Source organism: Epinephelus lanceolatus, chromosome 13 (genome assembly GCF_041903045.1).
Source record: "Epinephelus lanceolatus isolate andai-2023 chromosome 13, ASM4190304v1, whole genome shotgun sequence".
In the NCBI taxonomy this organism is placed as follows: domain Eukaryota; kingdom Metazoa; phylum Chordata; class Actinopteri; order Perciformes; family Serranidae; genus Epinephelus; species Epinephelus lanceolatus.
The window spans coordinates 32,990,904-33,062,992 of NC_135746.1; the positions used below are offsets into that span (position 1 = coordinate 32,990,904).

The window sequence follows — 72,089 nt, forward strand, 5'->3', positions numbered from 1 at the left end:
ATCTTGGGCATTTGTTTAAAGGAGCTCTACGTGACATTCAGAGCATTAATATAGCAGAAAAACACTATTGGCTATGTATAGATATTGTGGAGCTATGGCATCCTGCAGAGAATGCTCCCTCTCTTACCTGTTTTACTCCAAATTAGCTCTGGCTCTTGAATCAGTTCCATTCAGGACTCTTGGAACCTTGGTGCTACAGGGCTTGACACTAACTTTTTTCCCAAGGAGCACATGTGCTCCTAAGTTGAAAAAGTAAGGAGCGCACAAAGAACTTTAGGGGCACAATGTAAATTGATCAAATAATGTGTTTTCCGTAATAAATGTGATGCAAATAGACATTTACAAGCAAAATTATGTAATGAATTTGTATACAAAATGTACAGAAAGGTAAAATCATCAAGTTTTGAAAAAGTATTGCAATTTAATTTTGTCTTTAATGTTATCATCTTATATTATCTTTGCAATATGATTATCTTATATAATGTTATTACTATCCTAAAACATTCTCCAGGTCCTCTGAAACTCTGCAGGACTTAAAGCCTCTTTCACACAGAGCTTTCACGGCGCCCACCACGGGGTAGGGCGCAGAGGACAGGATTTGGGGGAGTGCAGGCTCGTTCAGGAGCTACAGCTCCAGGGTCTACTTCAGGCTCTTCTCTGCTATTGGACGCGCGGCGCCGAGGTGTCGTCACAGCGCGTTGCGGTGAAATAAAAAAAAAACTTCAATTTGAGTGCAGGCTGGCGGCGCGCAGACACTGGCGCGCCGCTCAGCTCGGCGGCAGAGCGGTGCGCTCTTGCGCCGCGCAGACACTCGCGCGCTGCTCAGCTCGGCGGCAGAGCGGTGTGCTCTTGCGCCGCGGTAGCACATACACAATGAATGGGTTCGTCGGCGGAGGTCTGCGCTTTGTGCGCTCTGTGTGAAAAGGGCTTTATTTCCACCCTCTACACATGATCAGCTGTAAAACCACTTTGCGCTGGCTGTCCCATTGTTTGTCTACGGAGAGGACAACAACGCCTGACAAAGCGGCACTGCTACCCTTGGCGTTATTTGAACTACGGGGAGAACGGAGCAGGCTTCCCTGGAGATCCACCCGGTCCGTCTCCTCTACACTTTGACTTATTTCCACGCTGCCGAAAAAAAGGGTAAAAAAGACAAGTTGCTGTTTTTCTCTCCCTCCAGTCTGCTATGCTATGCATAGCTATGCTATGCTAAGCTAAACTAAGGTAACCACCTGCTGGTTGTAATTTCATATTCAATACATCTACAGTATATGAGAGTGGTGTCAATCTCCCCTTATCTAACTCATAGCAAGGAACACATGAGTGTACTTGCCTAAATATTGCATCACTCTTATAAGTCTGTCTTATGATTCTCAGTTCTGTGAATTACATGTAAATGTAAAAGCCTACAAAGGAGCTGTTTTCTGATTGGTCATTGCCATGTTTCAGGAGCAACAGGTTCAGAAATGTACACTGTAAAGAATTTATCACTGTAATGCATTTGTCATGTTCTCTCAGTGCTATGCAGGGCTGGAAGACAAAATTCATATCAAATATGAATGTACAGTACAATACAGCTTTATACTCTTCAGAATGTTTTTGTTCTTTTTCCTGAAACAAAAACATGTTTGTCATGTTGTTAATATTTTAAGGTGCTGTATGTAACTCCGGAGAAGGATAGCTGATGATCTGGAAGTGAGACTCAGCAGTGAGCTATCTCTAGAGTTACATACAGTGCTTTTACATCTGGAACAAGTTACTTTCCTTGCTCACTTTCAGAGATGTGAGCTCTTGCAGAGACAGTCCTTGTAGATCTGATTGTGATCTGACTTCCTGTGACATGTGATTCGATTTTGTGTCTTCAAGTTCAAGCATCTACTTATCTCAATAAAGTCAGAGTCCTACCTCCATCCTCCGTCCAGACTTCCTGCAGAATCTGAATTATTATTTTAATCATCGCCGTGCTCGCCTTTATAACGTGTCTGCTGTCATCTTAAGTAATGACCTACAATGAAAGGTACTATTAAAGCCATTTATTATGCTGCTACTGCTGCTAACTCCTTTTTTTAAGCAGATAATTTGCCTCTCTTTGCACCTGTGACTTCTCTAAAACAAGGGAATAAATATTCACCGCTGGAGGAGAGCCGACAGTTTGGGGACATTATGACCCTGAAGTCTAAAAAATGGACCTTGTTACAGAGTCAAAGCTTTTGTAATTTTTTCTATTTGAGAGACTGTTCACATTTTTCAGTCAGACTGAGACTGTTTTATTATTGGAGGTGAACATCTAGAGTGGGAAAAGCATCATCCCTAACATCCACACATTCAAGCTAACAAGGTGAGAACAAACAAACATGGACACCAGCAGTAAATTGGCTGTTTGGCTGCTCAGGAGCACTGGGAACCTTTGAAGGTATGAGTTGCAGAGTGTTGAAGATACTCTCCAATATAATCAAACCAAACCGCACCAAGCTTGTGGTCCTCAAAGCAGCAAAAAATACATTTGAATTTTTTAACAGCAATGTTTCTTTCCAGAAATCATGACTTGGCTACTCAAGATAAACTCAGACCTTGTCAAGTAGGAACCATTTTCTTTCAGCGAACCCGCCAACCATATCACCACGCAGAAGGAAGTGTGCATCTGCTCATCGATGAGAGGTTCGTGTTCCTGGTGGTGCAAGATGTAGAGATTAATGGCGTCTTCCTCAGCAGAGCTGTAACATTACCTAGCTCAGTGGTGCTGGGTAAGCTTACAGTAGATGGCACTCGACAACTCACACCAAAACTATCTGGATTGATAAATAGCACTACAGGTAAGAGGAGAAATATGTGTTTTGATTTTGGGGTGAACTGTCTCTTTAGGGCAGGGACACACATTATGGAGATAGCAAAGCTGCCCTTCCTTTATTCTAAACAGATGTGGAAGAAGAATTCATTCATTTACTTTTAAAAAGAAGCAAACAATTCTGTAAAACACTTTATTACAAGTAAAAAATCTTCAGTTTCAAAAGTAAAAGTACTGATTCTGCAGTAAAATGTCTCCTGTGGCTGATGGGTGATTCTATGTGACATTATTAGATGCATTAATGTTAGAGCAGCATGTTACTATTGCAGCTGCTCGAGGTGGAGCTTGTTTTAACTGCTTTATATGCCGTTAGCTGGTTCACTGGTTCCCAATCTAGGGTTCGGACTCCTCCAAAGGTAAGGTAAGGTGATGTGAGGTGAGGTAAGGTAAGGGGTCCCCAGATAAATCTAAGGGTACCTTGAGATAATTAATGGGAGAGGAAAGAAGAAGAAACTAAGTTCTGGTACAGAAATGTTTTCACTAGAGAGAGTCTCTCTAAGCGTTTTAATTCTTGTAGGCCTTTAACAGTTTTTAAATGAAACAGTGAGAGAGGTTTAGAGGGGAAATGTCTCTAGTGAAATTAAAGAAAACTCATAGATAGGTCTGTCATGATAATCATGTTATCAGCTCATCCAGGTCAGCAAAAATTATCATGGTCATGTCCATATATACAATATTGCCCCTGTGTGCATGTCTGTTTACACAAGAAGAATTATAAGACTTGGGTGCTGCACATAAGCATTTTTTTTTCACAGTGCCTAAATCGAATAAACAGAAAACAACAATAGTGAGACACATTTTGCTGTCATCTCTGGTCACCCTGCTTCTGTCCTCTTGTCTGCTCTCTCTGTCTTACACACACACACACACACACACACACACACACAGTGACAGTGAACCAGGTGAAGTGAAGATAATGTTGAGGCTAATTGGTATTTTTTCCCGACGGCTACTGACCAGCCAGAAAGTTTGGAAGAATAAGTCCAAACGGACGTGATTTCATAGCAGCTCTCCAAAGCTTCGGTGTGGGAATATTTTGGTTTTAAGCCAAATGAGAAAAGAGAGTGTCACGGCACAGAGCCCATTAACATGAACGAGCCAGTGTGTCGACTTTGTTTAAAAACAGCTGCAATGAAAAGTGGCAAAAAAAAAAAAAAATCTAAAAACTTGTGTCAAACATGTTACTTTGCCCTACTCCTTGTTGTTGTTATCCAATCTAACTTATAGCTTATATGTTTTCACTTTACACTTTGTGCAAGTCCCTAACCATTGAGAAACTGGATTGTCAGTATGTTGCCTGTTAAAGAAGTATTTCACTCCTGGAAAGATGGTCTTTTCATAAACTACTTTGTCTCCACAGTAGAAAGACACAAATACTTGGTGCTACATGACTAGAGAAAACAGAGAAAAAGGGCTGTGGCATTCACATTTGCTCAAATGTAACCCTAACCCTACAGCTACCAGAATGCACTGCGCTGCACTGGACCAATTAATGCTCCCGCTAGTTGGTGACATAATGCAACTTAGCTGTTTTGACACAGAAAACAATATGGCTGATAACTAATGATCTCGAATTACAGTTATCAGTAATCTGAACTATGTTTAGGGGCCTCCCGAGTGTAGTGGTTAGAGCACTCATCTTCCATGTGGAAGGTCCAGGGTATCTAATCCTGCTGGGGTCGACGGTTCCCACCGCCGAATCAAACGGGATCAGATTCGTTAAGGAGGCTTCAGGATAGGACAGTAACTCTGGAATCTGAGCCAAGTCCTCAACGAGGGCGCGTCTCAAGCCTGTTGTAAACGGGAGGTTCCAGACATAAAAGTGGATACAGAAATCTAAACTATATTTCTGAAAATATCTGAAGCGAGAAGTAGGCAACACATAACAGAATCTTGTTTCACATTTTATCAGCACTGCTTAGTTTTACAGTTTGATCTGAGTTTTAAAGAGAGACACAGAGACTCGCGTCCTAAATATTTGTTGGTTGAGTGCAGTGATTGAAGCAAATAAAAGCCTGGGCTATTAATTGAAGCTGTATGGTAAGTGCCTGACTGGATGATCACATCGGTTGATGAGGAGGCGACAGGGGGCTTGGTCAGTGACGAAAGCTGGCCACTTGTCGCCAGACCAGCCAATAGCAAAAGTATGGTGAAAGGAGAGGGTTAGGAGTGGGGGAGAGGGGCAGAGGGTACAGTTAGTGTTAGAGTGCATAAGCCATTTTGAATAGGTGAATTTTGAGATGGGATTTGAAGGATGTTATGCTGTCAGACTGTCGGGAGTTCCAGAGCCTGGAGGCAGTACAGCTGAAAGCTGTGGCACCCATGGTGCTGAGGTGTGAGCAGCAGAGGAGGAAGAATGCAGGGAGTGGGACGGGGTGTACTCTTGGAGAAGGTCAGAGAGGTAAGTGGGGACTAGGTGGTGAAGGGCTTTGAAGGTGAGCAGTAAGTTTTTGTATTCAGTTCGGCGTTGAACAGGGAGCCAGTGTTGGATGAGAAAGGTGGTGATGTGGTCAGATGATGTGGTGTGGGTAATGATCTGGGCAACAGAGTTTTGAATGATTTGAAGCCTGTTAATGAGTTTGGCGGGAGGGCCAAGGACCAAGACTTCAGTGCTGGACTGGGACAATGATGGGTGGAGTCTGGCAATGTTGCAGAGGTGGAAGAAAGCAGTCCGTGTAATGTTTATTATGTATGGTTGAAATGACAGTGCTGTCTAGAATGACACCAAGACTCTTGACCTGTCTGGAGAAGGGTCCAGGGAAGTTATCAGTGATGATGTGTGGGACTTGGGTGTTTTGGATTTTGGAGCCAATGAACAGAGCCTCAGTTTTGCTGCCACTGAGCTTCAAAAAGTTCTTGCTAATCCAACTTTTGATGTCCTCAAGGCAGGAGGTGAGGGAGGTGGGAGGAGGGGCAGTGGAGGGTTAGTGGAGATGTAGACCTGTGTGTCTTCTGCGTTGCAATGGAAATGAACACTATGGTGACGGAGGATTGTACCCAGGGGAATGAGACATCAGTTGGTAAGGGGACGATGGGGGGCTTAGTAGGTGACTAAAGCTGGCCACTTGGCACCAGATTAGCCAACAGCAAATTTTGATTGCAATAGCCAGGTTATAACCTGTAAAGGCCTTTCACTATACATATTTATGACACAACATGTAGAATTCAAACACTTTGCACTGAGTTGTCAAGATTTGGGCCTGAATCAATTAACAGCACTACTTATTACCCATATATATTGGTTTTCAACTGAATAAACGTGGTCTGGGGGTTTAGTTTCTCTTTAAGAAATAAAATATCATTGTTTTTTGAAGGGGTATAATTGCATTATTATGCTATTAAAATGGTATTATAATGACAGTAAAATTGTTTATCACAATTATTTCTGGGACATTATATCGTCCATCAAAAGTAGTCATGACAGGCCTAATCATAGACATCTGAAGCATGATAAAAGGCCTCAACTAGACACTCATTTTTTTGTTCATAAGAAGCTAAAACTCAAAAAGATTGAGAACCTTTGATTTAATTATAAGAGACTAATAATTAATAATTCGTTGTATTTGTTGTTCATTTGTTAAATCTTTATATGTGAAGTAAATACAGCTATGAGATAAATGTAGTGAAGTATTAAGTACATTATTTCCCTCTGTAACATGGCAGTCCACGGACCTGCAGTAAAGTAAATGTACTTAGTTACATCCCACCACTGACTGGACACTTCAGTGTAATTTACAACGAGTTTTACTTCAGTAAAACTGAATTCAGGACCTTATTATGGGACGTTTGCCATTGTGACATTTTTCTTCAGTAAATGATTCCACCACTTTCTCCATTTTGGTCCCTGTTCATCACAGACATCTTTGACTCTTTCAGCCGTGCAAAAATGATTTCACACTTTCCGCAGCTCATCAGGGTCCTTCTGTAAATAGGATTGATGCTCAGCTTGCTGTAAGAGGAAGATACTGTACGTCCTCTGGTTAAATTATTTATCATGACACTGTTTTCACCACGAGTTCATCCCATAACAAAACTCATGCAAAATTCAAGGAGGAGGGCATATGTTAGTGGTGATGAGGGAACGCTGACTGATGCACAGGCGGTTTGGAGGAGCTGAAGTGTTTTTCTGACTGAACACACACACACACACACACACGCTCCCACTCATGAACACACACTCCACAGCGTCTGTGTGTGAATTCATTTTAATGTCTTTATTGTTGTGATGTTGTTGTTTCTTGTGTTGTGAATAGATGGTGTTCAGATATTTTGCGTGTGTTTTTGTTTGTTTGGGAGTGGGATGTTTCTCTGAGCTTTACCTCGCCTACACATATCATCACATTTTTTTTCTTCTCTGCTTCCTGTGTTTTTCTCATTTAGCTTTTATCCATCTACCTCTATCAACAGAGGTGGAAGACGTACTCAGATCTTTTACTTACGTATAAATAATAATACCACACTGCAGAAATACAAAGTAATGTTACAGGAAAAGTCCTGCATTCAAAATTTTGGGTATGTAAAGGTACAAAAATATTTGCATCAAAATGTATTTAAAGTAAAGTACTCATTGTGCAGAATGGCCAGTTTCATAATAAATATATTATATTACTGGATTATAATTATTGATGCATTAATATGTTAATCACTTAAATGCTACAGCTGGTAATGGTGAAGCTCATTTTATTTTCCTCATATACTGCTGAGTTGTGAATTATGCCCTTGGAATTTAAAAGGTAATTTTATCTTAACCTATAATAACACACTTTAATGTATTTGTTGATTATATTGTATATTAAGAATCTAAACTGACAAAGTGACTAGTAAATTAAGCTATTAAATAAATGTAGCGGAGTGAAATGTTATGAAATAGAAGTATAAATATTCCCATTCTATACTTTACAATACTATTCATCTACATTAATCTGTAGTTACTTGTTACTTTTCAGATTAAGATTTTACAAAGAAAATAGAAAGACCATGTGGTAAACTTATAGAATACAACAAGGCTTAAAAATATAATGCAAATCATAGGCCAAGATATTCCTTACAGTCCTAATCTATATGTTCTGCTGGATCCATCGCCTCTAAGCAACCTCCCTACGCCTCCCTGCGCATCTAGTGGACTGGATTCACAACAATTGTGTTGGGTAGGAAGATCACTGTTAAAGAGTGATTTACCTCCAGCAAATTTATGTTTTTTTCTTTAGCCTGGAATTGTAGCAGCTTATGAGAAACTGTCTTTTATGATTATCAACCAGGTGGACTGATAAACAGTAATCTGAAATGGAACAGACATCTTAGTCACATAAAAGCCCTTGAAACGTCTCAAAATCAGGTAATAGCCCTTTTATTTGCAATTAATTCGTAATCCTTAACACAATGAAAATGCTTCACATTGTTATGACCCTGAACCCCTATGGTGACATAATATCCCCTCCTCTTTTTCATGTAATCCTGTATTTTGGATTTATTTAGTTGTATGTGTGTGTGTGTGTGTGTGTGTGTGTGTGTGTGTGTGCGTGCGTGCGTGCGTGCGGGCGGGCGGGCGTGCGGGCGTGCGTGCGTTGGTGTGACCTGTATATGAGGACATTGCACTGGTATTCCCACCACCTTATGAGGACACCACTGACACACTGACACCACTGAGGACAGTGCCCATGTTCTCACAAGTCAAACACTGTAGAAGCACTTATCAAGTCCCTTCTGCTTTTTCTCGGTATGTCCCCATAAGTCTGTTACACCAGCATTTGTGTGAGTGAGTTTGTGCGTGTGTGTGTGTGTGTGTGTGTGTGTGTGTATACACATTACACGTTCTTGTATTGAAGTTATTTTGTCTTTTTCTACAGTTGCCCATTGTTTAAGGTTGTTATGTATGTTTAAAACCAAATACTGTGTTGATCATTAAAAAAATAATAATAATAAAAAAAAAAAATAAAACATTAAAAATTAAACAAGTGGTCCACATTTTTGGCCTGAGTCCCCTTTCTATAAAACAGTGTCCACAGTTTTTGACACCTCCACCAAAGAGACATTTCTTCTCTAAACCTCTCACATGGTTTCATTAAAAAATACAACTTAAAGCTTAAAACTCTCCAATATTTCACAAAAATATTAAAGAAAAGCCAAATAAATTAATACAAATGTGTGTATCAGAACTTAATTTCTTTTTCTTTTCTCTCCCTTTAATCATTTTACGACTCCTCAGATTCATCTGGGGACCCTTTGGAGGGGCTCCATCCCTAGGATGGCAAACACAGGACTAAATTAGTTATATAAAGTAGTTAAAACTAGCTCCACCTTGAGCAGCTTATATATCAGTATTACTAATCTAATAATGTCATGGAGAATCAGATATCAGTCACACAAGAAATTCAACCTGTCTCATTCCCAGGTTGTCAAATACCGATTCTTCTACTGATGCTTCTCATAGCCACGCACAGGGCACCCTTTAGCGTCTTTATGGGATGCACAGCTGAAACCGACTGCAACACGTGCTTAATGTTGTGAAATGACTGCAGTTAGGTTGATTAGTTGTTAAACTAATTGGTAAGGTTTAGAAAAATGGAAATTGCAGTAGGGACATTTTGTCAAAACAAAACAGACTTTTGATTTAACATGGGGCATGAACTGTGGTATCCTGGGTGAAAGTCCAGTTTTGTTTCTCCCATCCACCTCCACTCCCTCCTACTGTACACAGATTTCCTTGCTCTTTTTACCATGTTAGTTGCTCTCAGTGTCAAGTATTGTAGAGGGGTCTAAATTTCAGTTAGTGAAAAGCCCGGTGCATCTCACAGACATGCTAAAGGGTGCCTTTGGTGTCGATACCACATGCCAGGGGGCAAGATAAAGCTTTTGTATTTGACATCCTGGGAGAGAGAACTGGCTGAGACATTTTACTGCACAATCAGTACTTCAGATACTTTCAAAGGATTTAGTATAAGTGCATTCAGCTGAAAATACTCCTGTGCTTTTCCTTAAGTAGGATTTTGAATGCAGGACTCTGAGTGTTTTTAAATTGTTGTATTTGTACTTTTGCTTGAGTAAAGGATCACAGTACTTTTACCACTGCTGCTGTCCACTGTTTTGTATGTAGTAAATGAACACTCATGCTTGACTTTAAAGCTAACGCTGAGGATGACATCCCAAAAACAGTCAGAGAAATATAGAGTGTGAACATGAACAACTCCACGACAACCGAGCAAACTCTGAGGAAAACAGTGAGATACGGTCGAAAGCAGCAGAATTACACTCTCAGAGTTCCATAATAGACAAAAATGAATTGATAAGATAGAGATTTTTTTCTTGCTGTTTCTACATCAAAACAACGGAGGAAAATGTGAAAGGAGCCACATTAACAATGCTTACATTTGGCTTCATTCAGTGTAGGACTGTGTTGTCACAGTTGCTTTCAAGGCCAAAACACCAGAGAGCAGAAACTGAAAAGTGTGATAGCATCGAGAGGTAAAAATCTGTCGCTGTTCTCCAGACAATGAGCTGTGAAAGATGGAGAGGCCGAGAGAGAGAGGCTGTTACAAAGTATCGGAGGACATTTTCTGGTTGGGGATTGACATTTCTACTGTGAAATAAAGCTCATCTATACGTTTGTCCCTAAAATCAGCTTCTGATTCATTTTCTACGGAGCAGACTGTAAAATTAGACGTTACAATATCATAAATGTGTTTCCAGAGTTTTCCTTGACAGCAGAAGAGATATTCAGTTCCCTCACAGTCAGACTCAATTTGCTGTATAAATCACCTATTTTCTGAACCTTAAATAACACGTAGCATCTCGTTTTACAATGAATCCCCTGAGTGTTTGAAATACAGGTACAGCAATGTAACATCAGCTCTCTGGCTTCATCTATATTCCAGTCAATGTGTTTATTTGGCTTCTGCAGCATGACACATTTCCAGCATAGCCCGTGTTGCCATGGTTTAGCTGAGCATCAAACCATGGAAACAGTAATCAGGGGGCCACAGCGGTCTGATCGATTTCAAAAGGAGCCAACAATATAAATTTTTGACAAAAGGAAAGAATGACGTTGGCACAGGGTTTGCTGTTCCTCTCTGAGAGGAGCCTTTTTTTCTAATGGGAGGGAGATTTGATGGATGTTTTTTGCCAATGTGCAACAATCAGGAGGATGAGGACAGGCTGAGCTGGACAGTTGCTGGCAGATTGAAGAGTTTGGTTGCAAACTACGATATTCAACATTTTTTAAAAAGTGACAGAGGCACAATGTTTTGGGGGAAATAGAAGGTAATGTAGCTAAACATGTAGCTTAACAAGAAATCACTTAAGGAGCTTTTACATCTTAAAAAGGACAAATCTGGTGATACTCTATATTTTTCTTACCGTCAATAAATCCCATAAAAAGACCAAGGGTACTGTGTGCGTATCAAAGCCCAATATATCTTTTTCCTCTGTGACATAGAGGTCCATTGTTGCTAAAAACTATAAGAAACACATCAGTAAGCCACACTGTTGCACTGGATGACATGTTCCTTCATTACCATGAACACACTGTGGTTTACTTTGACTCAATCCCATATCCACTGTCCTGCTGCCACAAATACTCCCTACAGCACTAAATATGGATTAATCCGATGCTGAAAATAGTCCCCAACAAATGCACTATTTCCCTTGTTTCTTTGATTAAAAATACAGTGACCAGCGGAAATTATTATTTTGGTTCTGCCCTCAAAGCTCTTGAATACAGTTGGGGAAAGATGGTTTTCCTGGTTAAATATTAAAGGCACCCTGTGGAGTTTTTGACCACTAGTGGTGCTAGAGAGCCATGTCTTTACAAGTGGGTCCCTGATTTGTTTTTATTTTGTGAATGCACTCAAGGGTGACGCGATACACATACGTGTGAGCCTGTGGTTTCACACTCATCCAAGGGGTATACAGGTGGCAGTAACATGCCAAGAAACACAGCAACACACAAACACAGGCAGTAAAGAGGGAGACAGCTAGCTTGTAAACATGCTGGGTTCACACTACACAATCTTGCTGTGACTTGGCCAACAGACATGGCTGACTACACGTTGGTCTACAACCAATCATCCTTGGTTGTCTTTCACAACATACGTAATGTCATCGGATTATACTTGTCCGATTTATATTAACATTACTATTATTTCAGTCATGATGGCTGTTCATGTCTTAGCTGAACTGTTATTGTAGTAATGTAAAAAGCACCACCAGGTGGCAGGAGCTACATTTGAGGTACTGCATGGAAACCGTGCAAGTCATTGAATCCACCACACCAAGTTCCTGCAAATGTTTCACAATAAAAGCCTTTCTAGAAAATGACCGGATTCTCTCAACAGAAGTTATAAGGGGCTTTTGATTTTAAAAAGATACAGGAAGTGTTGAGTTTGAAATGACGGCGCGATGCATTAACATTATCAAGGCAAACGGGAGTGGATTAAAAGTAAAAATATAAAAATACAGATGGAATAATAAATAACAGCCCATTTCTAATGTAGTCTGCAGCTCACCAGCTGTGGTGAGTAAAAGTCCCGCCACTATTTGTTCATTTTATTATTTTGTATCCTTCATTATGAAGATATAACATTCTTGCTAGCTTGATGCTAATGGCAGTACTCAGCAGGTTGCTAAAGTGCCACTGCTGTTTCACGCCATCATTTTTACATTTTTACTCGGTTGTGGTAAAATCCCTAGAGAAAATATTAAAAAGCCTGGGGTGTCAGTGCCACACAGTTGTCCAGCAGATTGCTCTGTGTTTCTACTGGTCAAAGTGACGGCTGTGATGGGAGAAGTCGTAAAGGACAAAAAGAAAATCAAACATGCTAGACTTTCTGTTGGAATGTTCCGAGGTGTCCCAGACGCAGTATCAGTTGTTGTCTACTATGACACAATACACGAGATGAAACGATGGACATTTATTGATAATCATGATCCAAGCCAACACCGTACAATGCCACATTGGGCTGTAATCGTGCTGATATAGCGTGGTCTGAACCTGGCATTAAGCAATGCAGGTTTGATTGTTTTTTTAACCAGCTTTGCAGTGTGTTAGGAAATGCCCTTCACATATTTGCTCAACTTTAAAGATTCACACATTACGTTATGATGAGAAACTTTTACCCATTTTTCACCAAAAGTAGTGCGTATTCGCAGGTTTTTTCAAACCACGCCTGAAAACGGCCAAAAATGACCATGATCACCATGTCTCCATCATTAGCAATCCGAGCTGAAGCCAATATATATCCGTGACTACTACAGTGGCATTTGTCCCGGGAATGATTGCCAATTGTAACCTTTCTCACTAAAGACCAAAGTGTTAGTAGGTGTTAGTGGGCATGTGCAGTGGGAAACTGGCTTTACTTTGCAAGAAAACTCCACAGGGTACCTTTAAGCATTTAAACAACTATCTTTCCCTAACCTTTACTTTCATAGCCTTAACCTGACCACAGTCAGGATGTGAACCTCGGTCTCCAATGTCAAAGTCCTGCACTTCATACACCCAGCATGTACCACAATCACTGCCATACAGCTTCTTTACATTTCCTACAAAATGATTTTAGCAAACCTGTTTAGCAAGATATTAAGATAATTTCTGAATGACAGGGTTGATTCCTGACAAACAAACATGCCTGAAAATATAACTATCTTGTCCATTTTCTGAACCTCTTACAGGTCATGGGAGCTACAGCAGGAAACACAATGGATTGGTCACCAGTCCATCACTGGGTAAATATAACACCCTGACATACTGGATCCCACAGAGCTGGACTAATGCCGCATCTCTGATCCAGCCACTAAATGCTAACTATAATAGTATATCTGCATACATAAATCTACATACTTTACAGATTGTTACTAACAGGAAATTATACAAAATGTTAATATTAGAATGTCACTGTCAATTCAAATTTGCAAAGAGAAAACAAAGGATTTAACACTTATTTTTCAGTTTTTACGATCTTTCTGAAGCTGCCCAATACCCGCAATTTATTCAGTTTCTTTTCCAGCCTCTCCATTTTCTTTGTACAGATCATTGTGGGGCAACGGCACACTCCGGAAAAAAAGAGTTTTTTAGTCTGCATGCTGACTTTTTTTTAGGTATACTTACTGCAGAATGCAGTGCTTGGAATAAGCATGTAGTGGTAAATGGGACATTACTGTTCACTTTTAGGGCAGTGAGTGCACATAAGGTCCCAAATGCAAAAACTGCACTAAACCTACACATTGTAACACACTTATACTGTATATATGCTGAGCTGTGCACAATATATAATCTCCTTCATGAAGAAGGACACAAAGATTCAGATATGCGGCCGAAAGATGCTAAAAAGGAAGCAGGTGTGTATTTCATTTGGTATTCATGACTGACATTTTCCTCATAGTTAGACCCCCCCCCCCCCCCCCACCCCCCCACTGTTTAATTAAGTTACAAACTGTTAATGCCGTCACGCAGCATATCAATCAGCTCACGTCTGTGAAATGTTTTATCATCACCAAGCAGACTAAATACCACAGCAGATTCTGACAATGATAAAAGAAATGTCAACGCTTTCCTCGTCATACATTTTTTAAAGCACTCAAGCCTCAGGATTACATTAAAACAGACGCTTGATCAGAAAAATGACAGTGTGGGCAAACTACCATCAACCTCATGATGCCATAGACCTTTTTATTGATATTTTTTTCAGTTTTCACAACAGCAGCAGTGCTTTTTTGTGCTCCAAGTGGGTTGGATTTCATTCTCCAGAGCAGAGCAGTTACAGTGCATCGCCAATGTGTGCAGAAGCGTTGTACAGCAGAAGCTAACCTGGATGAAATGCAACTTCCATTGGATTGACAGAGCCACCAGATGAGTTTCACACTGAGCTGATCAATACTGTACACAAAGAGGCTATTCATCACAGAGCTGCAGTAGAGCAGGATGGCTACAGTACGTCCACACTGCAATTTGGCTCAAACATCTAACATGGCTGCTGAGAGGTCACTGAATTAGGCCTATATGACAAGATGGGGAGCCAGTGTGGTCATGGTTCTCTGGCAGCCATCTTCGATGTTGTGAGGGGAAATTACAGTCATAGAGCAGGACTTTCTGTTTTTTATTTTTATTTTATTTTTTACGCACTCTTTTGGCTTCTACTGGTGTAACAAACTCCCTGCAGCTGTTTAGTCGCAAGCTTTTTGAGTTCTTCAGGGTCAGTTACTTTTTCCTCTTTAATTTTGATAACAAATGCATGTTTAATTTAATTTTTTTAAATATATATATTGGTAAATAAGCTTTTTTGCTTTCTTGCTAAGAATTAGATGAACCGATTTATACCACTCTCATGGCGTTATGTTTAAAATGAATTATACAACAGTTAGCTCCAACCAAGCAATTTGATTGGACAGGAGGCATTCAATAAGTGCTGGTATACAGTATAACAGCACTGGGACTTTTTACCATGCTTATATCACTCTGCTTCACAGGTGTTCTGAGACGTTAATTACTTCAACCATCAATTAGCCCAAAAGGGTCGTCGTAACAAACAAATATATTTCCACAAATAAGAGAGTTAAATAATGAATGGTCATTACAAAAAGGACGAAGGGATGGAAAAAAGCATTAATACTTCCCTCCTACTCATATGACATCAGAAGACGACGCAACACACTGATTAAGCTGTTAACTCACCAGCATCACACGTATGCCACCAAAGCGGCTGTCAACAGACTCTTATTTCACTGGTCGCAAAATAAATGGAAACTATTGTCTGTGGCAATGTGTAGACCTAATTTTCACAAAGTAGCAAGCTAGTGTGCAGGAGTGGTTCATGTGTTGCTTGGCAACAGTCCAGTCCCCATTCAGTTGCAAAGCTATTTATGTTATGCCAAATAATTTATGAAATAAGTATACAAATCATAACCTGTTGCCACTTTTTACTGTTAATAAATGGCACTTGTAGAGCTGTTGTAATACCACCACCAGGTGGTTAGCTTAGCTTAGCATAAAGACAGGTAGCAGGGGGAAACAGCTAGCTTCGCTCTGCCTGAAGTTTAAAATACAGCTAGCAGCACCTCTAAAGCTCAGTAACTGACACTAGGAATGTACACAGTTAAACATTAATTGCTTGAATGCCTAGAATACTTTCGACCGGTTACATATGTCAGGCTAATTGTACTACTCTTCAGTTTACTGCATTGCACACCACCTTGTACTGGTAGGAGCTAACGGCACCGCTCATTCAGTAAATACAGCTAGTAACGTCATCCTGACCCAACAGCATCGCAGTGGAAATGTTGTGCCCACCCTCTGGTCTTCCCCCCAGCTCGCCTTAGTGAGTAAGCGCCTCAATTTTAAGCCACAAACGCCCTTTAGTATTGTTAACTATCAGTGTTAGCTCTGTTACTACCGTTAGCAGTGTCAGCGTGGCTAGTGGTGCTAACATAGTTAACGATGCTAAAAGAGTTTTGCAGCTCAAAATGAAACTGCTTACTCACCAAGGCGACCTGGGCGAAGACCGGAGGGCAGGCACAATGTTTCCACAGCAGCGTGTTCCACCATGGGGACAGCATTACCACCTGTATTGCCAAATGAGTGATGTTGTTAGCTAGTTAACCTTAGCTCCCATTCGCAGTGCTGAGGGGCCTCGAAACCAGTGGAGACCAGAGGCTTCATGCAAAGATTTCCACATGTTCAACATGGCTAGCCGGCTGCAAAGCCAAGAGAAAGTAAAAGGCAAGACAGGTACATCACAAAACATTAAAATTTGGCCACCTCTATATAGATAGCACTCTGAAATACAGATAATGAAGCACAAGATTAAAAGGACAGGTCTCTTGTATTTCACCTCTTTTTTTTTCTTAAAAATTAACTGGTTAGTTACTGGTCAATGGGTTAAAACTGAGATGTAAAAACAACACTTTTTGGCTGGTCATAATTGTGATATGTGTTACTGAGCTTTAAAAGTGTTGGTGGGAGCATTTTTTTTTAACTTCAGAGAAAGCCAGACTAGGTGTTCGCCCTTGTTTCCAGTCTTTATGCTAAGCTGGGATAACCATCTTTAGCTCTAGCTCCATACTTAAAGAGGAACATCAGCATGTGTTTCAAGATACTGGGGAGAATGACTGAATATGTTTTACAAGTAGTGTAAAGCCTTCAGTGTCTCCAGAGGGTGCTGTGTAATGTCCTAAAGTGGTATCACTTTAGTCAGCATCTGTGAGATCTGAAGACTACAAGTAAAAAAACTGGAGGTGTGGAAACAGAAAGAATAGATTCAGCCAGGCCTCTGTAGCCCGCTGCTCATCTGAGCTGCAGGCTAGATGCTCCAGGATAGATTAGCCGTTACTCGCATAACACACCAGAATCTCTGACAGAACTGTCAGTGGTCAGTTTGCATTGTGGGTAATGCAGGCACCAGGTTTTGACAAGGAAGAAGACAATGTAATAAAAAAAGACAATATCTCTGCTGCACTAATTTTGGTCCTTTAAAAAAACTGTCCATCGTCCATCATCAGTCAGTCGACAGTGTTACATAAGTGCAATGATGAATCAGTGGAGTACTTTTTTAGCACATGAGAGTGATATCAATTGTTGCATCTAACTCGAAGCAACAAGGCAAATTAACCTATTTAGCATCATTTTTCCTTCAAATTATAGGACAGGGTTCCTACACGTATTTAAGATCACATTCTGAGATTTCCTAAATTATTGCACCACATGTACAGAACAGGGCTGTAGCTTGGAGGGCAATTCCCTATCACAACCCCCATACCCACCCCCTACTACTGAAACCACCTCCAGTTTAATTTAGTTTTCAGCAACAGAAATGCTAAAATGTAAGAATTTTGTTGCTAAGAAATTGCAGAATTGGCCTTTAAAAACTCACCGTGTGTAATTTAAACTTCTCAGGTTGTCAAAACCCCAAAATTTCAAGAAGTGGCTTCAGTGTCCTCAGGGATAGCTACAGCCCTGGACATGTACAGCCTGATTTCCATCACCAGTACTTTGTTGTTGTAACAGTTTTTGCTTTTTCTCTGAAAACCTGCAAGCAAACTGATTTTTTTTTTTTTTTTTAAATTTTGATTTTTTTTTTTCCCCCAGAGATTTTCCTTTAAGGGATCAGCAGCAGCTAAAGCTCGACATTTAGCATGTGACGGTCTGGTGGGAGGAAAAAGTGTGATTTTGATCAGAATACCATGACATTTTCCAGCGTTTTAAAAAAACCTTCTTCCACACTTTTTCTAGGTGTGGAAGACACAAATGCCAAATTCCAGGAGATGACTGAACCCTGCATCATCAACCCTGTTCGACTAGATTTGGAGTTGGATTTGTTTAGCCTGATATGAAATGGAACATCAAAGCTAATATCAACAATTAAGAATGCATCTTTAACAAGAGGTCTGGTAGATAGAATCGGTTTCACAATACTGGCTCTTCATTCCCTCAGAGTCCGTCTTTTTGCACTATTTTACAGTATGATACCCATTCAACTTGGCAAAACCCAGATTGTTTAGCAAATTAATGTAAAAATCACACTGATGCATACAGATTCATACATTTACACTCATTTTGAAGCCTTGTTTAAAGTGAACACCAGTCACAGCGAGAAAAGAAAAGCAAACAACATACACTGGCCACAAGAATAAACCAAACTTGTGTCTTTTTCCTCAAACTGAAATCATGCTTTTCTTTCCATCTGGGCCAGGCACGTCTGAAGAACTAAACTAAACTTGTTGTAGGCACCAGTATTTCCCCTTATTGAGTCAGGAAAATGAAACACAAATCTTATTTTTTGCCCTTGGGGCTCATGGTAGCTTAGTCCTAAGCTGTTTTGTGCTTACAAGCCAACTGACGTTGACTGTCAAACTCATATGGCAAAGTGAGTCTGTAGGCTACAGTCCAGTGCAGCACGTACAGGCGGGGCCCCTGCATCTGGGGCTATGGGCTTTCTCCAAGTCATTATAACAACACTATCATCTGCAAGCCAGTCACAGAGCTTCTATATCATAACACCCACTGACATTTCTCCTTTGAGCCAACAGCAGCTGGCTATTTTCTTTTAGAAATTCCAATGGTTGAGAAACGGCAGCCATTCTTTACGCAGCGCCATCAGATAATACAATGCAGACTGGATGGCAGGTCAATGCATTTTCACAGTCCTCTGCACCATCTATCAGGTATAAGCTCATTCTGCAGCCACATTATCATAAACAATCTGGATGTTATGCTGTCCTCAGGGAAAACCTGGGGAGTGAAATATTAGTGGGTGATGGTGGGGTTGATTTGATTCTGGCATTATACAGGTGATTAGAGATGGAATTTGCAGGGGAGTGGGAGGGGTGGTAATTATGGCTAGTAATCGTCGTTTATGCCCTGCAGCATCTAAACCGTATTAGTTTGTGGAAAGCCTGCTTGAAGTCCTCGTTGGACATGGTGTAAATAATGGGGTTGATTAAAGAGTTGAGGTAACCCAGCCAGGTGAAAATGTCAAATAACTCCGGGTGGAAGCAGGACTCGCAGACAGGCACTAGAAGAGTGTAAATGAAAAACGGGAGCCAGCATATGATGTAGGCTCCCAGGATTATTCCCAAAGTTTTGGTCGCCTTCCTCTCTCTGGCGGCGGAGATCCGCTTCTTCTCCAGCAGCGCGTCGGACACAGTGACTTTGACTTGGTTCACGTTCGCGGACGAGGTAGTGTCACAGGAAGAGGTGTCGTTAGTCCCGTAGTTGAGGGAGGTTGTGGACGCCACCGAGCCGGGGGAGTTGGTGATCAGGTGCGCCGAGGTGAGTCTCTTCCCCGGCTTGTTGTGGGACTGCTTCAGGATGCGCTTTCGGGCTTCCACATAAATCCTCCCGTACAGGGCGATGAGCAGCAGCGTGGGGATGTAGAAAGCGCCGAAGGTGGAGTAGATGGTGTAGAAAATGTGGTCGGTGTTCACGTTGCAGCTCGTCACCTCCTCTGCTTTCACCTGGCGCCAGAAGAAAGGCGGCAGGGAGATGGAGATGGCGATCACCCAGGCGGTGGCGATCATCCCGGCTGCGCGCCCCATCGTGCGCTTCTTGGAGTACTCCACCGCGTCCGTGATGGCCCAGTAGCGGTCCAGCGCAATTACGCACAGGTGCAGTATGGACGCAGTGCAACACGTTATATCCGAGGACAGCCAGATGTCACACACCACCTGCCCGAGTGTCCAGGTTTGGCTGACCGTGTACAGCGCGCTGATGGGCATCACCAAAATGGACACCAGCAGGTCCGTGACTGCCAGGGATGCGATCAGAAAGTTTGCCGGCGTGTGTAATTTGCGGGATTGGTAAATTGTGGCGATGACGAACGCGTTTGAGAGCGTGGTGGCCAAAGTTATGAGGGCTAAGGTCACGGCTAGACCCGCTTGGAAAGCCACACTAGTGTCCTTCTCCTCTTCTTTCGACGTGAAATTGGCATGGGTGTAGTTGGTGGAGATGTTCAACAGCTCTCCGTAGATGACAGGCGTTGGTTTGAGCTCACTGGCATTCTCCATCCCTCCACCTTTCCCTCGTCAGATCCCCCTGTCATTGAGCTCAAAGGAAAGCCTGGAGATCACCCCGAAATTACTCAAATATTCATCCATCGCGCGCGTTTCTCGTCTTTTGTAAAGCCAGAATAAAAGCGGCTCCATGTCCAGCAGAAGCGCAGCAGCAGCAGCAGTTATCCAACAATCAGACGACAAGTGCTGCCACAAAGACACATTTCTGCCTCCTCCTCTTCATTTTATTCACTTCACCTGCAGCATTTTATACTCTTTCATCAACTTAAATAATATCCAAGAAATAAAAATTAAAATGGCACACAGAGCGGCCTCTCTATCATCCACAGATGTGTTTCTGTGATATAAAAATCATTTCCCACATCATCCAGTGTCAAAGGGAAAAATGAAAATACTTTGTTGTCTCTATTAGCTGGTTTTTAATCCGTTCAGTGTCTCCTCACAAGTTCAGAGCTGCTGAAGTCTGACTCCTGGTTTTATACTGCCAATGCAGGGCAGAGTTATCTCTCTCCCTCCCTCCCTCCCCCCCCCCTCTCTCTCTCTCTCTCTCTCTCTCTCTCTCTCTCTCTCTCTCTCTCTCTCTGACATGGTAAAAGGACTCCTGTTTTTTTTTTTTTTTTTTCATGTGACTGATTTTTAAAGCTTATACCAATACTGAGATCTGTCGATAAATTGGCCAGTTTTTTTCTTTTTATCATGACTCAAACTCTCCCTTTTAATCAAACCTTTGATTTGATGATAATGAACTGTGGCAAAGATAAAGTGACTGGGACATTTCACAATATGCAAATAATCTTGTCAGAGCCCTCTAGTGGACAAACCATGCCATTCAGTTCATTTAGTCTTATGGCTTTCAGTCACATCACATGATCTTCATTAAAGGTGCTATTGATTACATTTGCCACTAGATGACACACCCTCCCTCCCTCCCTCCTTACATTGCACCGCAACACATTCTCACTCCGACCTCGTCACATATTGACGTTTAATCATGGAATTTCCACGTCCACATACAACGTGCAAGGTACCCTGGGTGCATTGGTTGTTGACGTTCTGGGACACCGTGTCATGTTCTGCCTGTTACATGCATTCAAAATACTCTTGGTACTTTGGCGCACCAACATGGTTGGGTTTGGGCAACAAAAAAAGAACAGGGTTTGGCTTTAGAATCTTATGGGACTTCTTATGGGACGCGAACACCGCTCTGTGAAGGTGAAAGTCAGTGTTTGTTGGACCCATCCACCACTCCATCCCAGTCAGACTTTTGCCGCCTTAACTTTCATCCATGTCCCGCCACGTTTCCCCCTGATGTCGCCAGGCGCCATTAAACTATAATGGCAAATGGCCATGTATCATGCTGACATTAAAGGACGCCTTTTTTGTTGGTTTCTGACGCCATGAGTCCCTGCCCAAGCACCAGATTTTGACGACTTCAGAGTGAGACCGAGCTGTACACTGATGTCACCACATCTCTGTTGCTCAAAGAACAAGTGGTTGCGAGTTAATTGCACTATCTGCATATTTCATGGGCAGGGCTGGTCCTGGACTTTTAGGGGCCCTAAGTACAATTTGGTTTGTGGGCCCCCCCTCATTGTAACATGTCCACATGGCACTGAACTGAATTGTATAAGGTAAATATTAGTTTAAGGATACCTAATGTACATACATGTAAAGACTTAAATGGGACCTTTTAGCAGCAACACTATCTTTATCTTTATCTGTCATCCCTACTTGTCATATTTCAGTGTTTAGTCAGAAGCCCCAGGTGTTACTAAAATGAAAAACAGGTTTAAGCAAAACCACTACATGATTATGGTTTAAAAAAAAAAAAAAATCCATGTGTGTCCGATAAACACCCGGCTTTGAGTAGCACAAACCCTGTAACCAACATTGTTTGTCGGTCACCAACACAAGCCTCCTGGGTCAAAGTCTGGTGTTTTTGGACCCATCCATCTGCCCTCCTGCCCGTGCCAAATGTTACGTGATATGTGATGTGTTATATGAGCATCTAATAATGAAATAATGACGTGGATGGGTTGACATTGGAGTTGGTGGAAAGCCCAGTGTATCTCACACAGATGCTAAATGGTGCCAAAATACGCCACTTGGGCAGTTTTCCCAGCATCATTACAGTGACATCAGGGATTTTGGTGCTCTGGGAGTGAGGCCAGGATGTTTAAATAGACCACACTTTTGTGTATTACCTACCCTCTGAATGATTTCTTTAAAGCACAGAACCCCGGTAGTACTTGTTTCGTTGAGGACAGTAAATTACTTAGCCTACTTAAACTGTCCATTTTGCTTGTCTTTGAGCTAAATGTTTTGTCACTTTGTTGGCAAAAATTGCATAAAATGTTTTCAGTTTTCATTTAGGAAATTTATTTTTTATTTTGTTATTGTCTCTTTTTCATTGAAAAAACTTCTTTTCTAGACTAGGTTATGGCTGGCTCTGTTCATGGTTCAGTGGAGTCAAACTTAGACAGATTCAGTCATGTCAAATGATAAATCTTTTGTGGTAGATTAACTAATTCATTTTGCTACATGTGGCTAAACATTAGCAACAGATTTAGGGTAGTTTGTGCAGTGGTGTTTTAAGAATCGTGTAAAGTAATCTGAGGTTAAAGAAATCTCAGGACATGGTTAGGTAGCTTCAGGAAACAACGTGTCATGACAAAAAAAAATTCCACCCTCATTGGTTTTGTGTCTCATCATATTTTGAAGTAAGAAAGATTAAACAGATTTAAACTGCAGTGAAGGAAAGATAAAAATTCTGCTTTATATTAAATAGGCTACAGGGCTACAGTCATTTTTTTTTCACCTATGATTTCTGGTACCAGCCCCCAGTAACATTATTCTGTTGACTTGCCTTGCTCTTGTTCTCTGTTTCTCATGAGACCGTGGTCAGTCTGCCTTGTCTAGGGGACTACTGCTGCAGGAATGTGATTTCCGCACCGGATAAAGTGAGAGTCCACGCACACACTACAGTTACACGATTAACTGTCAGCATCACAAGGCTAACGTTACCTACTAGCCTAGTTATTAACATGCTTGAAGACAGAGTTAAGCCTTTTTTCGGTGTCGTGAGGTTTTCTTTTTTGGGATTGCTAAGTGTCGGATGGCAGCTGCTGCTGCTGCTGTGTTAGCTTGTGCTAACCTGGCAGATGTTGAACTAACCACCCGCCCCAACCATCCACCCACCAACTGGCAACTACCAAGACTTGTGATCACTGACAACACAAAGATACCACGTGGCCCTGAAAGTCTGGCCCCGCCCCATTTTTCAAACGACTGTTCCCAAGGTCAGAAACGAGCTGTCTCTCTCATATTAACCCTTTGTTGGGCTAATAGTAGTAAAATGTGAGTGTAGTAAGTCTAAATATCCTGGACTGAACCTCTATAATCCTCACTATTTGTTTTAAATTGAGTATATAAACTGCCCCCAGGTTGCTAACGCCCTCGAATTCCAGGCAGAAAATACAGAGGACGTGACCTCACCTGTCCTCAGTGGTAGCTTATCTGAGATGAGATACAATCTGCTAATAATATCGGCTGTGCCTCTGTATCAATGAGGTTCTACTCAGCGGTGGATTGTATTCTTTGTAACTGTTTGTCCTTCAGTTGTGTCCAATAAAGAGCTCTTTAAACCTCCCTCTGTGTCACATTCTCACTCCATCTCTCACTCTTTAATAATAAAAATCCGAGCTGCAACTGATGAGTATTTTCATAAAAAATGTTCACTATGAAACCAAGTGATATTCAGTTTATCAGCACAGAAGATGAAACCAGAAAATATTCACATTTTAGTTGGAACCAGAGACTGAGACCTACACTGATCAAAATTTTCTGTCCAGTAATACTACTACTACTACTACTAATGATGATAATGTATTCATATAGCACTTACAAAAATCAGCAATTACAAGGTGCTTTACAAAATAACACGTGTAACATAAAGTACACAACAAATGCAAATTTAAATCAAATAGAGGACAAAATAAGGAAAAGGGACTAGCTAATAAAACACCTAAATACTCTACAGACTGTACATACATGCACAATCAATTACCCATAATTAATCACAAGTGCTTGTGTGGAAGAATAAGAAGTTTTACTTCAGTAAAGGTGACAATACCACAGTGCAAAACTCTATTTTTACTACTACACTCTGTCACAAGTTAAAGTCCTGCATTTAAAATTCTACTTGAGTACCTGTACTAATATGTTACTGGTTTGATGGTACTTAAAACAAAAGTACTCACTGCAAAATGGCACACAAGATAATGATTTCTACACACAGGTTATCATCGTGCAACATGATAAAAAAAATTACTATCTTGGACTTCAGGGACTCTCCGAGGGGAAATTTACAACATATTTATTCTAATGATGAATAGATTTGTGATCTGATTTGTGTATCTGAAAAAATGCCATTTTCATGTCAGAATGCTTAGAAGAGTTGGGACTTGTGAAAAATGGGTCCAAAATTTACCTCAGTGACTATGCACCGAAGGAAACGGTCAGAATCTGTACTCACATTCACTTCTCTCATTGGAATTAATAGGCTCGGCCGCTGCTCCTCTCCTAAAGGGGCGGGGCAGTGGCCCACGTGATGCCAAAGTGTCACGTGGGTTTAGCCAAGTGGGCCGTCTAGGTTTATCAGTGGTCTCTGGTACTTCACAAGCACATCCATTTTCAATAAAACCTTAGTATTTAAAACACTTCTGCATATGAGTAGCATGCCTAAGTTTGAACTCCTGCCTTCCATTGAGCAAAGGTCCATCATACATGCTCAGGGGCGCTACTTGTCAGTGCTTGAGACTGTTTATGTGAGAGTGTTTTGAAATAAAAAGGTTTTAGCAAAAATGCATGTCTTTGGGAAGAACACATTTATCAAGAATTTTCTTTCTTTTTGGATTGTTCGTTCACAGTGGAGGCGTGTGAGGTAAACGAAGTAGTAGTCTTTAAACCTGAGCAGTTTAATCTATGACAATGTATCATATTTAGGTAGCTGATTATATGTTTAATACATAAAATCAAATGTTTTGCAGTGAAAAGTACCTTTTTCCCTTTGAAATGTTGCAGAGTAGAAAGATGCATTTGAAAAAAATGACAATATTTGAGTAAATGTACTTAGTTACGTTCCACCACTGTTGATAACAATGAGTGACGATCTAAATATTCATTAAAATATGTATCTACACATAGTATTATCTATTTAAGTGTCTGAATATTCTCTCTCTCCTACCAGAAAGCTTCCTCTCTCTCACCCTCTGAAGTGCTTTCATAGAGGCCCTCTGCTGGGTCATAATGCCCCAAGGTTCCTCAGCAGAGAGGCTTCCAGGCTAACAGGCTCCATTATTCTCTGACACAGACTAATGAATGAAGCCTGGAGAGCGGAGCGGTTTCCGCACTACGGACAGCTCCCTGACCTGAGCGCAGCTGAGGAGGCTCCAAAACTCATACTGATCATAGCTTCCTGAAGGGCTGATGGGTAGAAACACAAGCAGGAAACACTGGTGGAGAAAGTATTCAGATCCTTTACTGATGTAAAAGTACTGACACCAAACAGTAGAAATAGTACAAGTATCCAATTCACCAGCTGTTGAGATTAAGTACATTTACTCAAGTACTGTAGTAATCAAGTACAATTTTGAGGTGCTTCTTCTTTTCTTTAGTATTTCCATTTCCTCATTCTTCAGAATTTTACTGTGCTGCAATACAGAGGGGAATATTGTAACTTTCACTCCACTAGTTATTTGACAACTTAACTCTGCAAATTCAGATTAATAATACAAAATGTAATCGAAAACATTATGATATATTATTACAGGTGAGGATAAAACTTAATTGATCCCCTGGGGGAAAACTCATAAGCTACTGAGCCGTATATAAAGTAATTAAAATGAGCTCCACCTTTACCAGCTGCTCTATTAAAGTGACGAACACAATAATGCATCAGTAATTATAATCCAATAATGTATATTATTTTGAGATGAGCCACTGTGCATAATGAGTGCTTTTATTTTTGGTACTTCAAGGATATTTTGGTGTTAATACTTTTGTGGTGAGTAACATGTTGGATGCAGGATTTTTAGTTGTCACTGTGTTATTGCTGCTTTAATTTCAGTAAAAAGATGTGAGTACTTCTTTCACCACTGCCATTTATACCTCTAATCAGGGTCCTATAGGTGCCTGGAAATATTTCCCATTCCTTTTATTTCTCAAACAATATTTTCTATTGTTGTAAATTAACAGTCTGCAGAGTAAATATTTGTCGTGCACTGAGGAAGCTGTGATGCATGAAGATTTAGAGTCTCTCCATTTTCAAGGCAATTCAGACCTGAAGGCTGCCGAGCATCGAGAGCGTGTAGGTGAACTCTGTGACCACAATTCATCACAGCTATGATGCCCAACACCTGTGCTGCTGTAAGTCATCGTGTGTTTATTCAGACATAAACTGAGACACACAAAGCCTCCTTTAGTCTGACAGGAAGTGCAGCAGCCAACATCTACACCGACATCAGCATCAAGTATTTATATTACACCTTTCTTAACAAGGTTAAACGAGCAGCTTGAAGCGAAAACAAATATTACAAGTGTGAGAAAGACATCAGAGAACACAGTCGCTGATAAAAATCACACAGGAAGAATACATAAAGCACATCACAGCCAGGGGAAAAGATCATACAAGGCATCTAAATGAAACAGTTGCGGTTTCATGTCCAGTCAAGTGAAGTCCAGGAGTTATAGTTTGTGAGCTAACGATTAGCTCGACAGCCCTGCAAGTCGTCACTACCATGCTCCTGGCCACTAACTACTAAGATGAAGGTGGTAAACATTTTACCTGCTAAACGTTGATGTTAAAAAACACGACATCAAAGAGATAATACAACCAACAACCTGTGCAAAGCAATAAGGAGGAGCTGCACTTGATGTAACTTTGCATAGGTTTAACTTGGCTTTATTCAAATCTGAAAAAACTTTTAGAGGCTTGTTATTTTTGAGGCAGAGTTTGTTAAAAAATCAACTGGACATTACTTTTCTTTCTGCAAACACACTGTCTATAGCAGCACCAAGTACAGTCAAAGTGAGATTTGATGCATAAATCTCACTTTGACTGTAGTTGGCGCTGCTACAGACAAAGTGAGATTTGATGCATAAATCATTTATCATGCTTCATTTCAACCTCCCAACGTCCACACTTGCACATTACATCCATATTGTGCAACTCTAGTGGGCACCATATTGATCATGTTGCTGAGTCACAAAGCAAAGCTCCCCATCCTCCATTGGGGTTTCTTCTGACCTTCACCTGTATGCCTGCAGGCGCTGTACTGACTGAGGGAATCACATCATGGACACTCTGCTGAAATGAGATTCCTTGGGAAAGTGGCTGTGAGAGGGTGAGGGGCTCAGTGATCCAGCAGGACCTCTGCATCGAGCTGCTGCTTCTCAGGATGAAGAGGAGCTGGCCGGGGACACCTTGAAATACTTTTCTCGACAAAAAGATATTTCTCCTGACAGAAGCCTCGCTGCAGTCCATCTTCAACCAATATGGTAGTTTATAGAGCTGTTGACTTTAACAGTAGACTCCACAGCACTGAGCACAGCTTTTTATGTGAGGAATAAAAGATATAGTGCATGTGGTGAACTAGAACAACTGTTTACACAACAGGTGTGCAGATGACACAAAAGAAATCAAATGGGTGAAATCACATTATTAACATCTTTATAGATAATGTATTCAGAACTTTTACTTTAGTAAAAATACCAGGGTAAATCAGGGTAAAAAATTCAAGTGAAAGTCCTTCATTCAAAATTTAAGTATCATCATAAAAATGTACTTATGTATTAAAAGTATCAGAAGTTTAAGTTCTCATTCTGCAGAAACTGTATCCTTTAATCTGTATTTATTATATACATTAATATATCCTTACTAAGGTTTTAGTGAGAAGGATTTCCATAAAGTTGTGTGGGGGGGGGGGGGGGGGGGGGCTTGTGACAGATATATCAAAAATAGAATGGACAAAACTGAAGCAGCAGAGTCTGAAACGTCCTGACTTTGATTGGTCAAGATACAAAACACACTGAATACAACAGTTCCCATGATGCAAGTCAAATCATGCTTGTGATGAGCAAACTGATCTTCATGATTAAAATAACAACTGTCAGTTCATCCCCAAATCAAAATCTATATATCTTTCCTCTTACCTGTAGTGCTGTTTATCAGTCTAGATTGTTTTGGTGTGAGTTGCAGAGTGTTGGAGATATCAGCCATAGAGATGTCTGCCTTCTCTCCAATATAATGGAACTAGATGGCACTCAGCTTGTGGTGCTCAAAGCACCAAAAAATACATTTGAAAAACTCAACAGCAATGTGTCTTTTCAGAAATCATGACCACATTACATAAGATAATCCACAGATCTTGTTGTGAGCAGTTTCATGTAAGAGAGATTTTCTTTCTACCAAGCTATACCAACTAACTGCAACACTGCGCAGAAGGAAGTGTGCATCTACTGCTAGCTCAGCTAGCACCACTGAGCTAGCTAATGCCACAGCAACGCCGAGGGGGACGACATTAATGTTTGCATCTTGCTGTCATGAACACGAGCCTCTCGTCCATGAGTAGATGCACGCTTCCTTCTGTGTGGTGATACGGTTGGGGGCTGCAGAGTATGAAACAAGAAGAAATAAGCCACTTGTTGCTTTAACTATGAAAAAGGAACCATGATTTGAGAAAACACTGAACTAAAGTTGTTTTGTACTGAAAATATTTTAGAATATGTCTACTACTGGCTTTTTTTTAAAAAAAAATAGAAAATATGACTATAGACCAATGACCAAAATGCATCCCTCTTGTTAACCTGTCATCCCTCTCCATTCCCCTAAGGTCACTAAAAAAAGCAACAATTTGTATTTTTACTTGTATCACCGACAATAAAGGTTACATGTATATCTATGATAAATAAATTAATTGTTATCATTAAAACACATTTTAACTTTTCATCTGATACCCCACCCCCTGTAGTTACTGTGAAAATGGTGTGGTCTCATTTCAACCATTTTTGTCTGTAAGAGGCTAAGTAACACTCAAAATGAAGGCTAAATTTTGGCAAGGAAAAAGTGGCATTGCCTTTTCTCAAAATGATGTGTATATTTCTGCATCCTCACATCCCTAAACAGTCTTGGAATTTTATAAATGAACACAGCGTGAACATTTGGAAACTGTGATAGATGAAGAGTATACTTATTTATTTACTCATGATTTGATCCTATGATTTAATGGCTTTCCGAATTTTTCAATCAATGTTTGGTTTAACTTTTCTCTAATCTTTCATTGGAGGGCATTTTTCCTCTCCTTCTTTTGTTTTAAGGTATCAGGAGGAATTTAACTGTCATAGTCTTATTTGAAAATAAATTTCTTCACTGCATTTTGAAATAACCGCCTTGAGCTTGTTTTTCACAATCATATTGAATATATGTGTGCAAAACAGAGCACGGCCTGGGTGGCTCTATAACACTGGATTTGGAAATGGTTATTAGAGACTCCATCTGTGTCACTACAAGGCTAATGACCAAGAGCTTATCTGAAATTGCCTGTGTTGTTATAAAGGTGAGGGTGGTAGTGCTGGAGTGGGTGTGGATGAAGGGCTCAATTTGGAAAATTTTGTCCTGCTGAAAATTTTCAAACAGCCGGCCTGATTTTAGAAGGAATACTTCAATAGTGAACTTAAGTGCCGAACTTAAGTGCCGAACTTAAGTAAATGTAGTTGTCTAAAACTCCATTTAACTGACTCTTGAACAGTCTACACGCCCACAGTCTGGATTTGAATAAAGGAAAATAAAATTGGAGTTTGACTCGCAGTCCAAAAACGATTGCTGCAGTACTGATAAAAATAAAAACAACTGAAGTACAGTGAGTTGCCCAAGATCAGATCCAGAAGAGGGCCGCCTGTTGCTGCAGATAATGAGCCACTGCTTGTTGAAACAGTCGGACGCGTTTCGACAACAACGCTCTTACATACGTCAAGAACACTTGAAAATGTCATTCAGGAAACTTTCAAAAGGTTAACAATCACTGGATGCAAATTTTGACAATTTGCAGTGAGTTAGACGGCTATTAGTTTAACCCAGGGAGAGAAAAACAAATGAATTTTTTTATACTATGCCAACAGCTAAATCTATAGTGAGTTTAAGTGTCTATTTGCATCTGGGTGACACTACAGCATTTCAGCTACTTACAAAAAAACCTTGAACTTAAATGCACGCTCAACACAATTTATTAAGAACCCCTCCAAATACTCCACTACATGTTAAGTTCTGCTTTCAAATCCTTACTTGAGTAAGAGTATTTAAGTGTAATCAGAAAAATGTACCTAAAAAAAATAAGTTATATATGATGTTTCTGGATGAATGTTACTGCTGCATTAATGTGTTTGTTGCATTTTACTGCTGCGGATGTTTAAGGTTGTGCTCATTTTAACTCCTTTATATACTGTTAGAGTGTTTAATCTCCAGCATCATATCCTATAAAAGCATCATATGCTTGTGGCGTTGCTGTCCTGTGAGAACCATGTAGCTTTAAAAAGTCAACTTTTCATGGTGTCAGAAAAACAGTCCTGTTTTCAGCTTTGTGACGATGCATTTTCCAGCTGATCCAAGAGGGTTTTAAAAGAGCTTATTTAGCTTAAAAATATGAACATTTTCTCTACATGGAAAGGAACACTTCATCCTTAATTTTATCAGAAACATTCAAAATCAATTCACCAGGAGATACATGTTTTCACTGGACAGGAAGGGGATGAAAACTGTAATTTGTAAAGTTGCCAAAGCTGTTGGACAAATGCAGTGGAATAAAAAGTACAATATTTCCCTCCGAGATATAGAGGCATAGAAGCGTAAAGGTCCAGACGCACCAAAGCAACATCAGATAACCGGTGGTGATGAAGGCCGACTGTCACCTCTCATCATCTGTGTCTTGGTCAAAAAGTTGTACCTGAACACACCGCAAAGACTGCAGCCAACAACCAACAAGCACACGTTCTACGGCTGTGTGAGAGGAAATAACTCTCCATGCTAGCAGGCGGTGGTATTCTATATTGGTCATTCAAAAAGGGAAACCAGAGGACTGACAGGACAGATTCAAGACGCTGGTTAGCCAGTTAGCACATTGCAACACAACCTCAAAGAACAAAGGATATTTGTCATTTGTTTGCTTTACTCACTTTCGTTTCTCTTGTCGTGCACTGAGCTGAACTGTCAGAGAGTTTTCTCTCACTGACAATGTGCTGGATTGGCCGAAATAAAAAAAGCCAACAAGGGCCAACAAAGGCTGACAAGGGCTGACTAGTGCCAATGGTGTGGGACACCCCGCCAAAACTAGGACATTTGCTCACTGATGGCCTGACATTGGCCAACCATTGGCTTAGTGTGTCATGGCCCTTAATGTAGCGTGAAATGGTGACACTCAGGTAAAGTAAAAATACCTTGGATTTGTACCTAAGTGCAGTACTTGAGTAAATGTACTTAGTTACATTCCATGACCACTAACACACCTGCTTCATAGCACTACTAGTGGTCAAAGAACACTTGTGTCTCATCTACTGCATATGACAGAGTCCAGGAGAGAGGGTTACATTCCCTACATACATTAACAAGCCAACCAATTAGACATTATCCTTGAAGTCTGTCTGCCACAACGCCACCCACGTGTTGTGATTTGCGTCATGATCCTCTCTGCTGCCATCAGTGCACGTCAGCTGCCAGCTACTAGCCTCCCACAGTAAACAGTGGAGGAGGTCTGATGATGAGGCGTGATCTGTCTGAAGGGCAAACATGGCCCGTCAGAGCCGCAGAGTGTCAAAACCTCAGCTCCAATTAAACCTGTCATCCCATCCACATCTGAACTCCTCCGGAAAGGAAGGCCTGAGAGAGATACCAGGAAACACCAGGAGGAGGTTTCACTCCAAAAACAAGATGTCTTACATGATGGAGTGCATCTGAACACAGGTGAACCACCTCTGAATCAATACAGTTAAAAAGAGACAAAGAAGCACAGTGTTCCTGCAGGAGAGGAGGTTTTATTTTTATATGTCTCAGTTTTACAGATCAGAGAAGAAGAAGAGGGAAAAAAGATTGAGCAAATAATAAAAACGCCTTTGATGCATAAATCAGAGGGATTTAATGGGAGCTCAGAGGGGACACAAAGTACAACAGCAAAAATAGTAAGAAAACAGACTGAGATCAAACTGATGACAGAACAAACTTCATCATCTTTCTTCTCGGCCCCTTTTGATTTTGTACTTTCTGTTTCTTCAGCAGACATTATTAAATTCTTTTGATTTTCAGGAAGAAGAAAAAAAGCCTTTATGTTTTCACTCCTCATTTTCTAGACAGTGAGTGGTACTCTGCTTATGTCAACAAAAGACCCAAAATCATCATAGAAACATCCAAGTTCTTATCTTTTTTGAAGACAAACACTGAATATCATTATAACCTGAAGAGCTACATTTCTGAGGATAAAATCAGCATCTTGTAAATGAAGTCATGTATGTTGCATTTTTTTCTATTATGTCTGCAAGTTAAATTTAATATTTTATGACCTCTCTAGAACATAGAATTAAATTTAATACCAATTTCATGTGACTCATGTCACTAATAGAAATACACTGATCTATAATTCACTCTGACCTCCATTAGTGTCGTTGCCCTGGACCCAGACGAATGTTTGATATCATATTATAATTTGCTCTAGCAGATGTTTCTGCTGGGGGACCTTGGGTGGGGGTTTAGGGAGGGTAAAAGCTTAATTGGGGTCATCAGGTGGGTACCTTCCTTCACTTGGTGTTTCAATGATAGGCCCACAACACCTCCAGAGCACTTATCGGCAACACCTGGTGTCCCAGGTCACCCAACACGGCTTTCACTCTCTCGAACCCTGCTGCTGTTAGTGGTATTTCAAGGCATCGTTCCTCTGCACCAGAGAAGGCTTTGATGGCCGGACATTGGGCTTGTTCTCCAATTCTCATTGCTTCAAGCAGCCTGGTAGTTGACATGCCTAAGAAAGCCTCTGCAGCCCACTTCAACTGGGCAAACCTTTGCTTTCCAGCCATGTTGCTCAGCGTCGGCTGCCAGCTCGGCATACTAAAACCTCTTGCGCTCATAGGCCTCCACCACACCATCCTCCCAGGGCACAGTGAGCTCAATGATGTAGACGAGGTGCAGTGAGGAGGACCAAAACATGAGATCATGTTTGTGCCACTCCCAGTTGGGTAGTGTCTGATTTTACTGTAAAGACCTTGGACTGCTTTGCACCTTTGCACCTTCAAAATCAAAAATGATCTGAGAAGTCCCAGACTAATTATTTCCGCCAGACCTAAGCCTTGAGGGGTTCACACTTTTGGTATTGTGAGTATGTGTGTGAGGGTGTGTATCCATCTTTCCACAGCTAATATAGTAAACTACTGAACCAATAGGCCTAATATTTTGTGTGCCCCTTTATCACTGTATATTCAAGGAATTCTAGTGGTTTGGGGTGAATCATACTTGTTGTTATTTACTGTTTTATATTGTCATTGACACTGAATCAAAAGACTCTGACTCTGTTTAAGTCACTGAAAATACATGCATCCTCATAATTATATTGTATCAATATTTCACATACAGTGCATGTTAGCAGGAGAACTTAATCTGCGCTGTGTGAACCACTGTGGCTCTCTCAAAACTGCAGTGATCAGCCGAGGCAGCCGCCACAAAGATCTGGACTCTCCTGAGTGCACTTTTGTAATTTGCATTTGCGATTTGGTCTGCTGATGTCAGGCTATTAATGTCATCATCATGACAAGTACAAATCATATTGCAAATCAAATTGCTGGTCACACTTTGAGCTGCAGGTTGTCATCAAAGAGAGTATAAAAGATGGACGACATGACCAAAACATCTCAATCACTCCCTCCATATTAGCGGGTAAGACATGGGGCCACACATACACAGCCGTATGCGCCAATCAAGTGCCCGCGATCGATGGCACTGCGCGATTGGTTGGACGGCTGGAACGCAATACTGCAGGGATCACTGCTGTGCAGACAGTGGCTCCAACTGACGTTATAAGCACTGTCATATGCAGGATATTTTGGCTTTATTTTTGCAGAGTGGAAGGAAGTGGGGACGTGTTGTCCATCTTTATATACAGTCATTGGCTCTAATGATCACGTTTCTTTATAGAAACCACGCAATTATCTGCGTGATCTGTCCACTAAAGAAGAAAGTTCTCTCTGTTTGAAGTAAAATACAGAGCTGTGTTTGTCTGTTTACGGGGAGAATAAAACATAAATAATAAAGATCTTCAGGAGACTGGACAAAACAGCAGAATGCATTTACAAGTCTAATCCAAACACAACTACAGCTATCCCTGACAATTTTGAGTATCGGAGGGAAATATAGTTTTATGTTAATACCAATTTGTTTCCTGCTCCATCTGCTAAAATCTGCTTTAGATTACTGCAGCAGGGAGGTATGCACCCTGAATAAAGTCTGATGTACTTTATCTGCAACAGAGAGCCAGCAAAGCAAAAATGAGTGCTATTAACAGGCATGTAATTGGAAAAGGGCAAAAAGAAGGGGTTGGAATACAAAAGATTCACTGTGAGCTGGAATGAGTTAGAGACATGACACTTGAATTGAACTCGATTTGATCCCAATCGGCCTGATGGTGGCGCTATAATTGACAGCTGAAAAAGTGAAGACTTTGACAGACCACGCCCCTCACACCCCGAGTCTCAATGTGCTCTACAAAAAAACCTCTTGGACAATTCAGGCCACAATAATGCATTCTTTGCTTTTCTGAATAACATTAAAAAATATGAATAGACTTTTTTTGGATCTCGACTCCATCAACACCAAATTTGTCTTACAGCTCTGTGGGAGTAAGATACACAGTCCTACTATAAACAAGCAAGATCAGTCAGAAAACATGGCTGCCATCAATCAAAAGGTCCTTGCAAAGGGCAGGACTTAGAAGGAAATAGGCCATAAGTCAAGTTGTCTTTGCAGAATCCTGATTAAACTCAGTAGAGACATCCTGCACTGAGTTCTAAATGTACCAACCAAGTTTCATTCACATCTAGTGAGGGGGCAGGACTTTGAGTGTGCAGTTACTGATGATAAAAAAGTGTGTGATTTCCCTCACTCCTTCAAGGCAAAATTAAACCAGCTGAAGGGACTTTGCTTTGCTTTATGAAGCCTTTCTGTTGGCCGAGAAAGGGCCTGAACCTGGGGTGCTGCTTGTGGCTGTATTTTATTTAACCCAACAACGGGACCAAATGAATCGGGTGTTTAAAATTAGGATTCTTACTGTCAAAGTTAAATGCTGGGGTTCACAGTTAGTTGTTGATCTTGGAAAGTTGAGAAAAAATTCTCCTGAATAGGTCAACTCAGTACTTGTTCAATATCATATAATCTTGAACTGCTTAGGAAAAAATAACTTTGCCAATCTGCAATTCTATGACAAGAGAAAGTTTATCTGCAGACGAAGATCATGTGAGGTGACTGAGAGGTCTAGAACAGCTACTGAATGGACCTATAGTGGTGAGGCTGGTATGACACTGCTTACACTGCAATCTTTCAGCAATATGTTATTTTTAATATCGTTTCAGACACTGAATGTTTGACATAGGCATTGTGTAATTATGAGGGAAGTTTCTTCACCCAGTGGGTGTGGTAGAGGCTGACATTTTTTCGGGAGTCCCACGGGTCACGTGATTCCCGTGGGATTCCCACGGGATGGGAATCAGTAGGTTCGTTCGAGATGAGCTAGGCCTGCGCAAATTCAATCACTTGCGATCGGCGCACAACGCATACCGGTTAGTTTTGTGTCCGACTTCATCCCGACTTGCTCTGAGGTATTACAAAAGTGGACGGCGATAAAACCGCGAGAGCGAGGCGGCCGCAGTTTTTAGAGCCAGGCGCTGCAGTTGCTCTCCACCGACTGCATCGCCTGGCTCTCACCTGATCTAACAGCTGATTGGTTTAGATGTCGACTCAACAAGATGACGTTTTGAATAAACTATTCATTTTTGTTGAATTTAGAGATTAAGATTGTATTTGTCTGATCTGAAGGTTTATTCTGTGAACACAAAACATGTTGTGTGACTGATGGTGAAGTTTAGTTGTCAGAGACTAAATACATTCATCATAAACTATACAGAGTCTACTGTATATTAACACTGGATTCTTAAACTAACATCTGTACAGATGTGAAGCCCTGACTGTATCTGACTGAGCCTTAATGAAAGCTGTTGTCTTGTATTTTTTTTCCTCTGAAAATATGAACCTTATCGTCAAGCAATCAGTCAAACTGATATGATGCTGATTTACAGGAGAGTTCATATCAAATGGAGGATAAACCATGAACATAAACTACAGATCACCTGTAAAGCATTTTAATAAATGAATCTATCATAATTAAAACAACTGGAGACTGAGAACAAACTGATATATGGGTCTGATCACTTTTTTAATGAATTGACATCATTCCAGACAGGATGTTAGTGTGTCTGTGACTTCCTGTATGGACTGAAGGCTGCTGGAAACTGTTCTGAAACTGTCCGACTTCACTGCAGCTTTTTGTCACCGCCCCCCGCTGCGGCCGCCTGCTCTAGTCTCCTATCCAGGCGAGGCGCAGTTCATCTCGAACGAGCCTAGTTTCACTATTTGTCACGTGATTGGAACGGGATGGGGGGAAAAGTAAACGGGAGCAGGCGGGACTGGGAATCATAATTAGGCCTGTCGCGATATGCGATAAGGTTAATTGCATGGTAAATTAAAAGGGATTAATTGCCATGTTCATGCTTGTTTGTTTTCCTCATCTCTCTCCACCAAAGAGAATGAACGACAAGAGCGTTCACTTCTGTGCATCATCTGACAGCCAGGTGAGTTGGTTCATTAGCGTAATGAACGGAGGGCAAGCTCTTGTCATCGAGTGTCTTTGTCTCTGTGGGGGAGGCGGGGCTATGGGCTACACCCACACACACACACGCACACACACACAATGCGATCTTCGTGAGGGGGAGACGAGGCGGAGAAAAGAAACAACAGTTGAGTATAAGAAAAAGACAGGGAACTTGTTCCTAAACCAAACACCACGGCCCCTGTGTGGGAGTATTTTGGATTTAAACCATATGACAGAGGGGAGCCCAGTAATTTGGACGAGCCGGTGTGACGGGTTTGTTCTAAAACCATCTCAACAAAAAGAGCGAATACGATCAACTTAACTGCACACCTGAGAGTGTGAGACTGAAGGTCTATTTGTTTGTATTTATTTATTTATTTCGATATTTTTACGTGTTATTTCGGATATTGAAATTTTCTTTCTTAATTCCTAAATATTCTTGTTAAATAAATGTTTATTTCTCTTTAAAAGGGTGTACTTGCATCATTATTATCATTATATAAGTTTAAAAAATGGTCTAAAAACAGCAAAATTACAACAACAATAAAAATGGTCTTAAAAGCACAATATCACGCAATATTATCGCTTATTGCAATAATTTCTGACGCAATTAATCGCCCAGCAAAATCTGTTATTGTGACAGGCCTAATCATAATAACAATAGTCAAGTTTTTATAAAGTAGTTGAAACTAGCTCCACCTCCAGCAGCTACAACAGTAACATGCTGCTCTAACACTGATGCTTCAGTATTAATAATCTAATGATGTCATATATCATAATATCAGTCAGAGGAACCAAACAGTACTTTAACTACATTTTTCTCTCTCAGTACTGGCTCTTCTTACGACATGTTGTCTGACCACATCAGAAATCACATGTGTTTATCATTCTGAACAGCTTCAAGGTGGAGTGAATGTAGACAATAAACATCAAAACACAACATTAGATGTCATATTTGGGTTTATATTGTGTGATCCATGTTTTTTTTTTTGTTTTTTTTTACTGTAACTGAAACAACACGGGAGCGGGATGGGACAGGAGTCATTTTTGTGGGATTGGGACGGGGCGGGATTTTCTTTTTCTTTTTCATGGGATTGGGACGGGATGGGATTATTTTTGTGGGAGTGGGATGGGACAGGACTGAAAATCCACTCCCGTGTCACCCTCTAGTGTGTGGTTTACTGGCACTGGGTCCACCCAAAATAAACTTCATCCATATTTGCTGGCATTTTGTTTGACAAGCCTCTCTCCTAAGGGAGTGCCAAGTAAAAGGTCCCCCTCAGTATTAAGAACATGCGTATTTGTACCCCCAATAAAACATTTTAGTGGCAGAGGACTTTTATTTTGACAAAAGTAAAAACATTTCCAACTGAAATGGTGCATAACAATTAATCAGGATGTAGCAATTTAAGTGTTTGACACTCAAAATTTCCTGGCGAAGAATGCTACATATGTGCCCCCCACCCCTAATGTTAAAACAAAATTTACGCCCTTGGGTAATGACATAGATAATGCAGCTGAAATCTATCTCTAAATTAAATATCTGTAACATTTGCCTATTGTAGGTGAGACTTTTGTAATTAAAGACAACATATGAGGAATGTTGTGTAACTTTTTCCAAGATCAACACACACACTAATAATCATGGGATTACTCAGCTATCTGGACTAACTAAAAAGGCAAAAAGTCATCTGCAACATGTACAAATAAACTACAGCCAGAGTTGTGACTGGAATCAGAGTGAGAGCGTATTTCTCCAGAGTGAGGGTCCCTCTCCTGACTGATGTTGAAATCTAGGTTTCATTTAAGGGTTGTAGATCCAGACTAGTTACGTAACTTCCTGCAAACTTTGGACCTACTGATTCCAAACTGCACAGTGATCATAGTTACAGTGATATGTTTCTAATACTAGTGCTGCTTTCGACCAAAGTCCTGACAGAGTCTCCCTGGGAGTGGGGGAGGATTTTAGGGAAAAGTTTACAGCAGATGATAGCTGCTTCAAAAACTCATTTGTCTGTTGAAGAATGCCTCACAGGGATTCAAAGTAAACACACAGCTGGGGTATGAGCAGTGCTGATGTGCCCCACAGGAACCCAAGTATTTCAAAACAGTGGGAGTTGGTGACAATACAAAAATGCTTATCCCCTCGTCTATCTCAGCAATTCAATACATAGCTTCAAATGTGCAGTATGAAACTTTGCACAGACACACATGTACCATAAACATATAAAATGTTTGAGAAATTGTGTGAAAAATATGTTTATTTTCTGTATTGCAAAGCGTGAAATGAGAAAATTGATACCACTCCCATGTCTCTGCGGTAAATATGAAGCTCCAGCGATCAGCTTGTTAGCTTAGCTTAGCATAAAGTCTGGACAGGGGGAAGCGGTTAGCCAGCCTCTGTTAAAAGGTAACAAAATCCACTTACTAGCACCTTTAAAGATTAGTAACGGTAGTTATAGCTTGTTTGTGTAATTAGAAATAAACAAAAATACGAACACAAACAAGCAAAAGTATAAATTTAAAGTAAAAATTTTAAATGTTACACTGAGGGGATAACAGAGGAGGCAGTAGAAAAGTCTGCTGAAACATTGCGGTGGATGGGTGGATGGATGGATGGATAGATAGATAGATAGGAATGTTTTGTAGTGTATGTGAATGACATCAGCTGACAGGAAGTGCACATGGACCCAAGCAGTGCAATTCCATTGAAACAGACTATGGTGTCTTTGTTCATTCAAGACAACAGCAGACAAAAACTGCTTTATGGGGGACTGCGCTGAAGCCATGTTCACTCATAGAAACAGACACACACACACACAGAGAGAAAAGCTCCACTTGAGAGCTCTGTTGTCTTTATCATCTGTTTTCAGATCTTCTTAAAAAGCTTGTCCAAAGAGATAAAAACAAAGGGAAAGGGAAAGGGAAAAACACACTGCACAGTAAATGGCTGAAAAGCCATTTACAAGATATCCACATTGTGTTTTGTGACCACAGTAATGTGAGTACACACATTACTAACACCCTCTAAATTGGACTTGACTTGGCTTTTCTGTTAGCTTTACACTGATATTTAAAACAAAATGGAGGAAAACAAGAAATTAGAATCAGTTTTTCAACTAATTTTGAATTATGTGTGGACAATCTGTGCAAATGTTTCCCAAAAATGATATAAATTATTCCCCCAACTCCTCCAATTCGTCCCTCACACACACACCCTGCCCCTGCAGATGGGGAGGGCCTTTCCCAGCACAACATGAGGACTACCTCCTCCTCTACACCCATGAACAAACACCAAGCTGCTGTGCGTGACAAGAAGTGAACTTTCACTTCAGGCGTACGTCTTTCTCTACAGCACTGGGTTTCTATTGTAGGAAAACTTTAAACTGTATCCTATAAATCCTGACTGCGAGTCCTAACACGACAAAATGGGGAAAGTGAACGTCTGTGTGAAATGGAGTTACATCACTGTGATCAGTCTGATTGGGGTAAGTGTTTTTCTTATGCTGCTGCCCAACACAGAAGAAGGGTTTGTAAGTGCAGATTGTTCTTTGTATTACATGTGTAATTACACATAAACCACATGTTGTATCAGATGCTTAAATCTGTGAGTGGATTATTTCAATTGAGTTGTTTTCTGTGCCGGATATAGAAATGTGATGTCTTATTTTGCTCTAAATGTTGGCAACCGAGATGCAGCTAAAGTTAACTGGAAAGGAGAAGAGGTGTTTCACATGAAAATCAAAACTTGTTGATTAAACATTTTGGGGAGAAAGTGGGTACTTTGTGGTTAAGAAGAAAAAAGATGTGTTTCATAATTTACCACACCATCATGTGGTAAATGATGAAACACATCTTTTACATGTTTAAAATTAAATTAAAAAATGTGATATAAGTTTTTAATTTCCCTCCATTTTTTCTCATCATCATCTTTCTCCTTACTTTGACACAAGCCTGAGGGTGGTTAGGGACTGGATTGCGCAACATGGGGTTCTACTTGTTTGTGCGTCACTCGACATTTATTGTCAGTGTTGTTTTGCAAGGCTGGCTGGTGTCTCCCTGTTGTTGAGTATTTATAGATTAAAAACACATTTTGACCTTTTTAAACAAGCCATGTGAGCAAAAAGGTATTTTCATTAAAGCAACAGGTTTGGGTTTTTTTGGACTACAAAATCAATTGATGTTGCAATGCATGTAGACATGTCCACCCTGGCTGATGATGAATTTGTATGGTCATCATAATACAATAACGTGGTTACATGCATTACCAACAGCCTTTTTATCTGACTTGAAGCCTTGTTTTCCCGCTAACTCCTCACTTCTACTTATGGCCCTGAAAGTTATGAATAATGAAGTGTATTGTGGCTGTTGCAGATTGCCTGTGTGCTGCTGTTGGCCGCCACCCTGTTTACCCATGGATACGTACACAGAGATGAAAAGGTAATGTATGTATTTACATTACCATGCTACTGTATTTTAGAAACTTGTTTTTTTTAAATATGCTGTTCCAGATATCAGCACACCAGTGACAAGGTAAGTAAGTCTGAAGCTGTGCAGCCTGCATTTGAAAATGGTCAGCAAAAAACTGTAATAGTTAAAAGCATACTCGAGGACTTAATGGTGACCTGTGAAACTTCAAGCTGAAGTGAAATACACAAGTGTTTTGCTTTCACTTGTCATATGGAGTTTACACAACTAGGCAACAATTATACTACACATCAATCAGCCAAAACATTAAAACCACTGGCTGGTGAAGTGAATAACATTGATCATCTTTTACAGTGTAATATTCTGATGGGAAATCTTGGGTCCGGGCATTCATGTGGATCACACCTGATGTGCTCCACCCATCCAAACACCATTGTAGACTGAGTATCCCCCTTCATGACAACAGCACTCCCCAATGGCAGTGAACCCCCAGCAGGACAGTGCACTATACCACACCACACCACAAAAACTGCTCAGTAACAGCTCGAGGAACATGACAAAGAGCTCAAGGTGTCAACATGGCCTCCAGATTCCCCAGATCCCAATCTGATCAAGCATCTGTGGGACGTGCTGGTACCCCACCTCAGAACCTACAGGACTGCTAAAGGATCTGCTGCAAAACACCCTGGTGCCAGACACCACAGGACACCTTCTTAAGGTCCTGTGTCCATGCCTCAACAGGTCAGAGTGAAGTCCAATCCAAAAAGAACCCCCTTGTGGATTGCTGCCACCTCTGGGGTACAGGCACATACCACAGATACTTGATTGGATTGGGATCTTGGGAATTTGGAACCAGGTCGAAGCCTAGAGCTCATTGTCATGTTCCTCGGGCCATTCCGTAACAATTTTTGCAGTGTGACATGATGCATCGTCCTGCTGGGGGGTCACTTCCATCAGGGAGTGCTGTTGCCTTGAACAGGTGCACTTGTTCTGCAATGGTGTTTAGATGGGTGGAGCACATCAAGTAGCATCCACATAAATGCCAGGATCCAAGGTTTCCCAGCAGAACATTTCATTGGGGCAGGGTTGGGTCGGGAGGGCGTCCCACCAGTGTTAAATAGGTGATTACAGGCCTTTTGGACAATGTAATAGAGTGATGAAACCATCAGTGTTGAGATTAGGTCCCTATAAGCCTTGCTTTCACTATGCAGTTCTGTCTGCCACTGGAACAATCTCCAGGTATGATATACGGCTTAAAGGAAGTGAGTCAACCATTGCGCAACCAAAACAGGAAGAGGATAGTGCTTTTGTTCTCACCGGTAGCTATCAAAAGCTATTGGTAGCTATCCACAAAGAATATCAGTGAAGGCTCTCTGAAGTTACTCTGTCTACAGTAGAGCCTTCATTATATTCTATGAACCAACACACACTGGCGCCGGCCGACGCGCCACGCCGCTCTGCTTCAGCCCACTACTCTATTTCCAGCGCGGCCGGCGCTCATGGCGGCGCTGCGAAAAAAGCCTTTTATGTACGTCTCATCTCGTAGGATCAACTCCGGTTGTTTCAAATTTTTAATAAGACGACTCACCCGTGAAATTCAAGTTGTTGTTGCCTCAAAGTTTTTCCTCTTCTTCTTCTGTTACTAGCAGTTGGCAACCGTTGGCAACTAGTGTAGGTACAGCCACCTAGCGGGCTGGGGTGGGAAATACATGTTGAGGTGCCGCTGCGCGCCGCTGCCAGTGTGTGTTGAGGGGCGGCCCTTGACGGCCAATAATTTGCTATCTCTGTCACTCTACAGCAGGAAATGACACTGCACTTCAAAACAAAGTGTGTTTCTTTCAAACTTGACATGCTCCTGAGTTACTTGTGGTCCATTCAGAATGGACTCGTGACCCACCAGTTGGGAACCAGAGCCCTACCCTACCATATAAACGTTAGGGAATAAAGCAGCAATGTCGTTTTGTACGCCCATCCACATGTTCAATGCATTCTATAAGCTCTCTTAGCTCTTTCACTCTAAAATATACATATATAAACACCTTTGTTAAATGTCACAATCCTATAAACACGAGCAAAATAGCCATCACTAATATACCTCTCAGTCTCAACCCGTATCAGCTGCCTGGCCTGTCGGCAGTTACTGCTCACTGCTATGTGTGAGCTTTGTGCTAATGATAGCTGCTGTTGGCTGCTAAATCAGACTTTAAATTAGAGATGTAACGATACCATTCCTGATACCGATTCCGATCCCTGAACCTTAGGTATCTGTCGATACCGAGTACCAATCCAAAACCAGCACATAAAATAAAAATGGATGGGATATGAATTGTTGTATGTCTCAAATCCTAAAACTATGTAAAATATTAAGAAATACATACATAATAGTAGACTGAATGCCATAAAACTTTTTTTTTATCATTATTATCCAGTGAGACAGAGGTTAAAGTGCAGCCACACAATTTGGTAAAAAAGAAATTTTAAAGGCTACAGTAGAATGCTTTTAAAACTCCGCTCTGTTTCCATTTTGTTTGCCTGTAGCGTGTGTATGCGTAATGACGTGAGGCATTACGTGGTATCGGATTGGTCATAGGCTATACTCGCTGATACCCGATACCACAGTTTAGGCAGTATCGGAGGCATTTCCGATACTGGTATCGGTATTAGTACAACTCTGCTTTAAAGTATGTATTTCATTACTCTGTATTTTGCTGGACAGAAAAAAAATAAGATGCACTTTTAGAATTTGAAAGCATTGCAAAAGTCTGAAAAGTTGGCTGTATTTGTTTCCTATTTAAAGGTTTACACATACAGTAGTTTCCTTAAGAACACAAAATACACACCTCACACTAAACCAGACAGGGCTAAAGTCCAACATTTGAGTCCATGTTGACATACTGCAGGTTTGTGAAATATTCTACTCTAGTTCACCAGAGAGAATAAAAGAAGTGTTTCTTCTAAAGCCATCTATCTTATGAGATACAATCAGCTGGAATATTTGAGACATGTAAATAGTGCCTTTAAAGCTACAAGGCAACAAGTTAATGAGATAATTCTCTGTTATCAATGAAATCTTTTGCAAAATCTTCTCCTTAAGTTTGACTCACAGACACAACCCTGAAAGTGGTAATTGGGTTGTATTCTTACTGCCTTCAAGTAAAAAATGTTTGAACTTCATGTAAAAACTCCTTCAGAATATTTAATACAGTTGCAATCTGTGTGGAAACTGCCGAGGTTGACCTCAAGAACTAAAGGCAACAACTGAGACACTATGGCAGTGTGCATGCTGACACAGGGCATTGAACTCTGATTTTTTTTCCCTGCTCACTGAGCCTGCTGACCTGCTTCTCTGTTTTCTCCACAGGTAAACGAGGCGATGGCAATCCTTCATACCCTGTATATTTTCTCCATCATAACTCTGATTTTGACCATCATTGGTCTGTATGGTGCCTGCAAAGAGAAGAAGTGGGCCCTTATAGTGGTGGGTAAAGGGAAGCAGCAGTAGAAACACTGTATGAATCTTTTTAATTTTTTCCATTAATCTTAATGCTTGTGTATGCGTGTGTGTCTCAGTTTGCAGTTGGATTGATCCTGAGCAGTCTATTCATGCTTGTAAATCTAATCTATGGACTGGCCATGCAACCAAAGGTAGTACTAAGTTGACTTTGAAATGTGTTGTCCTTCTGTGATATTTCTTTTAGACTCAGTACAAATATTATATGATAGCAGACTAAACAGGAAAAGCTCTTTTCATTGCTCATATATTAAGTCTTTTGCAGTCAAGATGAGGGAACAGAGTGCTAAAATGTTGACCGATTTGCAGGTTTTAGGACTTATTCCTGCATCACTGGCTTGTATTTTATTCTTTATTTGACAGGGCAAAGCAGGTTACTGAACATCAGTAGAGCTATAAAAGCACAAGATGTAAACATGTCAGGGTGGGCAAAAATGCTAATTAGGTGCCAATCAGGCATCTGATTGTCAGCATCTGGACGTACCAGAAGCTCAAAACAAGAATTGATAGCAACAGCAAAAGAAAAAAAAAAAAAAAACATTGGCAGAGAAGATTTGGCAAGTTTTTCATGGGTGCAACCCACATACTCAGCTCTGCTGCTCATCCCACAAATGCATGTTCCTTACAAATGTGGCACCATTTAAAAGGGACGGTATAAGATTTATTGCCAAGAAGCATTGTTACAGAAGCATTTATTGCCAAGAAGCATTGTTACAACAAAGAAATAATCTACCAAACATACAAACACACACACTCACATATATATATATATATATATATATATATATATATATGTATATATATATGTGTGTGTGTGTGTATATATATATATATATATATATATATATACAGTACAGGCCAAAAGTTTGGACACACCTTCTCATTCAATGCGTTTTCTTTATTTTCATGACTATTTACATTGTAGATTCTCACTGAAGGCATCAAAACTATGAATGAACACATGTGGAGTTATGTACTTAACAAAAAAAGGTGAAATAACTGAAAACATGTTTTATATTCTAGTTTCTTCAAAATAGCCACCCTTTGCTCTGATTACTGCTTTGCACACTCTTGGCATTCTCTCCATGAGCTTCAAGAGGTAGTCACCTGAAATGGTTTTCCAACAGTCTTGAAGGAGTTCCCAGAGGTGTTTAGCACTTGTTGGCCCCTTTGCCTTCACTCTGCGGTCCAGCTCACCCCAAACCATCTCGATTGGGTTCAGGTCCAGTGACTGTGGAGGCCAGGTCATCTGCCGCAGCACTCCATCACTCTCCTTCTTGGTCAAATAGCCCTTACACAGCCTGGAGGTGTGTTTGGGGTCATTGTCCTGTTGAAAAATAAATGATCGTCCAACTAAACGCAAACTGGATGGGATGGCATGTCGCTGCAGGATGCTGTGGTAGCCATGCTGGTTCAGTGTGCCTTCAATTTTGAATAAATCCCCAACAGTGTCACCAGCAAAACACCCCCACACCATCACACCTCCTCCTCCATGCTTCACAGTGGGAACCAGGCATGTGGAATCCATCCGTTCACCTTTTCTGCGTCTCACAAAGACACGGCGGTTGGAACCAAAGATCTCAAATTTGGACTCATCAGACCAAAGCACAGATTTCCACTGGTCTAATGTCCATTCCTTGTGTTTCTTGGCCCAAACAAATCTCTTCTGCTTGTTGCCTCTCCTTAGCAGTGGTTTCCTAGCAGCTATTTGACCATGAAGGCCTGATTGGCGCAGTCTCCTCTTAACAGTTGTTCTAGAGATGGGTCTGCTGCTAGAACTCTGTGTGGCATTCATCTGGTCTCTGATCTGAGCTGCTGTTAACTTGCCATTTCTGAGGCTGGTGACTCGGATGAACTTATCCTCAGAAGCAGAGGTGACTCTTGGTCTTCCTTTCCTGGGTCGGTCCTCATGTGTGCCAGTTTCGTTGTAGCGCTTGATGGTTTTTGCGACTCCACTTGGGGACACATTTAAAGTTTTTGCAATTTTCCGGACTGACTGACCTTCATTTCTTAAAGTAATGATGGCCACTCGTTTTTCTTTAGTTAGCTCATTGGTTCTTGCCATAATATGAATTTTAACAGTTGTCCAATAGGGCTGTCGGCTGTGTATTAACCTGACTTCTGCACAACACAACTGATGGTCCCAACCCCATTGATAAAGCAAGAAATTCCACTAATTAACCCTGATAAGGCACACCTGTGAAGTGGAAACCATTTCAGGTGACTACCTCTTGAAGCTCATCGAGAGAATGCCAAGAGTGTGCAAAGCAGTAATCAGAGCAAAGGGTGGCTATTTTGAAGAAACTAGAATATAAAACATGTTTTCAGTTATTTCACCTTTTTTTGTTAAGTACATAACTCCACATGTGTTCATTCATAGTTTTGATGCCTTCAGTGAGAATCTACAATGTAAATAGTCAAGAAAATAAAGAAAACGCATTGAATGAGAAGGTGTGCCCAAACTTTTGGCCTGTACTGTATATATATATATACAGTACAGGCCAAAAGTTTGGACACACCTTCTCATTCAATGCGTTTTCTTTATTTTCATGACTATTTACATTGTAAATGGCCTGTACTGTATATATATATATACAGTACAGGCCAAAAGTTTGGACACACCTTCTCATTCAATGCGTTTTCTTTATTTTCATGACTATTTACATTGTAGATTCTCACTGAAGGCATCAAAACTATGAATGAACACGTGGAGTTATGTACTTAACAAAAAAAGGTGAAATAACTGAAAACATGTTTTATATTCTAGTTTCTTCAGAATAGCCACCCTTTGCTCTGATTACTGCTTTGCACACTCTTGGCATTCTCTCCATGAGCTTCAAGAGGTAGTCACCTGAAATGGTTTCCACTTCACAGGTGTGCCTTATCAGGGTTAATTAGTGGAATTTCTTGCTTTATCAATGGGGTTGGGACCACCAGTTGTGTTGTGCAGAAGTCAGGTTAATACACAGCCGACAGCCCTATTGGACAACTGTTAAAATTCATATTATGGCAAGAACCAATCAGCTAACTAAAGAAAAACGAGTGGCCATCATTACTTTAAGAAATGAAGGTCAGTCAGTCCAGAAAATTGCAAAAACTTTAAATGTGTCCCCAAGTGGAGTCGCAAAAACCATCAAGCGCTACAACGAAACTGGCACACATGAGGACCGACCCAGGAAAGGAAGACCAAGAGTCACCTCTGCTTCTGAGGATAAGTTCATCCGAGTCACCAGCCTCAGAAATCGCAAGTTAACAGCAGCTCAGATCAGAGACCAGATGAATGCCACACAGAGTTCTAGCAGCAGACCCATCTCTAGAACAACTGTTAAGAGGAGACTGCGCCAATCAGGCCTTCATGGTCAAATAGCTGCTAGGAAACCACTGCTAAGGAGAGGCAACAAGCAGAAGAGATTTGTTTGGGCCAAGAAACACAAGGAATGGACCAGTTAGACCAGTGGAAATCTGTGCTTTGGTCTGATGAGTCCAAATTTGAGATCTTTGGTTCCAACCGCCGTGTCTTTGTGAGACGCAGAAAAGGTGAACGGATGGATTCCACATGCCTGGTTCCCACTGTGAAGCATGGAGGAGGAGGTGTGATGGTGTGGGGGTGTTTTGCTGGTGACACTGTTGGGGATTTATTCAAAATTAAAGGCACACTGAACCAGCATGGCTACCACAGCATCCTGCAGCGACATGCCATCCCATCCGGTTTGCGTTTAGTTGGACGATCATTTATTTTTCAACAGGACAATGACCCCAAACACACCTCCAGGCTGTGTAAGGGCTATTTGACCAAGAAGGAGACTGATGGAGTGCTGCGGCAGATGACCTGGCCTCCACAGTCACCGGACCTGAACCCAATCGAGATGGTTTGGGGTGAGCTGGACCGCAGAGTGAAGGCAAAGGGGCCAACAAGTGCTAAACACCTCTGGGAACTCCTTCAAGACTGTTGGAAAACCATTTCAGGTGACTACCTCTTGAAGCTCATGGAGAGAATGCCAAGAGTGTGCAAAGCAGTAATCAGAGCAAAGGGTGGCTATTTTGAAGAAACTAGAATATAAAACATGTTTTCAGTTATTTCACCTTTTTTTGTTAAGTACATAACTCCACATGTGTTCATTCATAGTTTTGATGCCTTCAGTGAGAATCTACTGTAAGAAAGAATCTGTAAATAGTCATGAAAATAAAGAAAATGCATTGAATGAGAAGGTGTGTCCAAACTTTTGGCCTGTACTGTATGTATATATATATATATATATATATATATATATATATATATATATATATATATATACATATATATATTCATTGCCTTATAGAAGCTCAGTTTTAGTAAGTTTTCCAACTTTTGCCAAGAGGGAACTTAAGATATTGGTCCCTAGATTACTAGATTATGTTCACCGAGTTTCATGCAGATCGGTCAAACTTCCTAGGAAGAGATCGATTTTAAGTGTTTTTCAAAAAATTCAAAATGGCGGAAAATCTATATAACCGGAAGTTATGGGTTCTTGAGACAAATTTGTTCCTCATGAGGAGAGGCATCTCTGTGCAAAGTTTCATGTCTCTACGACATACAGGGCATGAGATATGCCCATTCAAAGTTTGCAATTTCAATTGGTTGCTATAGCGCCCCCCTTTGGCCAATTGATGTAATATTGCTTCATTCGCATCTTCCCATTACCCTCTACCACTGTGCCAAATTTCACATGGATTGACCAAGTCAGTGAGGAGAAAAACGTGGAACAGACACACAGACACACCCACAGACAGAGTTTTCGCCATTATATCGTAAGATATATATACACTGAACAAAATATAAACGCAACACTTTTGTTTTTGCTCCCATTTTTCATGAGCTGAACTCAAAGATCTAAAACATTTTCTATACACACAAAAGACCATTTCCCTCAAATATTGTTCACAATTCTGTCTAAAATCTGTGTTAGTGAGCACTTCTCCTTTGCCGAGATAATCCATCCCACCTCACAGGTGTGGCATATCAAGATGCTGATTAGACAGCATGAATATTGCACAGGTGTGCCTTAGGCTGGCCACAATAAAAGGCCACTCTGAAATGTGCAGTTTTGCTTTACTGGGGGGGTCTGGGGGGGTCAGAAAACCAGTCAGTATCTGGTGTGACCACCATTTGCCTCATGCAGTGCAACACATCTCCTTCGCATAGAGTTGATCAGGTTGTTGATTGTGGCCTGTGGAATGTTGGCCCACTCCTCTTCAATGGCTGTGCGAAGTTGCTGGATATTGGCAGGAACTGGAACATGCTGTTGTATACACCGATCCAGAGCATCCCAAACATGCTCAATGGGTGACATGTCTGGTGAGTATGCTGGCCATGCAAGAACTGGGATGTTTTCAGCTTCCAGGAATTGTGTACAGATCCTTGCAACATGGGGCCGTGCATTATCATGCTGCAACATGAGGTGATGGTCGTGGATGAATGGCACAACAATGGGCCTCAGGATCTCGTCACGGTATCTCTGTGCATTCAAAATGCCATCAATAAAATGCACCTGTGTTCGTTGTCCATAACATATACGCCTGCCCATACCATAACCCCACCGCCACCATGGGCCACTCGATCAACAACGTTGACATCAGCAAACCACTCACCCACACGACGCCACACACGCTGTCTGCCATCTGCCCTGAACAGTGAAAACTGGGATTCATCCATGAAGAGAACACCTCTCCAACATGCCAGACGCCATCGAATGTGAGCATTTGTCCACTCAAGACGGTCACGACGACGAACTGCAGTCAGGTCGAGACCCCGATGAGGACGACGAGCATGCAGATGAGCTTCCCTGAGACGGTTTCTGACAGTTTGTGCAGAAATTCTTTGGTTATGCAAACCGACTGTTGCAGCAGCTGTCCGGGTGGCTGGTCTCAGACGATCTTGGAGGTGAACATGCTGGATGTGGAGGTCCTGGGCTGGTGTGGTTACACGTGGTCTGTGGTTGTGAAGCCGGTTGGATGTACTGCCAAATTGTCTGAAACATCTTTGGAGACGGCTTATGGTAGAGAAATGAATATTCAATTCACGGGAAACAGCTCTGATGGACATTCCTGCAGTCAGCATGCCAATTGCACGCTCTCTCAAAACTTGCAACATCTGTGGCATTGTGCTGTGTGATAAAACTGAACATTTTAGAATGGCCTTTTATTGTGGCCAGCCTAAGGCACACCTGTGCAATAATAATGCTGTCTAATCAGCATCTTGATATGCCACACCTGTGAGGTGGGATGGATTATCTCGGCAAAGGAGAAGTGCTCACTAACACAGACTTTAGACAGATTTGTGAACAATATTTGTGAGAAATGGTCTTTTGTGTGTATAGAAAATGTTTTAGATCTTTGAGTTCAGCTCATGAAAAATGGGAGCAAAAACAAAAGTTGTAATATGAATATATGAATACAATGTTGTAATAATAAAATAATTTCCTCGGCACATAAGGGAAATAGATTTGCTGATCTTGGAGAGCACAAACCTGTGATTTCCAAATCTGAATCATTCTGACCAGATTACATTTATTAAACAACTGGGCCAAGGTTCTTTTTCGCGCCTACCAAGTGTGAGCACTGGCTACGGGATGCTGACTGTATTTCACCTAACAGCTACTGGTGTCACTAATAACCTTTTCCTGAAAGATAACACAGAATTCTGAGAACGTCATTTACAACAAAAACATGTCTGCTGGTGGTTTTTTGGTTTGGTTTAGTAGCATTTTCAAATTGCTGGTTGTCTCATTTCTTATGTTACTTTGTTTTGTGTGCAGATGGTTGAAGAAATGAAGAAGCAATACCTGAAAATGCTGCCGCTGAATAATGCTAGTGAGATTTTTGTAGAGATTTTCAAGGATACACAGATGGAAGTAGGTGACCTTGTGTGGGTGTCTGAGTTCATGTATGCATTCAAGATCAAGCACATTTTTGTCTCATCTTCATTTTAATCAGATGTGTTGATAAACCAACATGAAACACTGACAGACAGCACACATACACACACCACCACTAACATACACAAAAACACCTCAGTAAATACGTTTTTCTAATACAGAAAGACCAAGGTGTAGATTGAACATATGGATGTGGAGGATCAAATACAGAAGCTCATTCTCTCCTGATAAAATGAGCAACTTCGACTTGCTGTTGAGTCGTTTAAACAACATCATTTTCTAACAGAGAAAAGGCAGAGTTTCAAGTGCATTGCAGTAATCCATCTTCCTTATGTCTCCCTTCTCAGTATCAGTGTTGTGGACTGGATAAGGGCTACCTGGACTGGGGCTACAACATCTCAGAATCCTGCTTGTGCACACAAGAGTCCACTCGTCCATGTGTGAGTGTGAAAGCTACTCAGTTCGTCCAACAAGACCCACTGATAGTATTCATTGGTAAAACGTAGAGAATACTGTATCTCATTGTGACGCTATTAAAAATTAAAGAGACAGTTCATATTTTTGAAGTGAGGTTGTATGGGGGACCTAGTAGTTGTCAGGGGGTACGCCTCCAGTTTGGAGAAGCAGGCTGGAGTCTGACATGAAAGATGGGCAATGTACTGCTGTGGAGGGGTCAGCGACAAAATATACTTTAGCCACCTAAAAAAAGTACCACCTAAAAAAAAAATCAGTATCAGTTTAAAGGGAAATTTCGGTTCATTTCAAACCGTCTCCTATCGTCCTAAATTTGTTTCAAGTGACTAGTGACATAAAAATAATAGTTAGCATGTTAGCCGTTAGCCTATATACAGCCGGGGCGCATGGTAGCGTCAGACCTGTTAAAACGTAAGTGAACGGGCAACGTTCAAGTGCAAAGTTAGTCCACTGACGCCGGCGTCCTCGCTCCCTCCCTCCTCTGTTAAATGGCATCTCACAGGCGCACTACGTCATCAAACCATGTGATGCTTGGTATCACCAGATTCAGGAAGCTCTCGGCTTTCTGAATCGGGCATCGTTTTTCTTTTATTCCTTACAGATTTCGCACCAGAGCAGCCTAAATACACAAAGTCCATAATCGCCATGAGTGGTGACAAGTCATGTCATGCCGTTTTTCGAGGGGACAAGTTAAAGGATTACTCGTGATCTCATGCGGATCTGTTAGCGGACACGTAGCTGGTTTATAAAAGGTAAGAGTCTCACTCCTACCACTATTTTTGGCTGAGATATACCGCCTAGAAAGTGGGATCACAACTTTCACGTTTCATATGGCTTTATTTGGTGATATTTTATGGTGTTTCTGTCATAAACAACATCAGCTATCATAATCACACCTGATTTCAATAAGGTACGATGTTTGAAGCTGGCTGAGTGTTGTTTGATCACTGATAGTACTGTTTTGAAGCGGAGTGAGCGCTCTGTCATGTGGAGGTCCGCCTGGATCTTTGCATGGAAAAAACACTGTAGAATGGTCATACTTTGAGCAATTTTCTTCAAACTTGTGTCATTTTAGGTGTTTTCACTACAAAATGGGGGTGGAGTGCAAGAGGCTAAACAAGCTTTTTTTCCCACAAAGACCGCCTCATATCGTTAGGATAAATGTCAGAGAACATACTGAAAACGACATGTAAACATGTTGTCTCACCTTATTGGTGTGTTGCCATGTTTGTTTACCATCTAGCTCTGCTTTCCAAAGTGCGGCCAAAATATATCTCGCGAGCTCTAGATAAAGCCTAGCTGGGTACTACTCTAGGTGGAGGTGTCTCGTCCTCGGTCACATCCAGACCTTGAAAATAAGGCTGCAACCGGTCCCATTCCTTGCAACAGAGGCATTCCTCTTCTGTGGGCACTGGGGCACAGCATTCACAGGTACACCACCAATCTCCAGAGCTACGCAGCCTTGCAGCAGCCATTCCTCCTCTCTCGTCCTCTACCTGTTGCACCTCTGTCTCTCTCTCCTCCTCCGTTCTTCAATTTCACAAAGCTCTTCGTCAGTGTATTCTGGCTCAAATAAATAAGGGCGGCCATCAAACTCTGCAAAATCAAATTCCTCCTCCACAAAGACGAAGTCTGGCAAAAAGTCAGCATTTATTCTATAAATCTTTAATAAAATAAATGAATAAACTTTTCAGGCTACTGTCCGGTTCTGCCTTCCAGCTGTCGCTGCTTGTTCTCGCGATATTTCAGCCGCGCTTTGGAAAGCAGAGCTAAATGGTAAACAACAAACATGGCAGCACACCGGTAAGGTAAGACAACACGTTTACATGTCATTTTCTTTATGTTCTCTGACATTTATCCTAACGATATGAGGCGGTCTTTGTGGAGAAAAAGCTTGTTTAGTGGACTAACTTTGCACTTGAAGGTTGCCCGTTCACTTACGTTTTAACAGGTCTGACACTACTATGCGCCCCGGCTGTATCTAGGCTAACGGCTAACATGCTAACTATTATTTTTATGTCACTAGTCACTTGAAACAAATTTAGGACGATAGGAGACAGGTTGAAATAAACCGAAATTTCCCTTTAAGTGTACGCTATATTTAGACTATTACCACTGCTTTACCTTAATGTCTGAGCAATTTCAACTTTCACTCTGTTCAAAGCCAAACAAAAAAAAATAGTAACTTACCATCGCTGAACACAGGAGCTGCTGGTCTACAGCTGCCTCAGACAGATGTTTTGTTTGTGTTACTGTGTGACTATGGCATTTACAAGGGTTAGTTCGGATTCACCAAAGTCATACAAAACACAAACACAAGTAATCGAAGCAGCAGTAGACCAGTGGCTCCCCTGTTCAATGAGCTAAAATGACTGTTTCTGAAGTTTGGTGGTTTTGACATAGATTGGAAACTGAAGCTGTTAACTTCTTCCCTGCTGGAACAGGCTGTCTGACAGCAAGGTAAAACAGTTAATACTCCAAATATAGCGTACACTTCGAATTCTATTGATTATTTTACATGGGGCATTTTTAAGAGGCTAAATTAAGTTTTGTTGCTGACCCCCATCCGCAGCAGTACATTGCTTAGCTTGCGTGTCGGACTCCAGCCTGCTTTTCCAAACTGCAGGCATGCTGACCGACATCTATTGAATGCATTACACTGAATAAGCAGCCCATACTATCCCACTTCAGAACATCAAAACCACCCCTTTAACATGGTGAGAAAGTCAAAAAAATGCATGTCGATGAATCGATTTTCATCAAGTCATCCAGACTTAGAGTCGCGCAAAACCTTTAGATGAATGCCATGAAATCTGGTACACTCATTAATGTCCCCCTCAGGATGAACTGTAATAACTCAGGTGATCCTTGATTCTATCTGTGTATTCTAGGTGGCAGCTCCTAAGGACAGCAGTCTGTATGAGCACAGGGTCGATGACCAGCCCATCATGGTTTATGAAGAGGTAATAATAAAAGCATTATAATCAAAATGTTAATTTCTACACTGACAGGTTGACGTGCAAACTGCTATCGTATTAACCAATGTTGCAAGAAAAAGCTTGTCTCCATTTATACTGTGTGAATATACTCTACCAAATGTTACATAAAACAGCAAAACAATTGTTGGATTTCAGCAGACAGCTATTAAAAAACCCTAATAAGCTTTCTATAGTGCTGCATTTCCATTTCTCTACCAAACAGGAACAGAAACATGTTCTCAGAAAGTGCAGTCTAAGTCTTACTCACATTAGAGAGCATGCTATCAGGTCCAGTGAAGCGTTGTTCTATGTTGCTGCATGGGGCTACATTTACAAAGCCTCCTAATATAGAGGGAGGGTACCACAATAAACTGTATGTTAAGATGGATGGCACATCTCCACTTACTCCTTTCCTCTGCAAAAATGAAGCCAAAATATTCTGGATACAGCCACTGGCATCTTGCATTTGGAGTCAGAGTCTGCGCAGCACTGATCTCCAAACTACATCCAAACTTTTAACCAATCACAAGCAGCGCCACTGATCCCGAGCATACCGACTGGCACACACAGCTGTCAACCATGAAGTCACACTCACACCAAACTTATCAGTAAAATAAGCTGAGCTGAGCTGTTCTGACCCACAATCCTGCACAGCGAGCGATACCTCCCATCAACTGAGCCGCAAACAGATGTCACTGTTTGACAGCTGACTGACATCTCTCAGAAGTCGCAATGAAGGATGACAGTGCATTTGAGTAACTGATGACCAGTTGAATAGTAATAACAAGAATATCAATTGTTTAAGTGAACAAAATAATCATCAACATTGCCAACGACAATTGCACATAACTAAATAACAAGATGTTAGAATCAACAATCTGTGCAGTTCTAACTTTTTTGTTTTATCTCCATGGTAACAGATACAAAAGCAAGAGGGTCAAAGTTCAGGAGTAATGTTATAAGACAGTAGTATATCCCAATTGTGTGCATACTGCATGCAACAGTACGTGTTTTTTAACGGCAGCTGCAGAACATAATATAAGTAAAAAGAAAAAGTATGTGATTCAGAACACACCCTAACACCTAACACAAACATTAACACAATTAGAACTACCTAAAATTAGGGGTGTAACAATACATGTATTTATATTCAACTGTTTGGTTCAATGCTTTGGGTTTGGTCCGCATTACAAACCGAACAAATATTTTAACTAACCCATTACCCATTACATTTGGAAGATAAAATATGCAGCTTAAACTGTGTAAAACATTATGTTCTCACTCAACATGGCAGCCCACATGATGCAACAGGCAACACAACATGCTGTCTTGACCTAATGTTACCTCTATAGCCGCAGATAAAAGACCAGACTCAGTAGTTGAAAACATAGGCTGTATGAATATGCCTACTGTGACTGAGCCCCATTACAATATTCCTTCAGGAGCCCATTTCAGCCAGACTGTAATTCCTGCTTCTTACAAAAAAACAGTCCAAGTTATAATGGTAGTTTAAAAACGTAAATGTACCAAACTGTGACACCACTACGCCATTTTGTGAGCCGTTACACCCCTACATAAAATGACAGAAATTATTTATATATTTATTTATTTATTTTATATGTACTTTGATCTTTAGTTTGGTTCATTCTGCTAACATAGAGAGGGCGGGCCTATACTACAGCTGATGGTTTGGCTTCACTTTAGGAGAGCAGTCGTGTCATCCACCTTTATGTACAGTCTATTGAAAATACTTCTAAGATTACAAAGTATTCTTTCTGTTGTCTAAAACTGTGACTTCCAGCCTTTTTTTTTTGGTTCTGACTCCTTAAAATGAAGCAATGTACTTGTAAAGTTACATTGACTGATCCGCTCTTCTATTTCAGTCATGCCTTCCATACTTGATTGCGGGTATGATGACAGCCATGAATATTGGATTCGGTATAAACCTGGCAATCACATCATTCTGGGTATGTACTGTTTGTTATATATGTCTATTATGATTGTAACCACCCACCTGGCTTCATATTTATCTAACTTTTCCAGCTCTTTCCACATACGTGAGCTGAGCTTCCCAATGTGTACTAATGGTCATCACAATGGTTATTCTTAAACAAGCCTTCATTCACCCTTTTGTCCTTTTCATAGAGTTTCTGAATTTTGCCCAATTGTGATGAAACTATAGATGTTCAGATATCATTTTTTTCCCCAAGCACTTGAAGGACTTCTCTTCCTTTAAGGCTTGAAAGTGGAGGTTCTAAGTTTATTCTTTCGTAAGGGAATGGGCCAGTATTATTGCGGTGAGGAGTGCAGCTGAACTTTATGGCTGACTTGTTTGAAAGCAAAGTCCTCCCCATGTTAGTCAACACTTTCAATAGACAGTCTCCTTGACTTAGAAAAAAACGTAACACCCTCAGCGCTCATCTCAAAATAATATAACAGTGTGAAATTGGTACACTAAATCCAAATAGAAAAGAACTTAAGGTGCATTAAGAGATGAATCAGCCCTGGGTTTTGCCTCTCAGGTGTATTACAGACTGCCCTATCTTATTGGTGAAGGTTTTCAGGGCTTTATGAAACCTGAAAAGAATACCTGCACAAATAAAGAATAGAAACATAAATCTGGGGTAAATCTGCTCATAAGTAGAAAAAGGACAGGTGTATAAACAATATTAATGATGGCTCTGTATATGCAATTCCAACACATTGTCACTCTGACCTCGTCACATATTGACTTTTTGGTCATGGACTTTCCACGTCCACATATGACGTGCAAGGTACCCTGGGTGATTTGGTTGTTGACATTCTGGGACACCGTGTCAAGTTTTCTTCTTTGAAGATACACTTCCATTTTCACAGGAAATTCAACATTTACATACAGTCTACGCTATACTCTTTCAAAATAAATGCACTACATCAGTACCACACTGCAAACTGACATTTTTTTCCTTCAACACCAAGCACACATAGTTGGGTTTAGGCAACAAAAGCACATGGTAAGGTTTAGGAAAAAAGCAACAGCTCTCTCGGGTGACAGTCAGTATTTGTTGGATACATCCATTGTGTTCTGTGCCATCACATATATCTTTAACCTCTTTTTAAAAACAGCTGCACTTCTTGCATATGTAATGTCTGGTGGCAAACCATTCCATAATTTCATTCCTCTGAATATTTGGTTTGGTTTGCAAAATTTTTTGTTTTCAATTTTTAGATTCAGATTCATAGATTTTAGATTCAGATTCATATAAATATATATTTATTTTCCAAAACTTAAATTTGTTGGAGATATGTTGTTTCTGTGCCTCTGTTTCCCTGCACTTTGTTGAGGTGATGTCTTAGATTCTAAGTGTATTACCCTGAGCATTTAGTGTTAAACCTGTTAAACAGCTAACAGATAAGGTTAGCAAATGAAGCAACAAAAGATGAACAGTAAGTCAATAACTGTCTCTGTTTCTCTGTCTGTCAGGTATTGTCAGTGGTGCTATGTATCATCATCTTATGTCAGCTGTATAAGAAGGAAGACACTCCTGCAGTGGTCTACAGTCAGGAGGCAAAGGCAGGCAACTACACCGTTCTGATACACCCTGCAGAGGACACCTGACCAGGATACAACAAGGATTCAGTGTTTTTATGATGTTTGAATGTACTGCCTTCAACAAGTGAAGCTGCATGTAAATAAATGTACATTTCTTTCTGTTTGGGCAGCCTGGATTTGTCTTTTTGCCCATGAAACCTTAATGAATTTTTGTCATCCCTGAGGATTCATGTTTTTACGACAGGGAAAACTGTGAGCTGTCCAAGAAAATGTACAGAAACGTTGTATACTGTAAAACAGTATTATGATATTAAGTCTGAGACCTACACCCTTTTGCTAGAGGGATGTCCAGTGTATCTTCTTCTAATGTCTTCAGTCAGCATCAGATAGTTTAATTGGGATGTGTGTTAAACAATGAATGCATTTAAACTTTCCAGGGGTATTAACATCCCAGATAATTTAGTACAATTAATCCCAGATGTAAGCACTTGTGAGCAGCAAAAGAAGGCGTATTGTGCGATATTCAAAGAGAGTAAATAATTCAGCTGAGATGGTTAAACATATGTGGTATCCAAAAAAAGCACTGGTGAAGATATGGCTGCATAAATATATGTGTTATGGACACATTAGAGCTTTAATAAGAATGTCTGTACTTTGTGGTTTGAAAGCTTTCAGTAATCATCTGTATTATATTCTGCCAAACTTTAAGAAAACTTTATTTTTTGTAATCGTTTTAATTGATACATTTTGATTAAAGAAGCTCCTGGAGCAAATGTTTTACAGTACCGTTTAAAACCCTGATACCACAAAAATGGAGATGCTGAGTAAAATGTAAATAAAAACAGAATGCAATGATTTACTGATGCTTTCAAATGCATTACATACAGTACAAAAACAAGATATGTAATGCTTAAACCAGAGGACTGCATGGGGATTGCTGCTGTTGTTAGGACTGGGATCCCATGGGACCAAACACAAATCTCCCCGGAAAGGGTGGTTTCATCACTGCTGTGGGTGGGAGTGTGCCGTCAAAAAAAAACCATGTGCAGGTCCCAGACATTAATTACCATGAAGGATGGAGATATCAACAGGTGAAGTGGAAAAGAAGACAAATTAATACTGACAGCTATGCATATCTTTCTTAATATCACGGTAAAAATACCTTTTTTTCCCAAAGATGAGCTGCTTAGTGAATGCCTAAGGCAGAAGAAATGGGACAATGAACCATCACGGAAGGACAATACCTGCATGGCATGTACCCCTGAATGATAGAAGAAGCGGCTGACATCAAGAAATTCTACCAATGGCTGGAAAAGGCTTGATTGAAAGACAGTACAGAAGCACTAATCATGGCAGCACAGGAACAGGCACTTAGTACTAGGGATGTCCCGATCTGATATTCGGATCGGTATCGGCCGCCGATATTAGCAAAAATCGTGCATCGGCATTGGATCGGACTGCATGGAAAAATGCCGATCCAAGAACTCCGATCCAGTTTTTCATATAGTCCGATCCAGGTTTTCCGGCCAGCCCAGCGCTCCGCGATTCAAGCAGTCCATTCCAGTGATCCACTCCAGCACTTACTATCAATCCACCAGGCCAGCATGCAGACACACAGGAAACAGCAGCACCAGGCTGGCACTGACTCACTCGCTCACCCCTCCCGTCGGGTAAATGACGGTGGCCTCGTAGGGACAAAAAGCCTTGCGCACAAGTTTTTCAGGAGTAGGTCTATCTAGCGACGAGGTGAATATTTATTTAGAAATCTAAACCATGTTACGATATTGTAATGAATCCCTCACGAGCAGGAGACCAGAGTAGCATTCTGGAAAAAGGCCCGTTTATTTGATCACTCCAAAAACTCCGGTAACACTCCAGGGGGTAAAAGACTCCGTCCCAAACTCTGACTCTTCTAGCGTAACAGACACACTTCATACACACATACTCGTTTACCATACCGAGTGGGGACCCCCCTCCCCTCTCTGCTCAACCTCCAGCCCGCACACTGACTGACAGCGTAGCCGGTAAACAGAGCTCAGCTGTTTATTTAGCCTAGCAATATCTCCGGACTATAGTAGCTGCAATGGACGACTTTGAACGCGATTTTGAAGAGTTTCTTGTAGCGGACACAGACCCAGAGCCATACCTGTTTGAGCCGGAGCATACAGATGAGGAACTCCATGTGTTTGATGCTGAGTGGGCGAGAAGAGAGGCTGAATGCACAGAATGGGATTCGGTGCTACTGCTACCATCGTTGGGGAGATATATCATCAGGAGGAAAAGCGCTGCAGAGAGTGCATCACAAGGAGTGAAGCTGCGTCTTCTTTTCCTCGCAGATGACGATTCGGGTTCATTCTCTCCTGTTGCGTGGTAAGTGTGGTCCATTCGCAAACTTTATAACTAACAAAAACCTTTCACTACTCTCTATCGACGAACTACTAACACTCTCTGCTGTTTCCTCCTCCTTCTTCCTTCCTTCCGCTGTCTTCGTTGGTTTATTTATACACGCGAAATGCGTTCTCTGGCTGGCTGGATTGTCCGCTCGGTCTGCCGTACATACATGCCGGCGCAAGATGGTGACCTCTCTAAAGCAAGGCCCTTGCTATTAATATATATAAAAGCATATTTATAAGGCTACGAAAACCAAACAAATTTTATTTTATAGCGATTATACACTTGTATAAACATATTAATGGGTAGAATATTCAGATTCAGATTCAGATTGACAATAAACCATGCCAAATATTACACACTTTAACCCTGTTCACAATAAACGGGTCAGTTTCTCATACCAACTGTTGTGGATCATTCTAACTAACCTGATTAACCTTATTATTATTTTTACTGTGTTTTTTATTGTGATATGGATCCCCCTGGGTCTGAAATAAAGAATGAATTGAATTGAATTGAAGTAGCTGTTCTTGTTAGAGTAATATAGCTTGATCAGATCAAACCTTTTCTAACATGACTGACATGACATGACTAGGCGCTTGGATCAGATCAGTATCGGTATCGGCCAAAACTCAAGGCTGTAATATCGGTATTGGATCGGAAGTGAAAAAGCTGGATCGGGACATCCCAACTTAGTACAGGATCAATAAAAACAGGGGTCTACCACAGCAGACAGGACCCCAGGTGCAGGCTGTGCAAAGATGCTCTTGAGACAGTTCAGCACATAATAGCAGGGTGTAAGATGCAGGCAGGAACAGCGTACATGGGACACCATAACCAAGTGGCTGGCACAGTGTACAAGAACATCTGCAGTGAGTATGGGCTGGGTGGGATGGGCAAGGTCAGAATGGAAGACACCTCCTAAGGTGGTTAAGAACGACCTAGCTAAGACCCTGCGGGACATCCAGATCCAGTCTGACAAACTGGTGATGGTTAACCAACTGGATGTCGTGTTGATGGGCAAATAACAGAAGAAGTTAGCGGTGAAAGAAAGCAACATCAGGAAGAAGGAACACGAGAAGCTTGAAAAATACCAAGGGCTGAAAGAGGAGCTAGAAAAGATGCGGGGAGTACAGGTAACAGTGGTGCCAGTGGTAATCAGAGCACTGGGGACTGTGACCCCAAACTGGGAGAGTAGCTCCAGCAGATTCCAGGTAGAACACCTGAGGTCTCTGTGCAGAAGAGAGCAGTCCTAGGAACAGCTAAGATACTGTGCAGACCCCTCAAACTCCCAGGCGTCTTGTAGAGGAGAGGGGAGCAGGATGGGATAATAATGTATCTATTTGTATTTATATACAGTACAGGCCAAAAGTTTGGACACACCTTCTCATTCAATGCGTTTTCTTTATTTTCATGACTATTTACATTGTAGATTCTCACTGAAGGCATCAAAACTATGAATGAACACATGTGGAGTTATGTACTTAACAAAAAAAGGTGAAATAACTGAAAACATGTTTTATATTCTAGTTTCTTCAAAATAGCCACCCTTTGCTCTGATTACTGCTTTGCACACTCTTGGCATTCTCTCGATGAGCTTCAAGAGGTAGTCACCTGAAATGGTTTCCACTTCACAGGTGTGCCTTATCAGGGTTAATTAGTGGAATTTCTTGCTTTATCAATGGGGTTGGGACCATCAGTTGTGTTGTGCAGAAGTCAGGTTAATACACAGCCGACAGCCCTATTGGACAACTGTTAAAATTCATATTATGGCAAGAACCAATCAGCTAACTAAAGAAAAACCAGTGGCCATCATTACTTTAAGAAATGAAGGTCAGTCAGTCCGGAAAATTGCAAAAACTTTAAATGTGTCCCCAAGTGGAGTCGCAAAAACCATCAAGCGCTACAACGAAACTGGCACACATGAGGACCGACCCAGGAAAGGAAGACCAAGAGTCACCTCTGCTTCTGAGGATAAGTTCATCTGAGTCACCAGCCTCAGAAATCGCAAGTTAACAGCAGCTCAGATCAGAGACCAGATGAATGCCACACAGAGTTCTAGCAGCAGACCCATCTCTAGAACAACTGTTAAGAGGAGACTGCGCCAATCAGGCCTTCATGGTCAAATAGCTGCTAGGAAACCACTGCTAAGGAGAGGCAACAAGCAGAAGAGATTTGTTTGGGCCAAGAAACACAAGGAATGGACATTAGACCAGTGGAAATCTGTGCTTTGGTCTGATGAGTCCAAATTTGAGATCTTTGATTCCAACCACCGTGTCTTTGTGAGACGCAGAAAAGGTGAACGGATGGATTCCACATGCCTGGTTCCCACTGTGAAGCATGGAGGAGGAGGTGTGATGGTGTGGGGGTGTTTTGCTGGTGACACTGTTGGGGATTTATTCAAAATTGAAGGCACACTGAACCAGCATGACTACCACAGCATCCTGCAGCGACATGCCATCCCATTCGGTTTGCGTTTAGTTGGACGATCATTTATTTTTCAACAGGACAATGACCCCAAACACACCTCCAGGCTGTGTAAGGGCTATTTGACCAAGAAGGAGAGTGATGGAGTGCTGCGGCAGATGACCTGGCCTCCACAGTCACCGGACCTGAACCCAATCGAGATGGTTTGGGGTGAGCTGGACCGCAGAGTGAAGGCAAAGGGGCCAACAAGTGCTAAACACCTCTGGGAACTCCTTCAAGACTGTTGGAAAACCATTTCAGGTGACTACCTCTTGAAGCTCATGGAGAGAATGCCAAGAGTGTGCAAAGCAGTAATCAGAGCAAAGGGTGGCTATTTTGAAGAAACTAGAATATAAAACATGTTTTCAGTTATTTCACCTTTTTTTGTTAAGTACATAACTCCACATGTGTTCATTCATAGTTTTGATGCCTTCAGTGAGAATCTACAATGTAAATAGTCATGAAAATAAAGAAAACGCATTGAATGAGAAGGTGTGTCCAAACTTTTGGCCTGTACTGTATATGTATATGTATATGCACGGACAGATAGTATTTCAAAGACTTCAATCAGTTTAATGCCCATCCTCAGGCAGGTCATGTGTTTATTTGGTGAGAAATCAGGAATCAATACAGATATTAAGAAAATGTCTTGGATGAACATTTTGATGAGGAGGAGGAGAGAACATTATTCAATCATTATTTCCACGCCCATATTTTTTCCCAGATGGTCTGGAAGTTCAAACCACTCATTTGTTGCTTGCACGCCTACTTTTCTAACCTTGGAGGCTGGGCTGTAAATGACAGCTGAAAGTTACAGCAGCAGCAGGTGGAGGAGGAGGAGGAGGAGGAGGAGGAGAAATGATTTCTCTCCATGAAAAGTAGCAACAGTAGAGGGATTGTAGAGATGACAGAATGACAGAGATGAAAAAGTAAGGAGGTAAAAACATTCCCTGAACAAATTCAGCGCCACGGTTTTTGATCTGCAGCATAAATTTTCATGCAAAAGCATTACAGCCATTTGTTGTGAGGATTTGATCTTCCTTCAGTCAAGACAACAAAAGCCAGATGGTTAACTTTGTGTAAAGTGGGTTTGAGATGACTCGATACGAACAGCAGCTCTCTGCTTATGAAAGGAAATATCTCCCAGCATGCTTGAGACCCAGGGGTACTTCAACCATGACATGATTAATAACCCTGCACTTAAAATAGGCTTCAAAAATAATTATAGGCGATGGATGAGGGCTGGGTGGTTTCTGAATCAGAATCACTTTAATTACAGAGTACAAAGAGGGATTTGTGTTGGTGGGATAAGTGCAGGGACAAAGCAACAATAAAGGCAAAGTGCTGTTGGGAGTTGAGCTCTGACACCTCTAGGAGTCACCGGGGAGAAGTAACCGTAAAGGTACACAAAGTGACTTCAAAAAGTCAATTTCCATCATATCAATTCATCACTGTTCCCTCGCTGCAGTCATGTTTGATGTTGCTGACTCCTCGCAGCACTTTACAGGAAGCAGATGTGCATCATCTTAGAGCTGAGCTTGATATTTTGGTGACTTCTCTAAGTCAAACTTCAACTCAGGAAGAACTGAGCCGGGCTAAGAGGAAGTGAAAGCAGGGATGTCGGGTAAAGAACAAACAAACAACCAAAGAGCTGCTGGAAAACGGTTACAAACTAGTTCAAATTACACTTTTCACTGGAAATTACAAATGCAAATTGACCTAATATGACTCTTTCATCAGAGTAAAAGGCAGTGCAATCCTGCACACTGTCAGCTCTACATTTATTGAAAAAGCAACGCTTCAGGCAGAGAACTCTGTAAGAAATTTACCTCACAGTATGAGACAATATTATTTTTATATTCAAGCTGCAGGATGCAGCAGTCAATCGAGTTAAAGTTAAGAAAAATCACAACGCCTGAGATAAAAATCCAGTCAATAATTCATAAATATTTACAGTCCTTCAACACAATGCAACAGAAACCAGAAAATACTGAATAAGAAATAGAACTTGTATTTATTAACAAGAGCACTTCAAACGAGGTATGATGGTCGATAAAAAACAACCACTTCAAGTGACCTATATATATATATGACTATAAATTATTTTCACAACTGGCATCTTAAAGAAAAACAACAGAGAAAATTCAGTGTTTCAAAAAATACATGAATGCAGACAAAAACAAAGAAAATATTGAGGAAATACTGAACAGTGTATCAAAACTAGCAGGGCTGGATTTACCTGCTCGGGGCTCTGGGTCAAAATGAGCTTTGGGCTGTTATAGAGACATAGAGAAAGGTTGGGTGCAGGAGCAACTTTAGGGCCTCACAAATTTAGCTTGTAATTATACTTTAGTGGTAGATACATCTCCCAAACAGTTCACTGAACAAAAATATAAATGCAACACTTTTGTTTTTGCGATCTAATAATTGTTCCATGCACACAAAAGGCTGAGTTGCTCAAATTTTGTTCACAAAAATACTTGCTCCTGATCCGTGTTAGTGAGCACTTCTACAACATCATCCATAATCCATCCACCTGACAGGTGTGGCTTATTAATGTGCTGATTAAACACAATAAAAGGATACTCTAAAATGTGCAGTTTTATCACACAATGCCACACATGATGCAAGTTTTAAGGGAGCGTGTCGCTGACATGCTGACTAAAGGAATGTTCACCAGAGCTGTTGCCCGTAAACTGAATGTCACTACCTTAAGCCCTCTACCCTGATGTTTCCGAGAATTTGGGAGCACATCCAGCCAACCTCACAATGGAAAGACCATGTCTAACCACACCAGCTCAGGGCTAGGGATGGGTGATATGGCCCTAAAATAATATTACTATATTTCAGGGTATTTTTGATATTCTTGACGATATGACAAATTAGAAAAAAAAAATCTATTACTAATTTAAGAAAATAGAATTGCAACAAAATAAGTAGTTATACATGTCAACCGTCATCACACTGTAACTTGTGACAGCCTGTTATGCTACCATAACTATCACACATTCACATATATGTAGTTTTTTGTCAAGCTGTGAGCGTCACGTAGGTTTACATTACCAAAGGATTAATCACTAAGCAACATCGACTCCTGTGCACACGCCGAGAGAGGAGAGGGATAGATGCTGTGCTGCTGTTCCTCCTCTTTTTGGAACCACTGTGGAGTCAGTAATAATTTCACTTTTAGCCATGCTTGTTGTTGCCGTGGGTCACAGTATGACATCAATATATCAACAAGCTGAAATATCGCCAGTATCACTATATGGATTTTTCATATCATATTAAAAAAATATACCAGTCTTATCATGGACGAGATGATATGGCACACTCCTACTCAGGACCTCCACATGCAGCTTCTTCACCCTCAAGATTGTCTGAGACCAGCCACCTGAACAGCTGATGCAACAACTGGTTTGCACGACCAAAGAATCTCTGCACAAACTGTCAGAAACCGTCTCAGGGAAGCTCATCTCAGTGGCTGGTCTCAGACGGTCTTGCAGGTGAAGAAGCCGCATGTGGACATTTTGGGCTGACGCACCAGACCAGTTGGTTGGACTGCCAAATTCTCAGAAATGACATTTGAGATGTCTGATAGTCGTGAAATGAACATTTGCTTCACAGGCAACAGCTCTGGTGGACAGTCCTACAGTCAGCATGCCGATGGCACGCTCCCTTAAAACTTGCAAAATCTGTGGCATTGTGTGATAAAACTGCACATTTTAGAGTGTCCTGTTATTGTGAGCAGCCAAAGGAACTCCTGTTTAATAATCATGTTATTTAATCAGCACATTGGTAAGCCACACCTGTCAGGTAGATGGATTCTGGATTATGTTGGAGAAGTGCTCACTAACACGGATTTAAACAAATTTGTGACAACAGAACTAAGCCTGTTTTTGTGTGCATAGAACAAGTACTAGATGTTTAACTTAAACTCAGGAAAAATGGGATGAAAAACAAAACATGTTTATATTTTTGTTTAGTGTACTTGCCACACAGGCAACCTGAGGCCTTTTGGGTCCCAGGACAGTTGCCCTCTTTGCACTCCTTTACTAGTTGATAATCCAAGCTTGAGGGCTTATGAATGATGAAAACAAACAAGCAAAAGTTCACTGAAAAGGAAAAATAACCCTAATGAGTTAAAAAGGAAACAATTAGGTACGTGTAAATTAAGCAGAACCACTTGGTACAGATACAGATAACTGTTCTAACTTTGGCAGACAGTGTTGCAGTCAGGTCAGAGTCAGGTTACAAGCTGGTTTCCTCCTCTAGGAGCCAGATCTACCTGCTGAATGCCAACAAAACAGAAAGATGGAAGATTGAGCCAGCAGACACAGAAGGATACCTAGTGCGTAATATGAAGACATGGGGGGGCCACTGATGACGCAGCAATATGTGACGACTTAGGATGAGAACGTCTTGCACCATCAGAATAGATGTATAGAGTGGAGGTATAAAGTAGCATTAAATGAAAATTCATTCATCCACTCATTTTCACGGTCACGGATGGGATGGGATGGAGCCTATCTGGTGGGGTACCGTGGACAGGTCGCCAGACTATCACAGGGCTGACACATAGAGACAGACAATCATTCACACTCACATTCACACATACAGTCAATTTAGAGTCACCAATTAACCTGCATGTCTTTGGACTGTGGGAGGAAGCCGGAGTACCCAGAAAAAACCCACGCTGACACGGGGAGAACATGCTTGAGTAAATATACTTTCCACCAGTGGATTTATTATAATATCAGTGGTATTCTGTCTTTTTAATTCTGTTTGAATCTGCCATGTTCTTTCAGACTCTGAGGAGATGAAGTGCATATTAGACTCACGTGAAGCAGGATCACAATAATGCTGTGATGGTGTACTTCTACCTCCCTGTGAGGCTCATTTTTCCTTTCCTGGGTGGAGAATGATGGGAGCTGCACTTGAGAGTATTGATGAAAGTTAAGATTGCATTTGGACTACAAATTAAATAGCATGTTGGGTGCAATACCTCATCGAGCTATTGATTTTTTTGTGTTGGTGGTTGTAGGGATGTAAAGCAGTGGTCTACCTGCAGCTGTATCTGGAGATAATTGTAATGTACCTCCAGTTCATTTTAACAAAACACGCACTTAGTTTATCTTGTCTGCATCTTCTGCATAAATGTGGAAGGTAAAATCTAAATTACACGAGCCCAGCAGGTGATTTCAGTCCTGCGTGACTGCATCCTGGCATATTACATTTATACTGAAACAAATAAAAAACAGCATTATTATTATCCCCTGCATCCATCTGGACGGTCGAGGAGAATTTGTTTGATGCTGCTGAGTTCTGAGCGTAACAAAGACTAGGTGTTTATCTGGTTGCCTGGCAACATCTCTGCGGGGGAAACACCAGTAACTGAGAATTAATAAATAACTTTGTTTTTTGCTTATTTAAAAGAAAAAGTCAAATCACCTCAGTATCAGAGCGATCCAAACATGTTTGACTTCTGAAAAACTGGTCAATTATGTATTTCAGTGACTCTGCAGCTAAAGAATTACTCACTACCTGCTACAAAGCTGATGCTTGTGTGGGTTTGTGGGTCAGTAATATGAAACATACTGCATGAGTAATAACAATAATATTCATCATAAACACAATCCTCCACATTTATTTATTAATTATAATACCAGTAATATTATTGTAATAATGAGGAAACCAGAAATCCTGCACAATGTCAGTCACTTGAACTAGGGTTGTTAAGAAATAAATGACATTTGAGTCGGGGAGTCATTTATCGGGAAATATTGTACTTTTTATTCCTTTATATTTATTGGATAACTTAAGCTACTTTAAAAATTCAGACCAATAATATAAATATTACTATCAAATAAATGATGATGGATTATTATAAAGATAAAACTTTATTGATCCCCAAAGGGAAATGCAAAATAAATATAAAATTGCAAAGTTATCAAAATTAGCTCTACCTTTACCAGCTGCAACAAAACAGTGATGAACACATTAACTCATCAGTAATTATGAGCCCATAATATAACACATGGTTCTGAAATGGACCGTTCCCTATGGATCCTTTTACTATTAGTAAATTGTATGACGTTTCTTGGTGGGCGGGGCTTAGCTGGAGGGGTTTTTTTCCCCGTCAAAGGGGTTTTTTTTTTGGGAAGCTTTTCCTTATCTGCTGTGAGGACAGGACAGAGGGATGTTGTATGCTGTAAAGCCCTCTGAGGCAAATTGTGATTTGTGATACTGGGCTTTATAAATAAAACAGAATTGAATTGAAAAACAATGTTCCACAGACGTTAGCTTGTGTTCTGTTGGCTTGTTTTAGACAATGGAGGAAGATGATGAGTGGTGCATTCAGAAATACTCACTCTGAGTGCTGGAGCGCACTCTGGCACAAACTAGATCATTCGTAAATCAGAGTGCTGTCCGAATTTGCCATTTGGTTGTTCAGAGCACCGCATTCTTGGACTGGCAGAGCACACATATAGAAATATAACGCTCCGGTTGATTACTGTGCCAATCTTACAAAAAAGGACAACACTTATATGGTTTTACTCCAGTTTGTTTTGCTGTCGGAGCTAATGTAAGCTAATGTGCTAAAAAAGTTAGTGTTACGGAGAAATCCAATATTCCTCTTAATATCTCCTCAATTTCTGATGAGGTGGATATGATAACCCGTACCACACATAACGTTACTCATCCCCACAACAGTAAATACTTTTTACCTAACCTGATATGAAGTGTACTTCTTCCACCACTGTTGTTTGGGAGTGTTATGGTTTCTCAGTAAATTACAAAGACAGTGGACAAAGACATAAATGATTTTGTCAATGTCATAACTCTTAAAGTAACAATTATGGTTAATAAGCCATCATATAATGTTTACATTTTCAAAATAAATGACTAAAAACAGCTGCTATTAACATTTCTTTTGCTTTTACCGTTGTACCAAGAATGTACCAAACAGTGACCTGAAACTGAGCTGCCAACTGAGCAGAGGATTTTCTGTACGTTTACATGCCCGAACAAAACATATAACCTGTTCCCTGGCTGTTGTCCTAAATTTTCAAATCAGGTACAAAAATTTCCTAAAAGAAGAAAATAGGATTTCTCGTTTGTGCGTGTCATTATTTGAGCTGTGTGTTTCCTTCCTGTCTGAAAGGTTTGATGTATTTATTGTCCGTGGAGATGTCATCACCTCAAAAGAGGCCCTCAGGACTTACTGATCGTCCAAACACCCAGTCACACACAGGAAAGCTGACTGAAATGTCTCAGAGATACTTGAAGCTTCAGGAAAGACACCCTTCCTAAAACTGAGTTCTGATCCTTCTTCTAAATATCTAAAACAACAACAATCCATAAGTATTCTGTGAAAACTTTTTCTCCAACATCCAGAGGAGTAAAAAAACAAAAACATGAGGAAGCTACACAGAAGGCTAATTAGCTCCCTGGTTACCCCTCGCCAGCTCTACAGTGATTCACAGACATATTGTACAGCGTGCTGTAAGGCTCACAGAGCTGTGCAGCAGTCTGGCTGCTGGGTTCGAAGTGTAATTAGGAGCCAAACACGAAGAGGCACCCATGGAGTCATTGACTGTCACACACAAACACACACACAATATGTGCAGTTATAGCAAAACAGGAAACAAATGTAGAATTCAATTAAAACTAAAGTTTGTTTCACTGTTTACAAACCAAACCTGAGGGTCGACTTCTTTGTGTCTTTTCTGTTTTATCATCTCATATTTTTTTATATTTGATCTAAACAACTTTTTGGTCATCCTGATGTCTAAAACAGCTGCTTATTGTCGAGACATGCAGCAATGCTGGATAATATTATCTTAAAAACTAAATCACAATAAACTGACAGTTCCAATGATAACACATTTTGATACACCAGTGCATAACATTTTCTTTCTCACATTAGTTCACTTCTGATTTGTTTGGTTTAATGGAGTTGTACATTGGGGGAGGTATTTCAGACTTGTTGGCACATCAAGGCTTCAGGATAGACATGAAACTCTCGACGTTTAATCACCAAAATAGCAGCCAAACAACAGTGTTCTAAAATATCTGGTTCTGTGAGAAAAAAAAGATCAAAATGTATA

General features: G+C 40.9%; 2 protein-coding genes across 2 annotated transcripts; one reads left to right on the forward strand and one right to left on the reverse strand.

Annotated features, from left to right (window-relative positions):
- Window positions 1–14,482: 14,482 nt before the first annotated feature.
- Window positions 14,483–20,781, reverse strand: LOC117270364 (5-hydroxytryptamine receptor 1B-like). Its single transcript, XM_078174052.1, has one exon. The coding sequence runs from the start codon at window positions 20,330–20,332 to the stop codon at window positions 19,181–19,183; it is 1,152 nt and encodes a 383-aa protein (XP_078030178.1). The 5' UTR covers window positions 20,333–20,781; the 3' UTR covers window positions 14,483–19,180.
- Window positions 20,782–40,571: 19,790 nt separating this feature from the next.
- On the forward strand, window positions 40,572–59,897 carry LOC117270515 (tetraspanin-8-like). Its single transcript, XM_033648166.2, has 9 exons — window positions 40,572–40,775; window positions 41,662–41,727; window positions 45,077–45,193; window positions 45,286–45,360; window positions 52,021–52,116; window positions 52,488–52,580; window positions 55,506–55,577; window positions 57,476–57,559; window positions 59,056–59,897. Exons 1-9 carry the CDS (start codon window positions 40,716–40,718, stop codon window positions 59,188–59,190), a joined length of 798 nt encoding a protein of 265 aa, XP_033504057.1. The 5' UTR covers window positions 40,572–40,715; the 3' UTR covers window positions 59,191–59,897.
- The last annotated feature ends 12,192 nt before the right edge of the window (window positions 59,898–72,089 follow it).

What these genes read in the sequence shown, in the direction of transcription:
- LOC117270515 (XM_033648166.2), top strand. Translation starts at nt 40,716, where the DNA reads ATGGGGAAAGTGAACGTCTGTGTGAAATGGAGTTACATCACTGTGATC. An exon ending in ACGTACACAGAGATGAAAAG is followed by an intron (nt 41,728 to 45,076) that starts GTAATGTATGTA and finishes TTTTCTCCACAG; the next exon opens with GTAAACGAGGCGATGGCAAT. An exon ending in GACTGGCCATGCAACCAAAG is followed by an intron (nt 45,361 to 52,020) that starts GTAGTACTAAGT and finishes TTTTGTGTGCAG; the next exon opens with ATGGTTGAAGAAATGAAGAA.
- LOC117270364 (XM_078174052.1), bottom strand. Translation starts at nt 20,332, where the DNA reads ATGGAGAATGCCAGTGAGCTCAAACCAACGCCTGTCATCTACGGAGAG.